Below are 72,089 nucleotides of genomic sequence, written 5' to 3'. Positions count from 1 at the left end.
CGGATTTAGTGGAGAAAGAGGCCGTTGTCTCCTCCGATAGCTCTGAAGAGGCTGATTCTGCTAAACAAAAGGCCTCGATGCTGTCATATGACCTCAATAAAACGCCAGACGAGAATGAATATCTATATAGTGGAATGTCTCCTGATAAGAAGAATGCATGGCACCTAGCTATGTGGGCGACAGAATACCTAAATCCTTGAGGATATTGCAATAGTATAATTGAAGAATTTGGTTTCAGATTTATAGGATGCCCAAGACTTGTGTTTTAAAGTTGTCGTGACTTTATAACTCTTCATATTATTTTTAGGTATTGTTAGTATGCTGCATTATTGAAGGCCCTTGGTCTACTATTTTACCTTTTTCTGCATTTTTTATTTTGACTACTTCAAGATGCTGATTAATATAAATTCTTTGAGACAATGAGTGACCTGTTTTGCTATGATTCCTGCTCTGTTCCGCATAGAATATACAACCCTGAAATTATGTCAAATTCAGGTACATTTTTGTTGGCAATGAAATTATGCCAAATGATCAACAAGCCCAGTTTGTGTTCTAGGCAATGCATAATATCTATGCTACACTTGTATCATTCAAGGTACACACAAAAATTAAGGTTTCAAGTGCCATAAAATTGTCACTATTTCAAGTTCATGGTGTTGAATGCTTATGTTTAAGTGCAAAGTCCTTGTACACAATTAAATGGGAATAAGAACTAGTGGAAAATTTAAGTGCAAACCTTGTTGAATGCTACAAATGCTACAGTCTGAGCAAATAGATAGAATGGCAAATCCTTTGCAAAACAGAAAAATAAGAACCAGCTGCACTATGAACTGCGGCAAAAATGAGATATGCTTTTCCATCACTGAAATATCATAACCATAGTGAAGATAGATGTGATAGAAATAGATGGAGAAGTTGTGCCTTGGGTCTGTTCTAGTAAGGTGGTATAGTAGTGCAAGGCTCTAACATAAATTATCAACAGAGGAAAGGCAAAAGTCAAATTTAAATTTATTTGTTTGCTATGTTTGATGAAGATCTTAAAGGCCCTGTTGAAACCGGAAGCCATTTTGGTTTGTTTCACCCCAACAAAAATCCAAAGTATTAACTTAGCTTTACTAGCTGCTCAGAATCAGATGTTCTGAACTCTTATTTTTCGGGTGCAATTTAGAAAGCTCTTATATTAGGACATGTAGCTTCTCATTTGTGAGGTCAATTACGACACGTTGTATAATAGAATAAATATAATATGAAATAAGATATATTTGAACTTTAATATGATAAGATGTTTCAGTTTTGAATGAAAAGTGTCCGATGTGCTTACTGTTATTATTGTTCCTTTTACCCTATTATTATTATTATTATTGTTGTTGTTGTTGTTGTTGTTGTTGTTGTTGTTGTTGTTGTTGTTGTTGTTGTTTCAAAATTAAAAAATCAGTAATAAATTTAGATTCTATAATATTTTTAGTGTTTTAGTTTTCTCTTGCTATAATCATTCTCGCGTCTCACTTAATTTTTTTTTTTTTGGGCAATATTTACTCATTATAACAAATAGTAGATCTGTTTCAACCCAATTTCAAAAACCCCAGCTGCTGCACCCTACCTCTTCTCCCCACTCCTTATACACTTTATAACCCACGCAGCCCTAGCTCACTAATATGGCCTATCTTTGTTGTCGCCGAGGAGAACTACTCATCTCTATCCTTGATTTTCAGGTTACAGAACCTGCCGGTCACGTCACTCTCTCTATTATTTTGGTAGTCGTCGGTTCAGGACTGCTATTAGGCTGGCCCTCTCTGTTCCGGTAACCACCCCAATTTCTTCCAATAACATTTGTGATGTTCTAATGTGATTGCAGTAGGTGTTCGAACAAGTCAATGAAGTTTATATGAATACTTGTCTGTCAAATAGAACATGCATTTAATTGGATGAATTAGTGTGATTTTTAATTATTAATTGATTATTATAGTCATTGTGGGACTTATAAGAAGCATTGGATATTCAAGATATCTTGCTATCTGTCAATTGTTGTTGGGAAACAGGTGGTGTGTTTACTTTCACAATTTAGGATGAGAGGTGGACTATAGGTTCATTACTACTACTGCGATTAACTTGCATATCTGTTCCCATGAAGCTTCCTATTTTAATATGTTTTGATGTTCTTGGGATCATAATAAGCTTGCATTTATGGTGGGTGTCTGGAGGGCATTGAATGAATTTGATTCTCATAAGTGTCTTTAAAATCTTAAATCCTTTAATATTGCTGATGTTTTCATGAGTAGTCCTAGAGTTTAGGAGTTCTTCATATTATTATTCCATCTATGTGTTGATATTGAGATGGCTTTTTCTTACTGTGTCAATATTCTCTTAGGGTATAATTGGGAAGAAAGGATGAAGGGTAGAGATTTTAGGGATTAAGAACACACAGCTATAGTTTGAAAATTTGTTATTAACCAATTACTATATAAACAAAATAAAATTTGAATTCTAACATTTATTTAAATAAATTAATGAACTAATTATTAAACTAACCAAGCTTAATTTTTTATAGTAATAAAATTATCATAACTTCATAAGGAAAAGTGCTAAAACAAGGTTCTTCATTATTACAGAAAGAGAAATAGCACTCACCAAACACCAACGGCTGTGATCCTTCCATGTACATTTGATATATTCATATCATGGTATATACATAGTTACTTAGCTAGCACAGTAGGCGTGTTATGTGTCGTAACTTCCCCCCTGCGAACACATTACCATTGGTACACATTATTAAAAGCATTTTGTGTTTGGACTTTGGTCATGAACAAATCAAGAATAGAGTCATGGGTGAAACATTATTTTATTTTTTATATTATCAAAGTATGCTTCCTTTTTAACTTTTTTCTTTTTTTACTAAAATGGAACATTTTATTGAGATGGCTTTTCCATACTGTGTCAATATTCTCTTAGGATATGCTTGGGAGTTTGATCTAATTGGGAAGAAAGGATGAAAGGTAGGGATTTTAGGGATTAAGAACACACAGCTATAGTTTGAACATCTCTCTTCTCTTGCCACACGAAATTCCACTCATTGAAAACACTAGGTATATCAATTTGCTTGCATGTAGTGGGTCTAAGCACAATATAGTCCTGTCCATTGTGTGAAGTTTACTAGGCTTTATATTTTGTTTATTTTGGTTTCATTTGGTGTTATAACTTGTTTTTGGCCTTCAAGGTTCATGATTTGCTTTTGTAATGATGAATCTCGCTTAGTCCAATTTTGGTGCACTTGTATTGTGCTTGTAAATGCATTCAAATAACTGTATTAATTAATCACCAAAATTCTGTGCAGATACACTCATAGATGCATCAATCATTTAGTTTTTCACATTGCTGATTATTCTGAAGTACCGGGCAATATTGTTCAAATGCATCTTTTAAATTTTGGAAGCAAATCATTACTATTGACTACTAAAGACCCAGATTATGAAACATGTATTTACCTTCTGCTTGAGTGATTTTTTCTGTTATAATTGTTGATTAATGCTGTTCGAACTTGCTCATGGTTACTAACAAATCATCTTAATTGGATTTTAATTTGACTTGATTTTTATCCTAACCCCCTGGTGTTAGGGCGTTAAGATGGCTAGGAAAGGTCGGTACACAAAAAAGCCAAAATCAGGACCAGGATGTCAGCAACCTCTAACCGCTCCGCCTTCGGCCTCTGGTTCCCACTAGGCTAACTCTCAAGTCCTCCCGGCCAGTGGTGACGGTATCCCTCCAACTTCCCGCCCATTTCGTCCACCGCGCAATAAACCAAGGCCTGCTACACGGATGAGCGCAAATAACGTTCACAACTCGGAGCTAGGCCAGGAGACCCTTTTGAAGGGTAATGCTCCAGAGGTAGAATCTCGTGATCATGAGGTTGACGACCACTTTAGTGCTTCTGGAGCTCAGAGTCGCAAAAGACACAAGACTACAGAGTTTTGGATAGTTAAGATCATCGGTAACGTATTTTATAATTTTTCTATAATCGATTTGAGCTATGTTATATAATTTTTTTTCGTGCATAATATCAACAACAGATGCACACATAAGGATTTATATTTGGCTTATAGAATCTGATGGCACAGTCAAGCCGGCAAGATTAAGCGTGAGGGAGGCTATGGAACGGCCTAATGGTAGAAGGATTGTGCTCAGATTCAACAACGAAATGCAGCCAATTGGAGACGAGGCTGGACTGTTGAGTGGGGTGCTTGGTCTGCTGGGATCTAACTATGAAAAATTTTCTATCGGTAAGGAAAGTTGCCATAAGGTTACCACTAAAGACAAGGTTTATAACGAATGTGTCAAGGTAAAGATTTATATCCCCTTTGTAATAAATCTGCTTATTGTTCAATTATTGACAAATTGTATTATATGTGTAGCAAATTTTTCATTTTGATGAAGATAGTGAAGGCAGTATCAAGAAATATATTTTGAAAAGTATGGGAAGGTCTTGGAAGGAAACAAGGCTGAGGTTGTATAATGCCTTTTTACGAGCCAACATTCACATTTGAGCAGAATATTGAGCACCGTCCACCGGGAATTGATCGAGAGCATTAGAGAGAGTTCCTAGAATATCGCACCAAAGCTGAGACGAAGGTAATCTAGTATACCATTGGTAGAAAACACAGCAATTTATGTTGCATTGAGTCCTTTTAAATCAGTATCTAATCGTGACTTTAATTTGGCACTTATGGACCAATAGGAGAAGTGCAGGAAGAACGCGATTAATCGATCAAAACAACTATATACCCACACTGGCGGTTTGAAAAGCTTCACACGGCGGATGGAAGAAGATGTACTCCACTTGTTATTCACTGTTTGGACTATCTATATGACTTAAGTTTCCTTGATTGTGTGGAATACGGTAATGGCGTAAACATTGTTGTTACAGTATGAAGAACAAGGAAGGAGAGTCGGTAGAGGAGAGTTATGGATCACAGTGCACAAAGAAAATGATGGCTCCTATATGAATGATGAAGCAAGGGCAATTGGTGTAAGTACTACTTCTCAGAAATTTTCAATAAAATTATGTTTTCAAATACGTTAATAGTTTAGTTCTCTATTATATTTTGTTCTATTTTTCTTTGCTGACTGGTTTGGACTTGGGTTGGAAACAGCAAGAAGATATTCAAAGATGAGTTTCTATTAATCCTAATTCAAAATGGACCAAAGGAAATTTTCATTTTCCAATGCTGGTTACTTTTATTTAGTTTGCTAATTTACCTCAGTTGTTTCTAGAGTGTTTAAACTTCTATGTAATTTAGAGACAGTTGGGTTGAAATTGAAATAATTCAATTTATGTTATTCCTTATTTCTTTTTATAGTGTTAGCAACATCCTATGTGACGTGCGTTATTTTGGTTGTTTTACATAAGTTACTTTCGAACCATATATTTTTCTCTCATATTTGACTGAGTTTTTATTGACATAGACCAATAAATGCTATGATTGTATTTGCTAATTTGTATCTGTAGGAAAGAATTGAGGAGATTGAGCAACAGGATGAATCTTCTAGAGTGTTATCTCAAAATGACTCCATTGCTCAGGTTTTGGGTAAAGAGAAACCGAGTAGAGTACGTGGTGTGGGTTTCGGTCCGACTCCTACCCAACTCTTCGGTTCGAATTCACATGTGCCAGGCAACAGAGTCGAAGTAGAGGAGACCCAAAGGAAGCTGTTTGCACTACAGGCAGAATTGGAAGGCAAGAAGTTGAAGAGGAAGGTGATGGAGGACGAGGTAGCAGTAGAGAAGAAAAAGATGCAGGCGATGGAAAGAGCTCTGATTTATCTTTTTCAAAGGCAGGGTGAGGAGCTGCCACGAGACATCACTGTAGGGATGAGTTCCGTGAAATAATAGAGTGAACAATAATAGTAGGATTAGAGATATTTTGGATCGAATCAAGTATTTTTTTTTTTAATTAGACTATGCAACTCTTTGCAAGAGATTTGTACTCTTCATATTTTTATGAATATATTATTTTAGCTTGCAGATAATTTATTTATTTTTTCTACAATTTTACATTCTAAGGTCTAAAATATTAACACTTAAGATATTAAAAAAATCTAAAAAGCCACAAAAAGAAAAAAAATAGTTTTGATATTAAAAATTATACGATTTTTTAATGAAAATTCAAATTTCCTGTTTTTTAATTATTCTTAATTTAGTGGCGGTTTAGAACCGCAGGAAAGTCGTCCAAAGTAACTGGAAAATTGTCAAAGATTGCGGCGGTTTGTAACCGCCGAAAAATGCTTCAGAAAAAACAATACCGTTTTGTTGCGGTTATAATAGCGCAGCAAAACAAGCGGCATCATGAAAAGATCAAAGTGAATAGCGGCGGTTTTGGAACCGCCGATGAACATGCTAGTAATTGTGTCACCCACGTTTGGCGACGGTTTTATGAACGATTGCCGTGAAATATTGATTTGGCGGCGATTATGCCAGCGGTTACTGAAAACTGCCGCCAAATATAATTCCCGCGCTCATAATCGTGGTGGTTGGAAGAGCCGCCAGCCTTTAATTTTGCGGCGGTTTAAAACCGCCACTAATCATTAAAAAAAATGCTGCTATGCTCCGCCTCTGCTGTAGTGAGTGAGCATTATATATTTAAATATTTTTTTATAAAATATATAATTTTTGGTGGAGTAAGCATTACATCTTACATTTAATTATTTAACTTTACTTGAAAGAACCAAAACAGAGAAAAGAACAACTATGTATAAAATGCTTACTTCTCTTAAGTTTATATTACATATTTAAATATTTTTTTATAAAATATATTTTAATATATCACTAGAGTGATATAATATTTATTTTTTTAAACCTTATTTGGAGTTTAGAATTGTAATGTTTTTTGGAAGGTAGTGATATAACTATGTGGGTATATACTTTATAAATTATAACCCTTATATGCTTCAAATATGTCATTAAATTACAACAGAAATCGATGAAAGAAAAATAATAATAATTTATGCTGAAATAAAAATATAATCAAATATACGTCACATTTCAATTTTAAATTATACAAGAAGACAAATCTCATAGTAATAATTCTAGAGACAACATAAATATATAAAATAAATAATAGTGCTTTTTCATTTCACAATGTCTATTGTCTCGAAAAACTTTTTATTCAATACATTTTTTATTCTTATATTTTGATGTAAAATTGTACTTTTACTATTATCCTCAATTAATTCTTATTTTTTTAATGATTGTTTAAATTATAAAATGATAGATATTTGAGGTTTATAGGAATCTATTCTTGATGAATATGAGAGAGAATGGTGGAAACATGTGAAAGTATTTTTTTGCTATTCAGCTATTCAGAGAGATAAAAAATTAGGCAAATTTTTTGGTATAAATTGAAAAAATATCCATACATATAGATGTTGAGGTGTGTGTATACCAGGCACCAACGCATAGCTTTTTTTTTTCTGAGTCACATGGAAAACTGTAAACCTAAAAGCGTGTGACTGCAGGTTGATGTAAATGGATTGTCATAACTGGTTGCATGTTTAATTCAGAAAAACAATTGTATTAATCTGAGTGATTATAGTTTTTAGAATTGGGCTGAACTTTTTCAGGTTTGCTTAGTCTAAATGGACTTTTTATTTTGTATGATATGAGATTATGCAGTCAGCTCTAAATTTTCTTTTTATCATTATGTTCTGATAATATAAAAAATTGTTTGGATTTTACATTCTTAAATGAATTATGAAAGTAAGAATATGTGGGACATTATTTTGAACTTTGACAAAAAAAAATGATCCATGACCCAAAAAAATTAAAGAAGAATGAGGAGATAATGCTCTCACTATTTAGTTCGTTTGATAAAATGACATTTCAAAGTTTTTTTATGTATAAATTAAGAATAATTATTTGATTGTTTCCCAAAAAAAATAGAGAATAATATGAAATATATGTACCTATTAAAATTTTGATATTTTTAAATATTTTAACGTGTTACAAAAATATTTAACTCCAAATTTTATTACATTAATAGAAATATAGTTTATGTTATTATTAATATTAAATATATGTATTATGATTAATATTAAATATATGAAACATATGTATTATTATAATACATTTTATTTATTACGTTAATCATGAAATATATTTAATTTTTAGGATAAATGTTTTTAAAAAAAGTAAAATATTTTATACTATGTAACAATAATAATAAAAATATATTTACTGTTAAAGTGTTAAAGTAGTAAGTTTTATGTAATAATAAATTGAGAATAATAATAATATTTATATATTTTATATTAGTGTTATTAACCTACACAATGATAACACTGATGAGTGAAAAATATTAATTTTGGTCTTGTGAGAGAGATATTATTCACTTTTTTTTAATTATATCCAATCTAACACACACACACATATATATATATATATATATATATATATATATATTATAGATTGGATATAATTAAAAAAAGTATTATACATACATACATACATGCATTTCTAGTAGTGTTTAGAACACTAATCAAGTCTTAAGAGTTTAAATTTCTAATATCCATCAATTAATACATGTTATACATAAGTAAAAATGGTTGAATATTTGAATCTTATATCAATCATCTAAAAACAATTAGTTAGGATGTGGTAGGGAGGTTCTTTTTTTTTTCAAATTAAAGAACCGGCCGGTCCGATCCGGACATTTTTATTAAATTCTGAATCCATTCATGATAATTTAGTTGTCTGTTTCACATCTTTTCGAGAAGGTATACATGATCTTTACATAACATTACAATGAATTGATTGCTAATATACAATTTTCAGTAATACATCTTACGTATCTACACAATATATACAGGCTGAAATATTACCATTTTAACAGGATTTTACTGGAAATATAAATATAAAAAAAGTTATGATTCTCTTTTAGCAACTAAATTAACACACAAGGAATATGTAATATATACAAAATAGAAAAAATAGCAAATTATTGCAGAGGAGAAAAAATTGAAGAATCCATATTGACATCAGTAGAAAGTTGGTTTGAAAGGTGATGGTGGTTCTTGCTCTTCTCCAAAGATATCTGGTTAAAAATAATCACTTCACACAATAGCATCAAGTTATCAACTTGAATTGAGTAATTAGTAGGAATACTCTGAATAAATGAGAAAATTATGATAAAATGTTATAAATATCAATATAATTTTTTACAAGTCTATTTAAAAGAGTAAAAAAATTATGTTTTTAATCTGATAATTTTATTTTAAATGATTTTTTCTGTATTTTTATGCGATTAACAAAATATTAAAAATAGTCTAAAGATATTTTTTATTATTTTTTATATGTGTTTTATAAATAAATTTTTAGATAACCCAATAAAAGACTGAATTAAATACATGAATTATTTGTCATTAAATGTGTATTTTTATCAAACTAAAATTAATTTTAAAAAATAAAATTTTGTTCATTTTTTGGGTCAAAATATTAATTAAATTTTAACATTTTATATTATGTTGTTACTAATTCAGGATTTTAATTTAATTTTTTTACCAAAAAAAATATAATGCTATTCTAAAATTATTAGAACTTTTGGGTGGAAAAACTTATTAGACTAATTGGGCTTTAATAAATGGGCTATTATAAGGCCCAATAATTTCTAAAAAAGAACTAAATCCGAAAACCTAACGGTATAACCGTATAAGAGAATAATTATCTTGGTAAAAAAAATGCCGGACCATTGAATCATTCACCCACAAAGTTTGTATTCTAGCTACAATCTATCGTTGTTTATATTGATTCTATATGCATTTATGGCTCCATGCTGGATCGCTCTTTTTTTCGAAGCAGGGAATTACGAAATTCTATAGATTAAGGGATAGAATTTTATTGTAAAAAAATTCTCTCTGCGTATCATTTAGCCAATTTTTTTTTTTTTTTTGAGCAAGGTAGTTGTTAGTTTTAAAAGTATGTAGAGTTGTTTTCTTTTGGACATGGTCACATGGATGTAGAGAAGTGTTTTTTTTTTTTTTTTCGGGTTAACGGATGTAGAATTGTTGAATTAATTTATCTGTAGCTTAAATATGATGGACTAATTATAAATAGTAATAGATAAAAGCTTGAAGCCCATAATTTAATGGGTTATAGGCTAATAGTTGGTCAGTTATGAAATTTTTAACAAGTCTGTGTTAAATTCAGTGGAATTAATGTTTTTATGTTGGGCCTGTTGCCCATCATATATACCCTAAAACAGTTTTTATGTTAACTTTAATACAAAATGTTTTTTTTTTTTTAATTACAGTAGTTAGATAAACTAAAAGTAATGCTGGAATATTTATAAACTTTCATTTATATTTATATTTATATAATAAGAATATAAATTAGTTATTTATCTTTGTATTTTATGTATTTATTTATGATTTTATATATTATTTTATAAAAGGATGAACCAGTAATTTGAAGGAATTGATGTTTCATTCAGTTTTTTCAGAATATTGATTATGAGTTTATGACATAGCAGGTAAGGTATATTATACGACATATGCACAAAAGATATAAATATATAAAAGAAAGGTATACATGTAACAACACTCCTGTTCTAATATCAAGAGTTATAACTCAAATAGTATAGTCTCTCTATACTTATCTAAGAGGTCGCAGGTTTGAGTCTCTCTATCTTTGGTAAAACACTCCTATTCTAATAATATTGCTTACATCTTTTAGGAACCAAAATTGTGTAATATAATATGTATATATACTTTAATTCGTTAAGTTGTATCCATGTCATATTTTAAATATAATACTTATTTGATATTCATATTTTTTGTATTTAATTATAATCTAATAAAAAATAATAATTTTTTTTAAGACACACTACAACACATTTAAATATGATAATATATTAATGTGTCTAACTTTATTTGTAGTCAATACACTTAAATTAAATTTAGAAAAAGTACATATTTTTATTTACTACTATAAAAATTATCTAAAATGCTTTCTTACAAGATATAAAAATATTTAAAAATATTAGTTTACATTTTTTTCAATAAAGTATTAAGATATTATTATAATTTATATACAAAATATTTTATATTTTATAATTTATATAAATGTTGTATGCCCAAACCTAACAAAAATAAGATTAGTATATTCATGAGTCCTGTTGCGCTTCATGTCTGTTTCTATTCATCATAAAACTTATATGTTTTTGCCTTTTTGGAGCCGGAAAATATAATATTCAATTAATGTTAAAAATCTTTTAAGAAATGGGATATTTATGTTTTTAAGGGCTAAAACAAGATCTTTTTTTTTTTTTTTTGGAGGAAGAGCATCGTCTTAAATAATTTCTTTTTCATCTATCATACATATTTCATAATAAAAAATTCTTAACATCCATCTATTACGAAAAGGAATTGGGAGAAATTTAATGTACAAAATTTTCTCTTTTAAAATATCCTTCATCGTCATATAAATTCATAAAAAATAACATTGTTGCTATTTTTAACACTTAAATTCAAAAGCTCTTAATTAGAGTGTAAAATACTTATATATCATCTATAATAGTATCATATTTGTTATTATTATACACCTTTAAAAAAATGAAAAGTATATTGATATATAGATAAGTTAGTGATGTTAAGACACTTATAAAGTTAATCTACTATTCATTAATATCTATAAGGAAAATGCCCCACTTTTGGTTTATTAAAAAAAAAAGGAATTGAAAGCAAACGGCCTTTTTTCTCTTTCCCCCCCTAACATATGTTGTGATAATATGCTTTTTAAGTTAACATAAAACTCAATGCTTATTCCTTTAAATACAACTATAAAGACCAGCCATCAAACTACTGAAATAATGAATGGAAATTCTAAGCGCATAAAGAATTATACTAAATTACCACTAACGATATTCTTAGTCTGATAATTTTGGTTACCACAAATAACTCGAAGTGGATGGTCCTCAACCATTTAATAGTGAGTGGTGATGGTGAAGAGTTCTTATAGCTAGTAGTACTACAAAGTGGAATAATAAGGCTGTCTTTCCTTTCATGAAAATTACGTATATTCTAATGTATTAGAAATGATCTTTTTCAAACATTGAAAATATCGATCATGTATTTTTATATGATTATACCTACATTTATTGTGTACTGAGATTTTAAGTATATAAACCCCCCTCCCCCCTCCCCCCCCAAAAAAAATTTTGACTAATATTTTGTAAACAATATGTAACCAACAAATTTATTTTAACTAATTAATATTCTACTTTCCCTTTTTGTCATATCTTTCATTTTTTAAATATATATATAAATATTAGTTATACGCTAAAAAAATGTTAATCGCCTAACAAAACTCTTCTAATTAATCATATATTACTAAAGAGAGTAAGTACTAAAGTCTAAATTTTAAATTTTGAAAATATAAAAATAAAATATTAATTAAATATTCATTAATATTGACAAAAAATATTAGTCTCTTGATATTTCTCTTCCTAGAATAATAGTTTTTATTTTTGGGTGGGTACTAGAATAATAGTTATTTTAAACCATCTATCTGATAATTGCGGCATTGCATGCGTCTCATTCCCTAAAACACAAAGGTGGCGCCACCAACCCACAAACTTTTTTTTTTTGTTTTTCCATCATGGTCTTAATTTTAGACCATATACTGAATAACAGTTGCCCACACTTCAAAAACATATCCAAAAAAGGCAAAGTCCTTGTTATGCGCAACTCTTGCACCCCCATTAATCTTCCTTTTATTTATTTTATTATAATCACTTCACACAATCATCACTCTTCCATCTTTCTAAATGATGAACCTACCGTTAATCTCATTTCTGATAAAAGTACATAGAAGAATAATAAGTTATTGAAATGGATATTATTATCTCATTTTAGTAATTTCATTTTAATATATTCCATTGTAATTTTATTTGAATATGTACGCTCAGTGACCATGTATATAAATACCCACAATGTTTTGTCAACGTTTTAGTTTTTCCCTCAAACTTTAAAATATTTTAATTTTGTCGTAATATTTTTAAAGTGTTTCAATTTTGTTTGTATATTTAAATTATTAACGGTTAATTATTAGCCAAAAAGCATAATATATGGTTAGTATGGTTATGTTGCTTTGACGAACGAAAAGCCGACACCTGGAGAGAGAGTAGATTGTGTTGAAGTTGTTGACTGGCTTAGAGTTACGGGAACTAGGTTAATGAAGCATAGTAAATTTCATTGCATGAGGTGTTGCAATTACAATTTTGACTATGGGCCATCCAATAATAGCATTAAAGAAGTAAGAGATAAAAGGGTATTCTCCGGAAAAGAAAAGATAAATCAATAGATAATTCTTGCAACAAATCATAATAAACAGCACCTTCTTAGCAGTAGTACTTGAAGATTAGTATATTTTATGATTTATAGTTATTAATTAATTATTATTAATACTTTTAATAATATAAAATTATATTTAATAATATGATTACATATTTTATTTTAATAATTAAATATCGATTAAATTTCAATAAAATATTGATCCTTGAGACTTGTTGAATGTCTACCGACATTATCCACCACCTCTACAGAACTCTCAAACGAAGATAAAATTACTCTTTTCACTCCTTTTGAGACATATAATACCAAAATAGAAAATACGACGGTTAAAAAAAGCGATTTATCGCCAAAAGATAATTAATCCATTATCATTCAACTAAACAACAAACAACACTAACGTCACGTGTCGAGTCTCCATTTGACGATCAAAATATAATTATCTGTAGACAGACCTAACATAAAATTTGGAGAGGGATCAAAATTTAATTTTCTAATATAAAAAAAAAAAAAAAGCTAAACCAAAATTTATATATAGTTTATAAAAACAAATTAAAGTTTAGGAGAGCCATTGCCCTTCTTACCACGAGAGGTTCCGTCCCTGCCTGAATTGTAGTTACTATAGAACTGACCTCTCTCTCTCTATATACTTTTTCTATATTCCTAAATTATCATTTGTAAAGAGTGATATTAGGAAGATGAGAGTTAGAATATCTACTCTCGATCGTAGTCATCTATCAAAAGAATTTTTTTTTCTTAATTTAGATTTTGGCAAGATGAGAGTTAGAAAATTTGTGCATTGACGAGAGGATTAATAATAAGAAAAGTATAAGTAGACAAAAAATTTGAAAATTTCAATAAAAAAAGATCACTTTTAAACTTTGATAAGTACTTTTAATTAAAACTGAATTTGGGAATTTATTTTATCGCTTTAAGTGGAAACATTCCTCCCCAACTTCCATTCAACTTTTTCAAAAGCTAAAATACTACTTGGGAAAAAAGATAATTCATAAAGCTCTAATCTCCAATACCATGCATCATTTGCTCTGCTAGCTTAGGAATGAAGGAATTAAATATTGAGAAAAAATGGGGGAATTTGATTTGTTCTTTTAATATTATACTATTTGGTGAAAAGTATCATAGGGTTGACCTTTATTACCAAACTACGTTCCCTTTAATTTTTCGAATGCGCACAATTACAAATTAAAGATGTAATCCCATGCAGACTCCCTGAAAAGAAAAAAAGAAGATAAAACGAGAGTCATTTCTGTTATGGCGTATGTTCTAGGATACATAGAATCATAAAACGGATTTTCTTAAATAAATAAATAATTATATGTTACTATTTTACATAAAAATATAACTATTTTATGTTTTAACTCTTATATTATTTTTTGAGGCTATATTTTACATTAACTTTTTCACATTAAAAGTCTCCATAAAATACTTTAAATGCTAATAAATTGAAAGATAATTTTTAATAAAGTTAAAAAATTATTAATTATTTGTTTTACATTTATAATTTTGTAAAATCACAAATTTTTCAAAATTTAAACAAAAACACAAAGTTCAAATTTTATTTGAATTTAAATAGAGATATTTTTATTGAAATTTATTTTTAAAATGAATAGAGAGTAAATAGATGAGATTTATATCAATTAGATGTTGAATTTGTGTTAAATATACGTGCATTAAAACGTTGGTTTAGGAAAAAATATTTATGAGCAGTATGGATGTGCGTTAAAATATAAGTGCATTATAAACAAGGTAACGTCTGTGGTGGCTGATGTATATTGATGGCTAAGGTGGTCATAACAAGTGAATCAATGTGAAGAAGACATCTATAACGTTTGAACATAGAGAATGGACATTGACTTTTTTAAATGCAGTAAATTATTTGGCGCATAAAATTAGAGTAATTAACATGAAAAAAAAATCAATAATGTAATTTTATGGAAAAATTGATAAAGATTGGTTCTGGGTATAGTATAGTGATTGGAAAACTAGGATTCCAATTGAGATTGGAGGTCAAGTATCGGAGGGTTAAGCCCCAGCGCGGCCAGTAAGCGTGCCAGTGAGAGGAGAACAACTAATTAGTGAAAGAAACAACCAAGGTTGCGAGAACCAGACCGGTCAATAAATCGGTGAGGTCACTGGTTTAATGGTTCACTGGTTCGACCGGAGTTCAACCGGAGTTCAACCGGTTTAATTAAATATTAAATAAAATTATTAAAAAATTTAAAATAATCTTAAGTATATAAATTCAATCTATAACAATCAGAAAATCAAAGACCAGAAAACAACTTCAGAAAACCATAAAAATAATGAAACAGCAAGCAACTAACATAACCTCAGAAGCAGCTAACAGAAGCAGCAAAACAGAAGCAGCAAAACATATTCAAAATAAAAAAATAGCCGAGCTCACAAAATAAGAAGCAAAACATATTCATCATGATTCATGAAGCAGCTAACATAAGCAGCAAAACATATTCAAAATCAAAAACAGCAATCATGAAAATAATGAAACAGCAAGCAGTTAACAGAACCTCAGAAGCAGCTAACAGCTAACAGAAGTAGCAAAACATATTCAAAATCAAAAAACAGCCGAGCTCACAAAATAAGAAGCAAAGCATATTCATCATGATTCATGAAGCAGCTAACATAAGCAGCAAAACATATTCAAAATCAAAAACAGCAATCATGAAAATAATGAAACAGCAATCAAAATAAGAAGCAGCAAAAAATATTCATCATCATTCATGAAGCAGCAAAACATATTCAAAATAAAAAACATCAGAAAATCAGAATCCAAAATCAAGAACGCAGCATAGAACAGGCGAGCTCACAGAACCTCAGAAAATCAAAATCCAAAATCAAGAAGGCAGCATAGAGGAGACAAGAACAGAGTCTTACCGGCGAATGAGGAGGCGGGCTCGGCCAGTGGTGCTCGCGGCTGCTGTGGATGGTTGTGGGTGGCGAATGAGGAGGCGGGCTAGGTGACGTTCGGCGACGAGGAGGCGGGCTCGGCCGGTGGTGGTCGCGGCTGTTGTGGATGGTTGTGGGTGGCGAATGAGGAGGCGGGCTAGGTGACTTTCGGCGACGAGGAGGCGGGCTCGGTCGGTGGTGGTCGCGGCTGCTGTGGATGGTTGTGGGTGGCGAATGAGGAGGCGGGCTAGGTGACGTTCGGCGACGAGGAGGCGGGCTCGGCCGGTGGTGGTCGCGGCTGCTGTGGGTGGCACTCGTGGCCTTCGTGGGTGAATGGAGGCTGGCGCCGAATGCACTTGGAGAGGGGAAGAAAGGGGAGAATGGGAGATTAGGGTTAGTGCTGTGGCAATTGGCATAGTGGGTTAGGTCAGGAGCTTGGGACTTTCGCGTACGCCTTTCTTTTTTTTTTTTTTTAAAGCCAAAACAACGTCGTTTGGCTAGTGAAGTTGCAAACCACTAAACCGCCAAAAAACCGGACAGTTCTTCCGGTTCGTCGGTTAATTGCCGGTTCGACCGATTTTTCCATCGGTTTTTTGCCAGACGGTTTTCCACGTTACCCGGACTGGCTAGGTAACCGGTTCCAGTTTTTCTAGTTGAACTAGCCGGTTCGGTCCGGTTTTTAGAACCATGGAAACAACTAGTTCGATATTTTTTTTTATAGTGATTTACGTATTTTAACTTACTAGATTTAAAAAAAAAACAAAAAATATTTTTTGGGGTTATGGATAGGGATAATTCCACTAACTTCCTCCCTTTTATCTCACTCAATCGTTCCTAATCCTAATCAAGATAACTAAGAACACTTCTTCTTAGTGAGGCGTTTCCTCTACCAATAACGTGCGCTGCTGGATGACGGAATAGAGTAGAATGTTGGTGAGCCATTGAACACTGCTGCCATAGAAACGGGTTACTCTTCGCCTGCACCAATACTTCCTTTTCCGTTCTTCTCTGTTGATTGGAAGAGAAGAATGCTAGATTGCTTGTTCTGGGTCTCACCATTGGATGATTCTGTCTCTCCTTTGGTAGGATTTTTTTTGAAATAAAATAAAAAAATTTAATATTTCTCCAAACACCATTTTTAAACTTTAATTCCCCAAATACGATTTTTTTTAGAGCAAGTTTGCCGCACCCCGACAAACTCTATAAAAATTATAGAGTTCGCCCTGACCCCGCTAACTCCCTTCAACTTTTTTTGAATCCCATGTTTTTAATCCATTCTAATCCATTATAATCATCTCCAAATAGTATATAGATATACAAACAGTATATGGGAGTACAGAAAAATACATACGCAGACAACAAGCATGACTTCTTCAAAGATATTTTTAATTATAAATTAAAAAAAGCCATATTTAACAATGGCAACCATTATCATCGTCTCCAGAAATATACAGATACACAGGAATACGCCATATTTAACAAGAAATTTTTTAATTATAAGTCCTATTTTATTTTAAAAAAATTAATTAAAAAAAATAAGTCATATTTAACAAGCCAGGTACATAGGAATGAGTCATATTTAACAAGAAATTTTTTAATTATAAGTCGTATTTTATTTTTAAAAAAAATTAATTAAAAAAAATAAGTCATATTTAACAAGCTATTGTTAAATATGACTAATTTTTTTTAATTTATAATTAAAAATTTTTTTGAAGAAGCCATGCTTGTTGTCCGTATATTTTTGTGTACTCCTATATCCTGTTTATAGATCTATATACTATTTGGAGATAATGATAATGGATTAAAATAGATTAAAAACGTGGTTCTCAAAAAAAAGTTGAAGGAGTTTGCCGGGATAAAGCGAACTCTATAATTTTTATAGAGTTCGTTGGAGTATGACGAACTTGTTCTAAACAAGAAAAAAATCATATTTAAAAAATTAAAATTTAAAAATAATATTTAAAAAAATATGAATTTTTTTTATTTTATTTCTGAAAAAAATCCCTCCTTTGACGCTCAGAATTTCGCCGGCAGTAGTATGCTTCTACTTTCAATACACCAAAACTCTTTTCATCAATCTTTATGCGCTCTTTCACGAACTCAGATGCAATACTGGCCAGATAACAAAAAAAATTGCTTTCGTGTTTTTTTCTTTTTTTTTATTATTTTTAAGAGATATTTTATTTTGATATGGTTTTTGTCTATACAATCTAAAATTCACATGAAATAATCAATTTTTTGGATTTAAAATAACTATACTGTTAGTGCCGTAAAACTTAGCAAATTATCGTACTTAATTATATTTAATCTTTTTTAATACTAACATTAAAAACTTTTAATACTTGAATAGATATGTCACATACCATTCACTAATTTACCGGTTAAAACATAGTCACTTTTAAGCATGACAATCTTGGTCATCATAAAACTCGCCTATAAACAATGATTCCATGTTCTTCTTTTATTGCAGTATAATATTATACAAAGTCAACGGGCAACGGCGGTCACATATATAATAATGTAATATAGACCAAGACCACTGCCTCAGCAGAGAAGGGCCTACTAATACAGCTACACATATATGTTTATGCCTCCATGCCATGTACATAACCCAAAATCTATTTTCAACTAACTACAAATATTTCTAGAGTACTCATTTGAAAGGATATGCATGACAACAAACCTCAATTTAAACAAACTGAAAATAATAGTAATAAATTGCGCATGACACTTCTCAAACCATAACAATGATAACTAGCTAGGTTTTAAGGTTTTAGATACATAGCTATATATCAAGGAGACATTATTAATGTGCTAGTTACGTGTATAGTTAAATGATGGCATGTTGAATCTTATTTTAATACACCATAACCACATTAAACATTTCTTTTAATTTTTTTCGATCTATTCCTAGAAACACCAAAACCCACTGATGGTTCTAGATGAACTTGAGAAGGGGATTGAATCAAGTTAGCTTAAAATTTAGAGTTTCAAACTCTGTTGCAGTGGAAGCTTAAGTTGTAGGAGATTATTTGAAATTATCTCATACGCAGAACATTAAAAGAGCAGAGAAGAAGAGAAAGGGGCCAGCATGTATCCTGGTTCGGATTCTCAGTACCATGAATCCTACGTCCAGTCTCCACCACAAACCATGGTGGAATTTTCAGTATAATCCTCAAATTACATACACCAATACTTATTGAATTACTCCCTAATTCAACTAGTATCTACCCCTAAGCTTTCTTCACCAAAGCTTAGCAACCCCTAAGTGCTAACCCAACTTGGAAGGGGAATCTACACAGATTCAATTCTCACCAAGTGCTAACCCAACTTGGCAAGGAAAATTAATCCTAGTTCATAAACCCAAATTACATCAGAAAAACAGTGGCTATTTTGCATCACTCTTGCCTTTTCTCTCTTGGCTTTTGAATCTCACATAAATGCCTTTTTCAAAACAGAAAATAACGCAAGACAGCCATAACATAAAATCAGAATTAAGCTTGCGTAGAAGAAAGAGATTCCAGCTTTGTGTTAGAGATGGTGCTCTGAATGTGTGTGCTCTCTTCCTTCACTTGAAATGATGGAATGAGTCTTCTTATATATCTCCAGCTTGCCTAGAATTTCTGCCTCTTCCATTTCCTTGTGCCAGCTGCTCGTTGGAGCTGTCCTTGATGGCATGCAGTCCTTTCTTCATCTTGCTCCACCACCTCTGCTGTCCGAGGAGCTCGACCACTACCTCTGCTGTCCTTGGTGTTTCTTTCTTCCTTGGCATGCTCTTCTTTTTCATTCTGCTCCATTTCCTAGCTGCTGTTGCTCTGTGCTCTTTGCTCGTTTTTGTTTTGCTCAACCATGATCCTAGTATGCTCAGCTGATGTCCTTGGGTTAGTGGTTGTCTAGTGTCCTTTCTTTCTTTTACAGACCCACACCTGTCCTTGCATGATACAGCTGTCCTCATATTGCTTTTAGCAAATATAATCATTTTATGTTACTGAATGGTGCTAAGAGGAATTGTTGGACTTGGTTACTGCACTAAGGAACAATGTGAGCTGCTTTTCTATTTGCTTTGATGGGCTGATGCATCATAAGCTAGTATACTTGGGCCTGCCACAATAAAGCACATATTAAACACTATTGGGCTTTCAACCCAATTGAATGTTTGTCATCATAGTGTAACCCAAAATCAAACTAGGCTTAACAATCTCCTCATTGATGACAAACATGATAAAATAGGGAAATTAAAGAAAAATTTAAATGAGTTAAGAACACTTCCCTTTGGTGACATTCGGATTGAGAGTTGCTCCCCTTGAATGCTAGCATTACTCCCCCTTGATCATGGCTTACATCTTTTCCTGAACAAAACTAAAAAATAGCCAAGACCAATATTTTCAAACATTGTTCTTAACTATTACTATTAATCCCTAAGCCAAAACTAACATTCCTTTTCTTTTCTCTCCCTTTTGTCATCAAGGGGGAAAAGAAAAAACCTGCACAAAATTTATTAGTGGCTAGTGCATATAGTCCAAGTAGCAGAGTGGTTTAAGTCTGTTACAGTCATCCAAAAGAAAGTAAAATAAACAAGTTCAAAATGAAAACAAGTCATATTCGCATATGAGATAACAAGAGCTAGGCATCAGAGTTGGATTCATCAGAGGTTCCATCGTCCTCCCCCTCATTGTCAGATGTGGTGAGGCCAACCTCAACATCCTCCACAAAGTCTCTCAGAATGCGAATCATTCCCTTGGTCTTCTTGAGAGCATTTTCCTCCAAAACTTGGTTCCTTTTGCGCTCAGCACCATGATGGAGAAGAAGGTCAGTCAGATTGATGAATTCTTCAAGCACATTCTTCAGAATGCGTGTCATGACCTTGATTGTAGTGGAGGTGGAAGGGGGGATCAGAGGATCCTCATCAACAGAGGGAACATCAGTGCTGTTATCAGTTCGGCGATGCCTAGGAGCTGTTTTCTTTACTGCACCACCTCCTTTGATATATGAGTTACAGTTTTTTGCAATTTCAGCCCCAAAATCAACATTGTAATATTGAAAATTTTTTGTAAGAAACATGCCATATGGTAATGCATTTTTGGTACTGACACAAGCATACATATGCCTTACAAGTAAATATGCAAAAGAGATGGGAATTTTTGAAAGCAGTGCATACAAAACCAGAGTGTCACAGAATGATACACGTTGAAAAGAGCCGCTCTGAGGTAACATGACATGGTTTACAATCCGGTACAGCTGGGCACAGACTGGACCAAGAGACTTATGAGTAGGAGTGTTACCTTCTAAGAGAGGGATATTGATACAGACAGTGCTTAGGGCATCAAAGTATGAAACACTGAGCGTTTCGTCCCACTTACCAGAGGTGTAGACATCAGGGCCTCGATCCTGGTAATCTAGGGCATTGCCTAGGTGATATTTGTCAAGAATAATCACTTTGCCTTTAACAAAAGAGGCGATTCTCCCTTCTTTGTAGGACATGTTGCTATAGAACTGTTTTATCAAATCAGGGTAAATTTTCTCTTTGATGGACAGTATGGATGTCCAACCTTGATATGCAAACAATGGAGTAAAGTTCAGACCTTTCCTACGGAGTTTGTCTAGATTGACAAGCTTAGAGGGACAAAAAGTACGCTTGTAAACATCTTTGCAGAAAAACAGGTAGTTCATGAGAGATTGAAAACGGCGACGATCAAACGACTCATCAGGAAAATCAGCATAAAAAGACTTGTAAGCAATAGGATTGGAGAGTCTAGGTTCAGCAACAGGACGAAGATCAAAGGCAATGACTGTACCGCGAGTATGGCAATCCTGAGTAGGGCGAGTCTCTTCATCTTCGTGAAGAGGCCTCTTTCCTCTGGAAGAGCTGGGTTTGGAAGAACTAGGCTGAGAGATGTTTGGTTGAGGAGGAGGAGGCGTAGGGCGAGGAGCAACTCCAGGGCGACGAGCAGTGGTCTTAGTGCGGGCCATGTTAGGAGAAGGGTTTGGTGGTGAAGGAGGTGAAGAATGAGTAGGTGATTGAGAGGGAGAAGAGTGTGTATGGTCAGAACGATGGTAGCCACTATGTGAACCTCTGCGAACTGCTCTTTTCTTTCGTGCCATTTTATAGAGCACTGGTTCGGAGAAGATGAAAGAGTGGAGAGTGGAGAGTGTGGTGTGAATGGATGCATGCAGTGGGAAGTTATTATAAACTTAGAGAAGTGTAAAGGTTGCACCTTGAAAAGATAAAAATTCCATCTTTGAAAACGTTTTAAAAGTAACAGCTGTAACTTTTGTACGTTTGAAATAAGGACAAAATGCAAACAAAGAGGAAATTTAATAAAAGGATGCAAATGAAGTGAGACCCAATTAAAGCACAGTGCAAATGACAAAAATTTTGAGACTGACAAAAAAATAACGAAGTGAGTCCAGTTGTCTCAAAAACTTAGAGATTGAATTTAAGCCCAAAAAAATAGAAAGCCCACTTTCAGTGAAAATTGAAAAAGCCCCAAAGTGTTCCATAAAGAAAAAGCTCATGGGTGCAAAGACTGCTTTAGCACTAGACGTCCATCATGTATTGTGTTCAGATTTGAATCCATTGGCTTCATGGTGATTTAAAGAAGTCTGCTCATCATCTGCCTAAAAAAAAAATCTCACCGCGATTTATGAGATAAAACAAAAAAATCTCATGATCAGAATCATTAAGAGAACAAGGATGAAGTAAGAATGCCCAGTTCAGTTCTCAACTTGCAGAACCTCTCCTCTATCAATGGTTGAATATATCAGCTAGCTGACCTTCAGAATTAACAAACTGAATATCTAAATTTCTATTTTGCACATGTTCTCTTATAGAATGAAAACGAACTTCAATGTGTTTTGTTCTTGAGTGCAAAACAGGGTTTTTGGAAATATTAATAGCACTCATGTTGTCACAAAATAATAGAATATTTGAGACATTCAATTTATAGTCAGCTAGTTGAGTTTTCAGCCATAATAATTGAGAACAACAAGAGGAGGCTACAATATACTCAGCTTCGGCTGTTGAAAGTGCTACTGTAGCTTACTTTTTGCTAGACCAAACAATGAGAGATTTCCCAAGAAAGCAGTACATGCCACTTGTGCTTCTTCTATCAATTCTATCCCCAGCAAAATCTGCATCACAGAAACCCACTAATTTAAAAGAATCAGTCTTAGGAAACCATAACCCATAATTAGTGGTACCAAGTACATATCGGATGATCCTCTTGACAGCAGAGAGATGTGACTCCTTAGGCTTTGATTGAAACCTTGAGCAAACTCTAACACTTTGAATGATATCAGGCCTTGAGGAGGTTAGATACATTAGGGATCCAATCATCCCTCTGTAACGTGTCTCATCAACATCTCTACCATGTTCATCCTTATCAAGCTTGATTTAGGATGCATGGGGGTTCCCATAGGCTTAGCACAGTCCAGCCCAAACTTCTTGACAAGTTCCTTTGCATATTTTTCTTGATGTATGAATATGCCTTCAGCAGTTTGCTTGATTTGCAAGCCTAGGAAGAAATTGAGTTCTCCCATCATGCTCATATCAAATTCATTGGTCATAAGCTTAGCAAAATCTGCACACAAATCCTCATTAGCCGAACCAAATATAATATCATCAACATAAACTTGCACAAGAATAAAATGATCATGATAGTTCCTAATAAATAAAGTGGTGTCAGTGGCTCCTCTTTGAAAATTATTTTTCAACAAAAATGAGCTAAGCCTCTCATACCAAGCTCTAGGAGCTTGTCTCAAGCCATATAAGGCCTTAGCTAGTTTGAAAACATGGTTAGGAAAAGATTTGTTTTCAAACCCAGGTGGTTGAGCCACATAAACCTCTCTATCTATTATGCCATTGAGAAAAGCACACTTTACGTCCATTTGGAATAGCTTGAAACCACAATGAGCTGCATAAGCAAGTAGCAATCTGATGGCTTCCATTCTAGCTACAGGCACAAAGAACTCATCGAAGTCGATCCCTTCCTCTTGATCATATCCTTGAGCAACCAATCTAGCTTTGTTTCGGACTATGGATCCATCTTCACCCAATTTGTTTCTGAAAATCCATTTAGTGCCAGTGACTTTCTTTCCATTTGGATAAGGCACCAATGACCAGACCTGATTCTTCTCAAATTGCTGGAATTCTCCTTCATAGCTAATACCCATGAAGGATCAGCAAGAGCTTCTTGAATGTTCTGAGGTTCAATCTTTGATAAAAGAGCAATGTTGTTGGATTCGGCTCTTTTCAAAGATGAACGAGTAGTCCTACCAGTGGATGGATTTCCTATTATGAACTCCTCAGGATAGTTTTTCAGAAACCTCCATTCTCTTGGTCTTCTTGACTGGTTTGAGGATTCAGATTCCTCTTGGTCAACAATGGCCTTTGCATCAGTATTTTCTGCAGAAACAGGAGATAATTTCAAATTGTCTCCTGCAGAATTAGGATTTTCGTTGCTAGCAGGTGCAGCTTCATGAGAACTTGGATTTTGTGGAACTGGTTCACTGTTCTTAGGTACTTCAACTTCAAAACCTAGACTATCATCAATGAAAACACTAGGAACAGAGTTAGATTCATAGAATGTGACATGCATGGTTTCCTCAACAGTTTTGGAGTTCTTGTTATAAACTATATAGGCCTTGCTATTAGTGGAATAACCAAGAAAAATTCCTTCATGTGTTTTGGGATCAAATTTTCCTAAATTTTCTTTGATGTTCAAGATGAAACACTTGCAGCCAAACACATGAAAATAACTAAGATTAGGAGGATGCCCTTTCCAAAGTTCATATGGGGTTTTCTTCAAAAACTTCCTAATGATGGTTCTATTTAAAACATAGCAAGTTGTGTTCACAGCTTCAGCCCATAAGTTTAACTTAGGGATTTCATATTCACATAACATGGCTCTAGCCATTTCTTGTAAACTTCTATTTCTTCTCTCAACAACACCATTTTGTTGAGGTGTTCTTGGACAAGAGAAGTTATGTGATATGCCTTGTTCATCAAAAAAAGATTCAAAGTATTGATTTTCAAATTCTTTACCATGATCACTTCTTATTGAAATAATTTTTGAACCTTTTTCATTTTAAATCTTTTTGCTGAATTTTTCAAAAACAGAAAAGGCCTCATGTTTATGAGCAAGAAAGAACACCCAGCCAAATCTAGTATAGTCATCCACAATTACCGTGCCATAACTCTTTCCTCCAAGACTTTGAGTTCTAGTAGGTCCAAACAGATCAAGATGCAACAACTCCAATGGTTTCTTAGTAGAGACATCTTCCTTGGGTTTGAAAGAGGTTTTAATTTATTTACCCATTTGACAAGCATCACAAATGATGTCCTTATCAAATTTTATATTAGGAAGACCTCTAACTAAGCCTCTTTTTACAAGCTTGGAGATTTGGAACATGCTAGCATGTCCTAACCTCTTATGCCACATCCATTTTTCAGATTCCATTGAAGAGAAACAAGTTACATTTTGAACTTTAGATCATCTAGAGTGATACCATAAACATTGTCACTTCTTTTGGCAACAAATAAAACAGCCCCTATTTTCTCATTCATGACTCTACAATCAGATTTTCTAAAGGTTACAGCATATCCAAGATCACACAATTGACTTATGCTCAATAGATTATGCTTTAACCCATCAACTAAAAAGACACTATCAATGCAAGTTGAAAAATCTTTGCCAACCTTACCAATGGCAATTATGTTACCTTTACTATTATCTCCAAAAGTGACAAATCCTCCATTATACTTGTTGAGTTTAATGAAGAAAGTATCCCTTCCGGTCATATGCCTTGAACATCCACTATCAAGATACCACATGTCCATTTTCTTCTTGGATGCAAGGCAAACCTGCATGTTCTTCAACTAACCTTAGGTATCCAAATCCATTTGGATCCTTTGATGTGAAATCTTCTTGGTTGCCCAAGAGCATTATAATCATGAACAACTTTATATAATTTACTATCATTACCAAAAGACTTAAGAAAGATGAAACATTGAGGAGGATCATGACCATTTCTATTGCACTTGTAGCAATGATTCTTACTTACTGATTTTTGAGGTTTGCTGAATCCTTTTGGTTTGAAAAGCTTGGAAGAGGAGGCTTCAGATTTTTTAAAATTTTGTTTGAAAACAGCCTTGTTTTCCTCTATGAATCCAAGTCCAGATTTTTCAGATCCAAACCTTTGACTAGCAAGTAGTTTGTTCAGATTTTGAGAACCTTGAACAAACTTTGCTAAGTCTTCATTCAAATTTTTTATTTGTTCATTCAGCTTTTTGTTTTCAGAAATCAAATCAGTGGAAGCAGTAACTTCATGCTTGAGTTTGAATTTTTCTAATTCAGCTCGTAAGGCAATGTTTTCTTCTTTTAAAAACTTTTCATTGCTAGTTTCATTTGCCTTAACCTTTTTCAAAAGAAGGTCATTTTCTGTCCTCAGAGCCTCATTTTCTTTCTTACATTTAGCATACTTATCCGAGAGTTTCTTAGAGTTCACAGAAATGTCTTTGATAATGTAGTGCAATTCATCAATAGATAAGTCAGAGAGATCTACCTCATCTTCATCATCATGATCTGCCATCAGACATAGTTGAGCTTCTTGATCTGAGCTCTCTGAGCTAGTGTCGTTCTCCAAGTCTTCCCATGTTGCCATCATCACCTTCTTTTTGTCTTTCTTTGATTTTTTGCCTTTTTTAAGTTGAGGGCAATCTGACTTGAAGTGACCAGGTTCCTTGCAGTGATGGCATGTGAACTTGACTTGATCTTTCTTGACATCTTTGGATGAAGAGCTTCCTTTGCCTTTGTTTTTGTATCTCAGTAGTCTTCTCATTTTTCTTGCAAAGAGCACCATTTCTTCATCTGAGAAGCTGTCATCAGATTCTTCTCCTTGGGCTGTCATTCTTGATTTTAGTGCTACACTTTTCTTTTTGTCATCTTTGTCTTGAGACATGTGAGTGGTTTCATAAGCCAGCAGCTTGCCTCTCAGCTCATCATAGGTGATTTTGATCAAATCATTCCTTTCAGAGATGGCTGTGCTTTTCACTTCCCACTTCTTAGTAAGACTTCTCAGAATCTTTCTTACTAAGGTTTCTTCAGAGTAGTTTCTTCCCATGGCGTCCAGATTGTTGATGATTATTGAGAACCTTTCGAACATTTGATCGATGCTCTCATCCTCCTTCATACTGAACATTTCATACTCCTTCATCAGCATGTCAATTCTGGTTTCCCTCACTTGCTTAGTGCCTTCATGAGTGAGTCTGAGCTTATCCCAGATTTCTTTAGCCGTTTTGCACCTTGACACTTTTCTGAATTCTTCAAAACTGATTGTGCAGTGCATCAGGTTGATTGCCTTGGCATTGAGTTCAACCTTCTTCTTTTCTTCATCTGTCCATTCGTTGTCCTCCTTTGCCACAACTTCTCCATCAGCATTTTGTTTGGTGGGAGCGTCTGGACCGTTGAGAATGATCTTCCAGATGTTGTAGTCGATCGACTACACGAAGATTCTCATTCTCTCTTTCCAATAAGAGTAGTTGCTGCCATTGAAGTAGGGAGGTCTATTATTGGACTGCCCTTCAGTGAGAGTGAAAGCCACGATGTTGGGATTCATGTTATTGGCCATGGATCTTTGCTCCAAGCTGTGAAGTTTGACTCCTTGAGACCTTACTCCTGATACCAATTGATGGTTCTAGATGAACTTGAGAAGGGGGGGTTGAATCAAGTTAGCTTAAAATTTAGAGTTTCAAACTCTGTTGCAGTGGAAGCTTAAGTTGCAGGAGATTATTTGAAATAATCTCATACGCAGAATATTAAAAGAGCAGAGAAGAAGAGAAAGGGGCCAGCATGTATCCTGGTTCAGATTCTCAGTACCATGAATCTTACGTCCAGTCTCCACCACAAACCATGGTGGAATTTTTACTATAATCCTCAGATTACATACACCAATACTTATTGAATTACTCCTTAATTCAACTAGTATCTACCCCTAAGCTTTCTTCACCAAAGCTTAGCAACCCCTAAGTGCTAACCCAACTTGGAAGGGAAATCTACACAGATTCAATTCTCACCAAGTGCTAACCCAACTTGGCAAGGGGAACTAATCCTAGTTCATAAACCCAAATTACATCAGAAAAATAGTGGCTATTTTGCATCACTCTTGCCTTTTCTCTCTTGGCTTTTGAATCTCACATAAATACCTTTTTCAAAACAGAAAATAACGCAAGACAGCCATAACATAAAATCAGAATTAAGCTTGAGTAGAAGAAAGAGATTCCAGCTTTGTGTTAGAGATGGTGCTCTGAATGTGTGTGCTCTCTTCCTTCACTTGAAATGATGGAATGAGTCTTCTTATATATCTCCAGCTTGCCTAGAATTTCTGCCTCTTCCATTTCCTTGTGCCAGCTGCTCGTTGGAGCTGTCCTTGATGGCATGCAGTCCTTTCTTCATCTTGCTCCACCACCTCTGCTGTCCGAGGAGCTCGACCACTACCTCTGCTGTCCTTGGTGTTTCTTTCTTCCTTGGCATGCTCTTCTTTTTCATTCTGCTCCATTTCCTAGCTGCTGCTGCTCTGTGCTCTTTGCTCGTTTTTGTTTTGCTCAACCACGATCCTAGTATGTTCAGCTGATGTCCTTGAGTTAGTGGTTGTCTAGTGTCCTTTCTTTCTTTTACAGACCCACACCTGTCCTTGCATGATACAGCTGTCCTCATATTGCTTTTAGCAAATATAATCATTTTATGTTGCTGAATGGTGCTAAGAGGAATTGTTGGACTTGGTTACTGCACTAAGGAACAATGTGAGCTGCTTTTCTATTTGCTTTGATGGGCTGATGCATCATAAGCTAGTATACTTGGGCCTGCCACAATAAAGCACATATTAAACACTATTGGGCTTTCAACCCAATTGAATGTTTGTCATCATAGTGTAACCCAAAATCAAACTAAGCTTAACACCCACTATTAGACACATGATTTTGAATCTTATTGATAAATGTTGTTACCTAGGGAAAGGATGGTGACGGAAGAAGAAAGAGAGGTAGTTGAGTGTGCGCGGTAGTAAAATTCGAAGAGTGAAAAGATAGAAATAAGTGTTGTGGGTTTTGCAGAGAATGAAATTAGTGTTGGAGATAAGTGTGTATGTTTAATAAAATACTATCATAAATTATTATTATTATTATTATTATTATTATTATTATTATTATTATTATTATTATTATAAGAATAAATTTTTATAATTTATGATAGTATCCTTAATTAAAATTAGAAATGAATAATTATGATAGGAATCGTAATAATGAGATATACGTTTTTTGAGTACTTTTAATTTAAATTGTTTTTAATCATAGAATCACTAAATTTGGGACATTAGTGATTCGAGTATATATATATATCTATATATATATATATATATATATATATATATATATATATATATATATATATATATACACGACTATTAAACTGACTCACCTTGAGAATTTCTAATGGTTATAATTACCGTATATTTGTCAATAAGATATTTTTATGATGAACATAATATTAGAATTTTCCTTTGACCTGCGACTATCATAGTAATTGACAATGTATTTATTATACTTTGATTCAGGACACCTAATACCTTACGGTGCTAGTTGAATGGACATTGGGTATGATTTAAATACTTGTAGAATTAATGATTAGTCAATATGGAATCCATCAACTATGGTAATGAGTTTGAGTTCTACGATTATAAAATGAAATAAATAATGCCTTGGCTAAAGGGTTTGAATAAATTAAGAAATGAGTTTCTTAAGTTATTCATAATTCATTATAATAATGGTAACAAGTTAGAGTTTAACAATCAAACCATACTCTAAAAGTTAGCTAAGAGTTGAAAAGATGGAAAGAGTTATATTTTTTGTTCATCTTGGGTTCTTAGTAAAAATATCATTACTTCATACTTTTGGGTTGTCAATGAGTGTTGCTAGATGCCAACCTTGATTAGTAAATTTAGTAAGACTAATTTACTACCCGCATAGTATTGAACCTATGGGGTCACACATTAACGAGTGTTCTAATCCCACGAGTCAAACGGGCAAAATCTAGTGATTACCCACTGCTAGAGTTCACTTAAACCATCAAAATCATTCAATTTCTCAATACCAAAACCTAAGATTTCCGAAACTGAAAAGGGAAAGGTTGCGTGAAAAAATGTGATTTTCTTAACAAATTATTCGGTAAATTTTGTAGAGAATTTCGAGATGAACGCATGGTCGCTGACGACTCGTCAATCAGAGCTCCAGATTGGAAGATTAGTGAAATTGAAATTGAAGCAAGGGTTTGAGTTCTTGATTGCTATCCCCTTTCCCAATTTCAACGTGACATGTGATGAATGAAGGGAAGAAGTGGTTGTGTTGTTAAGTTATATGCTGGTCCTTAGGTCCAATATGGACCCGATCCAATCGGTTCGGCTCTACGACCTAATTTTGGGTTAAAATATTTAGAATTAGTGTTAAAATTTATACTTTAATTATTTCTATCCATTAAACTATAACGTTTAATTTTCTAATTTCTTTAAATAATAATTAATTTATTAGTTAATCATTTATTAATTTTGGAATTTTACAACTAGGGTGTTTATTTATAATTTATTTATTATTTTATTATAAAATAATTTTTTCGATTAAACTATAATTGAACCGGTTAGACCAATAAACCAGTAAACCAATAACTAAAACGATTTGATAATTGGTCCAGTTTTCAGAACATTGCTCAACACTAATGCGCACAGCAACAGTTTTTATATAGCCAAAAATTAGGATTCAAAACACAAAAATAGAAAAGAAAAATAGAGGCAGCTGCAGAACAATGAGCAACGGTGATGAACACTAGTAGAAGAACGTCGAAAAATTGGAAGAGATTAGAGATGAACAACGAGCAGTGTTGATCGAACACGAAAATCTCAAACCTAGAAAAGCTCAATGCGCGAGCATAAACGCGAGCACTGATAATCGAACATGGTGATGGCGATGAAATACCACAAAAAATACTATAATAGTAACAACAACATTATTAAAATTAGGATTTAAAACGCGAAAATAAAAAGAAAAAAAAAGTGGCAGAATCATAGGTACTTGTAATGATAAACAAATGCAAGCAGAGAGGATCGAAGTTTAAAATTAAAGAAGCTCAAAATGCAAACAATGATGAACAAGCAGAGAGGAATGCGCGTTAATGAAGAAGCTCATCGAATTTGAGACATTTCAAATAATGGGTAGGGATTAAGGCTTTTGTGTTTGTGTTCCAAAAAACAGAGGTTGGGGTTTTGTGTTTTGAATAGTGAATTGAACTTTATTCGGCAAAAGGTTTTGACGTTTTGTGTTTTGAATAGAGGTTGGAGTTTCGAGACATTCTGATGAATGAAGGGTTGGGATTATTTTTCTAGTTAAGAAGAGAAACAATAATTATATTTTTGTTAAAATATTTGGAGAGAATATTATAATTTAAAAAAAAAGATATTAATTTAATTTAGGTAATATTTATAAATTGATGTTTATTAAAAATTTAAAAGCAATGCAACTTTCATAAAATATAATATATAAATATAGTAAATGTTGTCTATTTGATTTATTAAAGTAATATTTTTTATATGTTTTTTAATTGACTAAAAAAATACTTATAACATATTAATTAAAAAAAGTTGCAACAATTTTATTTTCTTATAACAAATATTAAGAGTTATTTTTAATTATTTTAGACAATATTTTTTAAGCAATGTTTAGATTATATGTTGCCATAGATAAGAATCGTTGTAGTGTTGGTTTGTTGTCACTCATACATTCTTTCTACTCTCAATTCTCTCCTCTTTGCTTACTTTTTTGATTCAATCTCTATTTTGATTGACACATGATGGTTGCACGTACACTCTGACTTTTAACATAATATAAACTTATCATTGGATTAATCATCGAGTCATTGTACTAAGGGTTAAGTACGATTTTAGTTCGTAAAATAGGGGTTGAAAAATTTTTTTGTCTTCAACTTTTTTTGCCTACAAAATGGTCCTTAAGATTTAACTTAATTTTAAAAGGAAAAGTCTAGAGGGTCAGCAACTTTTTCAAATTCTGGCCAGCATGTAACTAACAAAGAAAAGTGAGCCATTGGATGAAATCTCACACCAATCTCACACCATTAAAATCATCATTGATAGCTATTTGATGGCTATAAATCACAAAAGTTGCTGGCCCCCTAGCACTCCTCATTTTAAAATTGTCCTTCGAACTAAAATACTCTTCCCTTTCCCCTTCTCCTTCCCCTTCTTCCCCAAAATCAACCAGAAGCAAAGCAGAAGCAACAATGAAACAACAACAACCAGAAGTAGAAGAACAACAACAACACCAGCAGCAACAATACTAAAATCAGAAACAAAATCAATGTAATTAGAAATTTAAACAGAATCAGAATCAGAGTGAAACAGAAGCATAAACAGAAGCAGAAACACAAAGATCAAAGTTTAATAAACACAAAGTATGGTAGCACGAAAGAATTCTCCATCAATTTACACACACGATATCAAACATTCAAAGAGAGGAGCAAACATATGAAATGATGATGATAAATTAAGGCCTTGACTTGAAAGAAATAGCTCGGATGACTATCTGGTGGTACACGGCAGCAAGAGCAGCTTCAATGAAAGGCTCAACCCAAAAAATTTAATGCAATGAAGAAAAGGACATATGAAATTTAGAAAGAAATGAGTGAAAAAAAAAAAGCCAAAAACAAAAAAGACATACTTGATCATTCCATGCATGGTCTCTGTTGAAGATGATGGCAGCACCAAGGCTCCTTGCTGGGTTAATCCCAGTTCCAACGATAGGAATGGTTGCCAAGTGGATCAAGAAGACAACAAACCTGATCGAAAGCAGTGGCGACTGGTGAGGAGCAGCGACGACCGGCGACCGAGCGAGGAGAAAAAGCAGAAACGGCAAGCTGCGAGCGACGTCCACCGTCGCAAATCTGCTGGCGTCAACGCCAAGGAGTAGCATCGAGATCCAGCGATCGAACGACGAAGAGTAGCGGTGTCGGCGAGGAGCAGCGGCGGCGAATTCCCTTCCCCACCTTCCCTTTCCCCTCTTCTTCCATGAAAAACCCACCTCGCCCCAGCGTGATTAACCCTTCCCCTGCTCCCCAGCCCTTTAACCCGTTTTTCTTTTATTTATATATATATATATATATATATATATATATTTTTTAATTAGGGATAATTTAATAATAAAAATAAAAATTTTGGTAAAAATGACGATTTTAAAACTAAGTTAATCTTAAGGACCATTTTATAAGCAAAAAAAGGCCGAAGACCCAAAAAAAATTTCAGCTTCTAAAGGACTAAAATCGTACTTAACCTTTGGACTAATGAAAAATTTTGTAATTGTCATATTTTTCAACAATAAATTAATGGTAATATATTTTAAAAATTAAACCTTTTTTTTGCAAATGGAAAAAAATTCCAATGGTAACTTTTTAAATGAATAATGTTTTCTTATTAAAGATTTAAAGCGTTAAATGCAAATCTAATATCTTCACCGACTGAGTTTTATTCTGAATAGGTATGTTGGTATATTATTATTATTATTATTATTATTATTATTATTATTATTAAGTGGGTTTCTATATAAACTTTCAAGTTAAGTTCAACTTTTAAAGATTCCAACCTAGCTAAGATATGTTCAGAAACATATCTATATCTAATAGCCGACGAGCTAATCTTTTTTAGTTATATATATTATCATGTCTAAAACTGTTTGCCCATATTTCACCATAATTTATGAACTCATAGACTAATAATATATGATATTTCGTCTAATGTTGTCTCCTCATTTCTAAGTCTTGGATCCATCTTAGCTATTTTGCAGGGGGAAAAGGGAGGTTATAAGGTGGAGAATCAGGAACAATAATAATATTCTTAACGACATTTAGTATGTTACACATTATTATTAATGATCACATGTTTCTGGGTGGCATCAAGTAGTGTAGAAAAAGTAAGTGATGAATTGTTCCCTTGATTCCATTCACTATATGCTTAGAAGATGAGAATAAAGTAATTTTAAATTGAAGAAACTTGGTTATACCATCCCTGGCCTCCAAAGAAAGATTATCGAGTTATGTTATCTTGTGAGGATAAAGCAAAATTAATCCATTACTTTTTACGGGGACGAGTGGACTTTGTTTATTTAATTATTATTTATTTATTTATTGAATTTCAATTGAGTCGAGACCGATGTTCCCGGAGAGGGGCCCAATGGTTGGACGACTCAGCAAAACATGGAAGGAGGCCATAAAAATTTTCAAATATTCTTCGTCCAAAAATAATTTACAGTGTCATTTAATTTAAAAGTTTTGTTTATTCGTTTATTATTTGAATTTGGATAGAATCTAGTCACGTGCTTTGTCTTGAACTATAAAGTTCTTGCTTACTCATGATCATGCAAAATCATTTTTCAAATTTGTAGATAGCATACATATATACATTTGATAAGTTTATTCCATTATATATAAAGGCATCTGTAATATTTTTGTTCCATGTCCATCATATTTTTGCATCTTGCACATGCCACGAAATTCCTTTTGCATGAACCTTCCAAATTAATCGACATATGAGTTGGTATAATTCAATAAAAACGACTGGTTTAATAGTTCAGGAATATTTCATTATATTAACAGTAGTGCCTTAAAAAATTCAAAATACAAACTATTTTTTCTTTTGAAAAACAAAACAGAAAAATAGAAGAAGAAGAAGGTGTGGAATTGGATTCGAAGATCCTCTTGGTCCAGAATTTACAATCTACAATTTACTGGCAAGTGCACCGGGTCGTACCAAGTAATAAATTTAGGTGAGTGTCGATCCCACGAGAATTAACGGATTAAGCAAATAATAGTCAATTGATCATTCTAGTCAGACAATCAAAATTTAGGATTTCAATAACAAATAACATAAAAACAGAGAATTAAATAAAAGCAAACTAAAATTAGTTAAGAAAATAATATAATAAAGATAGTTAAGGTATCAGAGATATTTAAATTTTCGGATTAATATTTAATGTCAACTACCTTGATCATGCAAAGATTATGTTTATGACAAACTCCAAGTGATTAATTCCTATATCTAGGCAATCCAATCTCCTCTAATGCAACCAACCGTCAATCCCTTGATCACTCAATTGCATTAGAGAGTGAAGCTCGAATTCCGATTTATAAACCACACAACCCTAAGAACCCCAAAGTATAATGCAGTTATATGTCACGTACCACACTAAGTCCAGATAATTAGGAACTGTGAGAAATTAGTTTCAAGCTATAATTCTAATGATATAACTTTTTCAAGACTCAAATAGAATTTAAGTAGAATTAGTTATATTCTAGTAATCACTAATCCCTAGAATGAAGAACGAAACCAATTATTAAACAAAAAGCAAAGCATTAACCAAGAGTAGAAGAATAAATAATTATTAATCCATCAAAGTAAATATAGCTCCTAACCTTAACAATGGAGGATTAGTTGTCCATAGTGTAAAAAATTTCAAATTCTAATCTAATGTAAAACCTAAAACTAATGAAGAATGAAAGACGGAAGAGAGAATGGATATGAGGGATGTGCATGTCTTTGGGGAGGAAGGAAGTCCCCTTTTATAGTAAAATCCCTAAGACTAAACCTAGAATTTAAATTCAAACTAAATCAAAATAAAATCAAATATAATCAAATCAAATCTTTTTTTAATGACTCTTTGACTAACTAGTGATCTTTCTTATAATTTAAGCTTGTTGTCTTCAAATTTCATTAATTACGAAAATTTCTTAGGTCCAGGGATGTTGTAGGCGTTCGGCACCACTTTGGTGGTGTTTGGTGCCTCGTTTTACGCATTTTTGCACTTTCTTGCTGCCTGTCGGGTGCTAAACGCCGGAGGAGTAGCGTTTAGCACCGGGAGTCCCAAGAATAATTGCTGGTGGATGCGGTTTGGCGCTAAACGCTAATGTCATGGCGTTTAGTGCCGTGATGCCCGAGAAAAAGTATAGACTATTATATATTGTTGGAAATCTTTGGAAGTTGGCTTTCTAATGCCGTTAAAACCATGTCAAATGGACCTCTATAGCTTAAGTTATGCTCGGAGTTGGTGCAGATTTTGAGAATATCCACAATCAAGTCGTCCAAGTAATACCTCAGGTGAGTGAGGGTCGATCCCATGAGAACTGATGGACTAAGCAACAATGGTTGACTGATTAGTTTAGTTAGGCAGACAGAAAAATTGGTTCTATGATTTGAAATAGCATTAAACAGTAATTCAAGAATAAAGAAAGCAAATAAGAGAATTAGTGAGAAATCAATAAGAGAAAGCAGTTAAGGTATCGAAGATGTTTACTTTTTCGCACATTACACCTTTCAGAACCCTTGCTTTCTTTATAAGTCATGAGCCATTAAACCTCCTTGGTTAAGGTTAGGAGCTCTGTTTATTTCTATGGATTAAGATTATTGCTTTTTCTATTTTAATTAATGTAGGTGATTCAGTTTCAAGGATTACTTTCGTTCTTAATTTTATGAATCTGGATGGAATGGGAGTATGATCCTTATTCTAGATGCGTTCTTGTGACCCTTAGAAGAGGTTCAAGTATTCTCCTTTTTACTCAAAAATTTACCAAATTGCTTCGAATTTCACCAGAAATAAATAAAAACACTAAAACACTCAAAATAGCATCCAAAGAGGATTTTGGCACTAAAATAGTATAAAACTTAATAAATTATAACTAAAAACGACTAGAAAACCAATGGAAAATAGGTACAAGATGTTCGCGCATCAGGAGTATGAAGAGATCAGGGTTGACAACATCCACAAATTCTCTTTGCACTTGTCTTTAATTCTTGCATTGATTCCTCATTGTTCTTTTGTTTCTCTTTTTCTAACATTTTCCTACAAGAATAATGTAATAAATAAAATCAAAGTACTAATAGAAAAGTCTTGAAAATCATATAATTATTAAGCAAAAGTCACAACTTTTTCATAAGAAATGCTAATGAAAAGTGCTTAAGATGCACATGTATCACAATACCAAACTTAAGTTCTTACTTGTCCTCAAACAAGCAAAGAATCATGACTTAGTCATTAAGATTTTCAACCTTAACTTACAAAGGTGAATGGTTGCAATCCAAATGAGTTTAGTTAGCCGTTTCACCTATGCACAATTCAACACAATTGGTTATAATCTTTCAAGACCTCTGTCCGGATTAGATTATAGAATCCTTCTTTGAATCATCACCTTGAAGCAAGCTTATTTACTTTCTTTCCATAGTTTATTTTCATTCAGTGCTTTGCACCTTGAGCCTAGTCGTCACTCTAAATGTTTTGTCTCAAGCTTTGCTCGACACAAAAACACATAATTGGGGAGCTCTTTGAGCTTACCATGTCCTTTTAACATTCTCCATCATTGGTGCTCAGAGCCTTTAACTTTCTCCTTTTGGGGGGGGGGGGATGCTTTACACCTTGAGCCTAGCCATGACTCTAAATGTTTTATTTTCAAGTTTTTTTTTTTTGTTTGATACATAAGTACGACAAGTACTTGACTAGGATGCTCTTTGAGCTTATTTTTCTTTGAATATCCTTAGTCAATGGTACTCAGAGCCTTCGACTTCTCTTCCAACCCCTTTTTTTTCATTACATGTTGCTCCTATAAGACTTTATCAAGTGTAAAGATCACATAATAGTCCTCTAGACTAAGGCCTCAAGCAATTTGGTTCAGCTCGTGTTTAACATTCTTAGTTAGTTTAGCATTCTAAACTTACATTGTCATGTTCTTTATTATCAATCCCTTTTTCTTTTTGTTCTTTCTTGGTACATGATTCTTGTCCACGTGTAAGAGCAAGCACAATTATAATTGTGGGTTGTGATGGACAAGTAATGATATACACTTGACTAATAGGAATTCTAAATGCATTATATAAGATAGAACAAGATAACATATTCATATAGTTAAAAAAGAAGGAAGCGATTAGAAGTCAACAACCTTAGTTCTCATTGCCATCCACTTCATCATCTTTCTCTTTATCATCCTTTTAGGTTATGTAGAGCATAACCTCCAACACCAAACTTAGAATGGTTATTTGTCCTCAGAAAACAAAGAAAAACAGTGGTGATGGAAATAAGAATAATCATGATTGTCTAGTGGAAATAAGAAAGCAAGGCGGAAGTTCATTTAAATAAAACAAAAAAAAAATTAAAAACAAAACCAATAGTAAAGGCAAAATAAAGCAAAATAAACATGTTGCTAATGTAATCATGGGGGGGAGTGGACCTTGCATGGGTGAAGTGTGGCAACACCAAACTTGGTGTAAGAACACCAAACTTAGTTTGACACAATCAATGAAAGGCTTGGCTAAGTACATAGTGAAATGCAAGCATCATGTTGGTGTAGCAACACCAAACTTAATCCATGAAATAATATGCAACATGAAGCAAAGAAAAAGAAAAATAAAAAGAAATTACCTAATGTTGGGTTGCCTCCCAACAAGCGCTTCTTTAATGTCACTAGCTTGACGGCTAGTTCTTAAATTTTCTTCCTCTTCTTCCAGTTGGTTAAGAGAAATGACTTCAGTGAACATGAGGAAAAAAAGGATACTCACCAAAAGGCAACCTCCATACAATTCTCTGATTCACTAGGACTAAAGAAAGCATATTCAAGTGTTGGAGGAGAAGACTTTAGTTCAAATGTGGGTGGTGCATTCAAATTTTTCTTCCCAAAAGCTTGTATGCATGGAGTTTAAAGGACTTGTATGATTTTCTCCTTAATTATTGGAATTTAATTTGCAAGTATGGAGTGTGCATGACTTCCTCCTTTATTTGTGCATCTTCCTCTTCTTCCATACGTGAGGGTGGAGAGTTCTCTAATTCTCTAGAGTGTGAACTCCTTTGATTAATTTTCTCTCTTTCTTCCATAGGATCTTGCATTGTATCTATTGGAAAGGTATTTGCTAGTTTCTCTGTCAGGTGCTTGGTAATCAACTACTCCACATGTTTTTCTATATTTTTGACACTTATTTTCATTTCATGTATGTAACTTTGAGTAGTAGTATTCTCTAATTCTTTCATGGCAAGCTCAAGAGCTTATGGTTCTTGATATGAATAAGGAGATAACGGTTCTTGGTATGAATAGAGAGATGATGTTTCTTGATAGATAGAATATGGACCACTGTAGTTTTCTTGGCCTTGACTTTTTCAACCAAAATTCGGATAGTTCCTCCATCCATAGTAATATAATCATCCATTGAGTGTAAATAGTAACCCATGTGATCTTTCTCCATTATTTTCCTTAGCACAAAACACAAAATCGAATCAAACGTATCATGTGGTAAAAATAAGGGAAAAGAAGAAAGAATAGAAAGAAATAATTTTTATGTATTTATTTATTTTTTTATTTTTTTATAAGAGAAAACAGAAAACAAAAAAAATGTCAAATCTAGGTAATCAATAAACTGGTAGTTTGTTAATCACAATTAATCCCCGACAACGGCACCAACAACTTGGTACAAAATTTATAAGGCGGATACTCCCATCAAGACCTCTCAAACGTCTTTTTCTAAAAGATGCCGATGTGTCATGTGTTGAGTGGTGTATTTATAAAACCGGTTAATTTATTCTTTAGATTTGATTTAACCTGACCGGTTTACATAACCCAGACTGGGTCATTTTTTTTTACTTTGGCAAACGACGTCGTTTAAAACCATAGCCCTCACCCCTCAGGCCCTCACCCTCACCATCTCCTCCCTCAACATCACCTTCTCACTAAAGCTGAGCTCTCTCATCTCTATCATCGTGGCTCAGTGGCTCTCGCACAAGCTCTCTCCCTCTCTCGACTCCGGTCTCTCTACTATCTCCAATGTCGCACTCAATCTCGTCGTCAGTCATCACCGTCTCGCACTCAGTCGCCCTCGCGCGCCTTTCTTGTCGTCGTCGGCAGCAGAAGCAGCAGGTCCCGGGACTGGTCATCATTGTCGCTCCCTGTCTCGTCACTGTCTCACACTCAATCCCGTGCCTTTGTTGCCTTTGTTGCGCTTGTCGCCGCTGGCGGCAGAAGCAACAGGTTCCAGGGCTGATCGTCGTTGTTGTCTTCTTGCTTCGGCTCTCGCCATCAACTTCCTCTTCACTGTCAGCTTCCTTCCCGCCAACAAATTCTCCTGTTCTTTCTTTTTCAATTTTGTTGCTGTAATTTATCAATGCACTTTGATTTTGTTGCTAAGAATATCACTGAACTAGATTTTTTGTTGCTGAAAATCATCACTGACATGAATTTGTTATTGAGCTGGAATTTTCTATTTACATTGTGTTTGGATTGAACCTAATTAGTTGTGACCATATGTATACTTCAGTTTAGAAGTTGGATTAATGGTTTATTTAGATAGATATGCCTTGGGGATGCTGAACACTGCTTGTAAAAGTTGTTGCTGCAAACATAAAATTTAATATTATTTTGTTACTCTTGTATATTCTTATATAAAGAATTACAATGGTAGAATCAACATTGTGTGAGCATACTATGTATGGTGAGATATTTTGGTGATTAGCTAACATACTGTTTGGAGTCTATCTAAAAGTAGACGAGGCAGGATAATTGTTTTTTGGAACTTTATCCAGGCATGTTCTTTGGTTGTTGACATGAAGCTCTGTCCATTAAGCTCTAATGGATTTTTATTTTTAATAGTTTATTATTTTGGTACACAATTAATTTTAACATTATGTCAACATTTTCAAGAAATCAATTGTCTTTATCTTAAATAATGTGTTCTGTATCCTGAATACACTAAGGGACAGTACAAAGGCAACAAAGCATAGAAGTCCATTCAACAAATACAATATAAGGGGTCTGTCTCATGCCTGAATTGGTTGAATTTGTTATTGATTATCGTAACTAAACCTTGAATTTGTTATTTTTTTACTCAAATAATTACTTAAGTAAATCTTTTTGTTGCTGAAAGTCATCACTGAGTTGAATTTGTTAGTGACTGAACCTTGAATTTGTAATTGTCTTGCTGAATAATCACTGAGTTAATTTTTTTTTTGTTCCTAAAAATCATCTGAATTGAATTTGTTATTGATTATCATGACTGAACCTTGTTGCTGTCTTTGCTCAAATAATCACCTAGCTCCTTTATACTTTTACAGCATGACTTTGCAGTTAATGTATTTTGTACTGTGTCCCTTCATCATCATAGCTTGTGTCTTTGAATCAAATGAAAAGATTTGTCAACAAAATCTCCCTACAAAAGTGAAGGTGGCAGCAGCTCCAAAGAGATTGAAGATCCCTCTCATCCATTGCTGCAACACAGGCAAGCAGCTTTGAATAGAGTGAAAGGCTCACTTGACTTCTCTCAATTGGAGATTAACTGGCATTTAGATCCGTCGTGATTCCACCATTCTATGTATTTTAATGAATTAATAACAAAAGATTGAAAAAATTGGCAAAACATAGGCCAAATATTTAATATCAACTGTATTATAGGCATGATTCATTGTTGTAGTAGAAATTATCTGTAATGAATTATCTTGAGGAAGCTTATCCTCTTATAGCAAATATTAAATTCATACATGTAATAAAAGTATGATCTTTGTCAAATACATTTGAACTTTTTCTGTCAATTTTCATTAGTTTTAATCAAAACTCTAGTATATAGATTGATTCATTTGCGAAATATAAAAACAGAATCATATGAAGCATGTAACATTATTAGTTCAATTCAAAATGATACATGATTCTCATTCATGGTGTTAGCTTGTCATTTAGCTGGGGAAGAAGTGAAGAACTATAAAAACTCTTTTTTGTTCTAAGGTTCTAACAATGCTCATCATCAAATAGAAACTCAGAATAAATTGTATTAAGAATCAGGATAAATATGTTCTCTTCTCTTTATCAATTATAACAACAACATTAGTACTAGTCTTTTTTAAAAGAACCAACTAAAAAAAGAAAATATAACATAATCAAAATAAAATGAATCAAGACAACACCAAATTATATGAATTGCTGCAAGTTCTTCTTTAATATCTACATTGCGTATACGAAACTTCAAGATACAAATATGCATGACAATGATAAATTCACATTCTAACAATGGCATAAGATTAGTTGTTTACACTTTACACAGAAATTCACTAATTTTGTACTTCAAATTCAACAATGGCACACGAGGCACACCCACTGAGCCATTTTGTTTAATCATTCTTAACTGTTTGAAAACAACACAAGTAATAGAGCTTCTTCAGTAACAGCACCCACAATCATCTCATCATTATCATCATTAATCATTAAAACTAATTAGCACCCTTAATAACATTCTTGCTATAATAATGGTTCCAATCTTCTTCATCAGCATTCCTTTGTCTTCAATTACCACACTCCATGAAGGTCAGAAGACACACACTAAATAAAATCACAAAAGACTTACCGGAAGGAAGAGCGGCGAATGGCAAAGAGGCTGACGGACGAGCTGCGACAAAGACCGGCGAAAATGCTGCTGCAATGGCGATGAAGACGGGGCTGGAGGCGGCGACTATCAGGCTGTGATGAGGGAAGGTGACGATTCTGCCTCAGCCCTCAGGCGGAGACGGCGAATATGCGATGAGGCCGTGAGAGTGAGAGACCGCGGCGCTAAGAGGGGAGGACCGGGAAGAAGAAAAAAAACCCAAAATGAACCGTTTATGACCACAAATAAAAAAGAAAAAAAAAACTGTTAAAGATGAACCGTGTTTTGGTTTGATCAATGCTACATGTCGAGTATTAATTGGTAGAAGTAATGTGTTTTTTAAAAAAGATGTTTCTTGTATGTTTATCTAAGTGGCGCCCAATTTATAATCCACAACTTACCTGCAAGTGCACTGGGATCGTACCAAGTAATAAACTCTGGTGAGTGAGTATTGATCCCACGAGGATCAATGGATTAAGCAAACAATAGTCAATTAAAGAATATCTTTATAATTTAAATTTAAAAATAGTCAATTTAGGTTTATAATTTAGGATTAACGGATTAGCTAATTTTAATATTTAGGTTTAAAAATAGATTATTTATAATTTATAATTTAAGATAAACAAAATATCTTTAAAAAGTTTAGTTAATATTTACTAAAAAAATTAATTTGCTAACATTACTCGTGTGCCATTCCATTTTTTATCCAATACCAAAAATTTAAAGAACCTACTAATATCAAGATAGGAAAAAATCTATGAAACAACAATTGAAGGAGGGAAAAATATGGATGCATATGGATCTAAGATACCAAAGAGGAAAAAAAATCTGGTGGCACTACCGGCGGCGATTGGAGGTTTCAAAGAGATGATGATTTTGCACTAGTGGTGCAAGAGATGCATGGTTATTGAGATGAAACACTGGAAAAGCGAATTCAATTAATTGTCCACTTTTATTCTTCATCTAAGAGTCGAGTTAGGTGGCGAAAAACGACGACACATCGGAGGATGCTTGGGTAGAAAGAACACTCTTTGTGGTGCTTGTGATCTCTTTATGGAGATGTAGCTAGGAGTGGTGGGAAAGGAAAAGTTGTTTATTATGGTATATATGTTGATAATAACTATAAAGTTGTTAAACATATGCAATTTTCTAAAAGTACGAGGAAAGAATAATATAAAAGCTTTTGTATGTGGGCCGTGGTTATACGACATTTATATATTTGAACATTTTGAAAAAGTTAATTACATTTTATAATTGAAAAAATATAACGAACTAATTTTAGTTATTAGTAGTTAATATTTGTCAATATTTTTTTAGTTTTAAAAGTTTTTATTTTTTAAAAATTTATAATTTATAATTTAAAATTAAAAATTAAAAATTTATGATTTAATATATAATTTGACAATAAATAAAATAATTTTAAAAAATTAATTTATATTAATAAAAAATTAATTCTCTATCATTACTCTTTATAATTTTGTAATCCTCAATGTGTAGCATTATTTGAAGGTGGCTAGTTAGCTAACTAGCTAGGCTTCTAAGAGGAAAAAAGATTTGGTTGGAGAATGAAGGAAAAGAGAAAAATGAGAGAGTAGGGTTGGACAGTGACGGATCCAGAAAATTTTGATAGTGGGGTAAATATATATATATAAAATAATTTTTATAATAAAAATATCATGTGTATATAAAAATTAGTAATTAAATTATTTATTAATCATTATATATTCGTATATAAATATATGTATTGTTTAATTTATTTTTAATGTGTATTTTTTATTTTAATATATATATACAAGTAGTTATTTTTTATGTAAATATAACATGATTAGTTTTTATAATATCTAATTTTACAAATTAAAATACTAAAATAATCATTTATAAATAGGGTAAAGTATATTTTTTGTCTTTAAAGTTTGACAAAAATTTCAAAAATATCCCTAAATTTTATTTTGTTTCAATTTTGTCCCAAAAGTTTTCGATTTGTATCAAATATACCCCTGACGGCTAATTTTTCAAAAAATTTAAGATCAATTTAACAACAATTTCATAAGAACAACCCCTCAACACAAGCAAATCAAGCATAATTTTCAGGGTAAAAAACCCAAATGAGCCAAGGGTGTCTCATATTTACCCAAATCCGCCAAATGAAAATCTGAGACATCAATCCACCAGATCACAATATTATATAATTCGAATTGATTCAATTCGAAATACTCCCAAGCACGATTCGCACGTAATTCGAATCAACTAGCATCGAATTATGCATGCAAAATTCGTGAGTAATTCGAGCCAAATTCGTTCGAACTATAAAAGGCAAGTTCGAATTATATCAATTCGAATTACATGGAGAAGGGTACACGTATAGAGTTCGAATCATATTGATTCGAATTACGTGTTTTTGGGTTCAATAGGTAATTCGAATCGAGTTGATTCGAATTACAAGGGTTTCACCTATATAAGGAGTTCGAACCAAGTTCATTCGAATCACTTTTTCATTCTCATACCCACCAAATCCCAGAGAAAATGACCAACAATCGAGCCGACAAAGACCGGAGCGCCATATTCAGGCGATGGGGGACGATCCGGGGAGGCTTTATCGTTTGGATGGAGTTGCTCATATCGCCGGGGTGATCAACGACGAGGTTAGTTGTTTCTGATATTGCGCTGTTGATAGTGTTTTTTGTTAGTGGTTAAAGGTAGTGGTTGATGATAGCAGTTTATGATAGTGGTATTTGTTAGTGGTTTTTGTCAGTTGTTTAGGATAGTGGTTTAGCCTAGTGATTTTTGTTAATGGTTTTTGATAGTGGTTTATGTTATTGTTAGTGGTTTAGGATAGTGGTATAGGCTAGTGGTTTTTGTTAATGGTTTTTGATAGTGGTTTATGTTAGTGTTAGTGGTTTAGGGTAGCGGTTTATGCATGCAATTTTGGTCGCTGGTTTAGTATATCTACTATTGCATGATTACTTTGTTGGTTTTTTATGGCGTGAATTGTATATGTTAGTGGTATTTTAATGTGTTCTCATTATGCGGTTCATCTAATACCCAGCCCCGGCGTTGCATATCGAGCATGCGGCGGCAGCAGGGGATGCGTCTTGATGATAGGTACATTCCGTACTTGCAAATGGCCGGATTATACCATCTTGCGAGACTGAACGACAGATGGTTTCGAATAGACGAGCCCCTTGTGAGTGCATTCGTCGAGAGGTGGCGGCCTGAGACGCACACCTTCCACATGCCGTTCGGAGAGTGCACCATCACACTTCAGGACGTCGCGTACCAGCTAGGGTTGCCAGTGGACGGACATTACGTCAGTGGTTGCCTGACAGACTTCCACGTATACATAGAGGGTGGCCGGCCAGCTTGGCAGTGGTTCCATGAGTTGCTCGGTGTTTTACCTCCTGAAAACCAAATTCAAAAGTTCGTAGTGAACTGCACCTGGTTCCAGGAGACTTTTGGAGAGTGCCCCGACGGGGCCGATGAGGAGACAGTTAGGCACTTTGCCCGTGCCTACATCATGATGTTGTTGGGCACCCAGCTGTTTGCCGACAAGTCCGGCAATCGTATACACATCAGATGGCTACCCTTCATTGCTAGGCTTGAGGAGATGGGTGGCTACAGTTGGGGGTCGGCGGCACTAGCATGGCTATACCGGTGCATGTGCCGAGTGGCCAACAGACATGTCATGAAGTTAGCTGGGCCGTTACAGTTACTTCAGTCTTGGATCTTTTGGCGGTTTCCTGCTTTTAGGCCTGCTGGGTATGATGCGTTTAGCTGGCCCCTTGCCTCGAGGTACCACCATTGTATTGTACTAGTTAACCTTATTTTATTTATTTTCAATTTTGCAACCAATTTCACGCCTTTTAGAATCATTCATGAATGCAGTACCGTTTTTAACTTCCTACGCAGGTGGTCAGGTTACAATCCTGGGATTAGCAACAAGGGCCCTCGGGTGGAGATGGCTCGACTGAGGATAGACTTGTTACAGCCTCGAGATGTAAGTACACTAAGCTCATATGTATATTTAATGGTTGTTTCAGTTTATATGGTTTAACGAATTCGTTAAATGGATTTGATTTGCTTTTTTCAGTTTATATGGATGCCCTACAGCTCACCCGACGTCCTCCAGGTTGTCCATCCGGAGGTATTGGAGCCTCGGCATACGATGTTATGGCGGTGTGTGACGTCGCTGATATATTTTACGGTGGTTGAGTGGCATCAGGTTGATAGAGTGTTACCGCAGTTCGGCGGCGTACAGCCTCCCCCATATCCCACCCTGAACATCGACTTCTTGATGTCGAAGGACGGGAGAGGAGGTGACCGTTGGTTCCTGTCCCATTTACGGCATTGGCATGCTCACTGGGAGACACGTGCGGATCACGTGTTACGGTTCGATGTTGTTGCTGACCCGGGGCCCTCACATGAGTTCTTGGCTTGGTGGCATCAGTATGGAAAGAGGTTCTTGTCACCTGAGATGTACTTGGGGGATCCGAGAGGTATTCCTGTTCCGGTTGAGGCGACGCAGAGGGGTCCTGGCCGAGTTCCAGATATGGACCGAGTTGACGACGTTCCTGACAGGCGTCGGATTGAGAGGAGATCTCGAGTTGGGACACGTCGTAGCCAGCGTGAGTGGAGATGGCTGGACAAGGCTATGGAGGAGGGTGAGGAGGCCGGTGGGGGCCGTGGTCGACGATGAGGGCGTGGAGGCAGGAGGAGGGAAGCTGCTCCTGTGCAACATATGCCTACTGTTGGTCATCAGGCCGATGGGCGAGGGGCTCCACTGGGGGGTGTTATGCCCGCTCATGGCGGACATGGAGGAGAGTGGTACGGATCCGATATGGGAGATCCATCTAGCCATGCTGACACTAGGCTTGGAGGGGGGCCGCTCGGGGATTACTTCGTTGGTGTTCCCACTGACGACCAGACACCTCAGGAGAATACGCCGTAGGTGATTCCGGGATCAATGTTTTCGGAGTTTCTTGCCGGTGATGGGATGGACGCGGATTTTGGTGGATCACATTTCCTAGATGAGACACCACCATCATGCAGGAGGATGAGGCAGCCCGTCGACGGGGACAGACGTCGGGGACACAGGCAGCGTTAGATGTCGATCTGAACGAGCCTCCATCAGTGGGCCCTATTCAGCCTTTCGCTTTGGGTGGGACCCCAGCATCCGCACATCTTGCTCCGTCACATTCAGTTGCCGGTCCATCCTCGTCCAGACCCCTACATGTCCAGTCTAGGGCGCCTGCACAGCCACCCCCGGAGGACGAGGAGGACGAGATCGAGGATGAGGAGCCCTTTATCCGGAGAGGTCATAGGACACGGGTCCCACGTCGCTGTGGCACGGGGTCGCACCTCTTTAGATGACTTGTGTATCTTGATATATGTTATTTCGTTATCTTGGTTGTATGTTATTTGTTTTCGTTATCAGTGTTGTATTTTATGTCGTTATCTTGGTTGTATGTTATTTACCTTCATTATCTTCGTTGTATGTTACATACGCTCGTTATTAATGTCATGTTTTATTTCGTTAACTTATTTCCATAATTAGTAACACATTTGATATACGTATCTTCTGTGAGCATGAATTTTTCAGCACTAGAAACCCACTAGTTAGCAAACTTAGTACATCGTTTTCAACAAGAAAAAAAATACAGATGATCAAGCCCGTATCAACAGAACACAAAACCAGACACTACTACTAATATCACCTTGTATGGCTGGGTCCTCCGGCCTGTGGACAACACCGACAAGTGTGTCCGGGTTGCCTACAGAGACCACATCTCTTGGGCGGGTTTGGATCGGCCTCATCCATATTGGTCTGTATTTGAGTGGACCACGAACGACCCTCCCTCGCACGCCTCATGTTCGGGTCCGGTATAACGGTCGGCCCGTCATAGGGTGGCCAGAATCCCTCCGGAATGGGAGGAGTGAATCCCATCTGATATACACTGAAAACTGAACTTAGTCAATACACCTGGTGGACGTATGGCTGCCAAGTAACACGTGAATTGGAACAGCATGCCAATGCGTGCGGACATGGAAAATGAAGTGCCTGGAAGTATCCACAGTCACATATCTGAGAACCCAGTGAGACCCTGTAGCTACCGAGTGAGAACGAACCGGTCGGAGTCGTCTCTGCCACGGTGTACTCCGAGTTATCCCTATCATATACAGTCACCGTGAAACACCTAGCCGTCTTCAGATTTGCCTCGATACACTTTGCCAGGTATTGACTGAATTGTTGACCGGTACCAAGTTGGGCCTGTGCCTCCCTCCCCTTCCGAACGAATAGTTCAGCCAACCTGCCGTATGTGGCCTTCACCAGCGAGCACACAAGGAGATTCCTGACACCCTTCAGGATTGAGTTCACACACTCGGAGATATTGGTCGTCATGTGCCCGAATCTGTGCTCTTCATCACAATACTGTGTCCACAACGAATAATCAATCCTGTTCGCCCAGTCACACATCGCCGGATTCTCAGAGCGCAGAATGTCAAACCAGTAATTGAACTCCACTTCGGTCTTGGCATATGCGGCGTTCACAAGAAGCCTCCGAGCATCTTTGCCCTTGAATGTGAGTGCAAAATTTGCTGCTACGTGTCGAATGCAGAATGCACGGTACGCAGCCGGAGGTAACCATCCCCCGTCAGGAGCCTCAAGCGCGGCCTTGATGCCGTTATGCCTGTCCGAAATAACTAGCAGACCTGGCTGCGGTGTCACATGCTGACGGAGGTGAGAGAGAAAGAACGACCATGACTCAGCATTCTCACCCTCAACTAGTGCAAATGCCACAGGCAGTATGTTGGAGTTCCCATCCTGTGCAATTACGACAAGCAACGTTCCACCATACTTGCCATATAGATGGGTGCCGTCAATACTGACCAACGGCTTGCAATGACGGAATGCCTCGATACAAGGTGGGAACGTCCAGAACAACCTGTGAAAATAAGCCTGAGACTCGTCGAGCTGTCCCCCAACTCGAACAGGGCATGTCCGAAGGACTGTTACTGTACCAGGCATGGTCAACTGGACTCCTAACACCCACCTAGGTAGCTCGTTGTACAACTCATCCCAGTCACCATAGATGATGGCAACAGCCTTCTGCTTCGCCATCCACACCCTCCTGTACGTCGGCCTGAAACCAAAGTGTGAGGCCGTGGCATTTAGGAGCACCTTGATATTGACGGATGCATCAGCCCTAACCATTGGCATAATGAATGTCGCTATCACATGGTAATCCAATCTCCTCTGGTCGCTGGAGATAGATGTGGCGAGACACGTATGCGGTCCGTTGTACCGTTTCACTTCCCAGATGCCCTTGCGCTGCCGGAGACTCAACCGAATCAACCATGTGCACCTATTCCCAAACTCAGAACACTTTCCCATATACCGGCGATAGTCAGACTCAACTACCTTGTACTGTACCCCTCGGCGGATGCTGTAAGTCTTCACACTCAACAGGGCCTCATCTCTGTCCTGAAACTGTTGACCAACCTGGAACTCTGTCATACCAGCAGACTCGTCCACATCTCTAGCGCCAAAACCAGCAGCCTGCCCAGGAAGCCCGTCCTGCCTCATGGCATCCAGGTCCAATGATGAAAAATGGGGTGGGTACTGTTGTGTCCCAGAACTAGATCCACCTGCAGCCCCTCTCGGGTCACTCGCTCCGAGATCATCGCCGCTATCATCGGCAATCAGATCCGGCTCGACATCATCGTCCTCTGGATTATCAAACAATCCGTCTCCAACACCAGCTGGTATGGCACAATGTACTGGGGTCGGAAGATGTTCCCCTGTACCAACCTCTTCGCCGACATTGCCGCTGAGATCAACAGCGAATGAAGGGGAGGCAACAGGCTGCAGCGGTTGCTCGTACGCAGGGACGCAGATCAACGGCAGGTCTCGAGCTAGAACTTGCAACCGTGGCTACAGCGTGCATATTCCGGTTCGAACCCCCCAAACTAGAAACCACATCAACCAACTTTGCCAACAGCTCTGGTGTCCTCACCTCCGGAAACTGCCGGCGACAATGAAACATGACTTGCAAGTCCTCATCACTCCCCATCGTGAAACAGTCATACTTCACGGTATCTTGAAGCACGGTGGTTGGAATGCGATACAAAAACTTCTTAACCCTTTTCACACCATCCAAATCAAGTTTCAGCAATACATAGCTAACAAGGTCATCATAGCTCGTCGTAGGCCTCGCGATAATACAGAAAGGATCCTTATCGGTGAACTTCACACCGGATTGAGTTTTTCTCTTAATGGATCCTCTGTGGTGAACCAACACTAGAAAACTATCCTCACCAGCCATCTGACCCTCTATTGAGAGCAACTCACGTACACCTCGTATATATAGAGCTATGCCTCACAGTAATTCGAATCAACTCCATTCGCACTATACATACATAATTCGAATTAAATCAATTCGAATTACTTTGAATTAGGAAATGAGAGTAATTCGAATCAATTTGATTCGAACTGCCCTAAGCCACATCCTCTACGTAATTCGAATTAATATAATTCGAACCATGCATGCATAATTCGATGCTAGTTGATTTGAATTACGTGTGAATTGTGCTTGGGAGTATTTCGAATTGAATCAATTCGAATTATGTGTAAACCTAATTCGTATTCTATTGATTCGAATTATATAATATTGTGTTCTGGTGGGTTGATGTCTCAGATTTTTATTTGGCGGATTTGGGTAAAAATGAGACACCCTTGGCTCATTTGGGTTTTTTTACCCTAATTTTCATGCATTATTGTTATATTGGTCTTAAATTTTTTGAAAATTTAGCCTCCAAGGGTATATTTGATGCAAATCGAAAACTTCTGAGACAAAATTGAAACAAAATAAAACTTAGGGGTATTTTTAAAACTTTTGCCAAATTTCGGGGACAAAAAATATACTTTACCCTTATAAATATTTGTCTTTTTATATAGGATAATGCTACATATTCATATTTTTTTGTTAACTAAGTCCAATCAAATTTGTCTAAGACAACAAAAATCAGTTATGACTAATATTATTTTAAGTTTTATTGTTTAACTTGGTTAGACTTAGTTCATAAAAAGACTTGGATGTGTAGTATTTCTTTTACATATATATAAGTAAATACTTATTTAAAAATTTACTTCTTATACAATTAGAAGTCAATTTTTATTGAGATTCATAGTTGAAAAAGTTTTTTCAATTAATGTAGTTGTTATAGAAAAAATTAAAACTAATATAAAAAAAGATAAATAACACTCTTTCGAGTTGATTTCTAAGAAAAAACACAAATTTCATTTAAATTGAGAATTGATCATTCTAATGACATCTAATATAAAATTTTTAAATTGACTATGAAATACCAAAAATTAAATAAAAAATTATTGTGGAGTCAAATTTAATAATTTAGTGGAGACAAATAAATATTATTATCAGATACTATTAAAAAAATTTCAAATCGTAGTAAGGGGCGATTGCTCCACACTCGTATACATACATCCGTCCCTGCGGTTGGGAGAGGAGTATATAATGGAACAAGTGGTGGTATTTTTTTTTAAAAGGAAAAAGAAAATTTATTACAAGAGCCGACAAAAAATGATAATGATAGGAAATTAAATTAAATTAAACAGATCTAAGTTTACAATCCAAAAACAAAAGTCTTAGTCACTAATTAACACACGCATGCATCCTGATGGTATATATAGTGATTCATACCAAAAGTTTTGAAAATGTCTAGATCACAATCGAAAAAGAAATATAAAATTAGGACCAAACAAAAGTCACAGATACTAATATCATATACAAAAGCTATAACGTACGTAGGAAGAGTAATATTGTAGTTTTCCACCAGCTATGATCATCACTTATAAGGCTTACAAAAAAAATAAGGACAACCAAAACCGAAACTCTCTAGTTTTATATGGATAAATATACATATTTAAGCCTTATTTTTATTGTTAAATATTTGTATTCTTTTTTTAAAGGATGCAGTTGATATAATTAATGCCCCATATCATTACATCTTAATATTCATTAAAAAATTATGTTATCAAATTTCTAATTTTTTAAACATAATTATCTTTTCCATTTTGGTTATTCAATAGACCCAAGCATGCTTATATTTTTATGTTTACAGAGGCAAAAACAACCTAAAATCATCCAACTCCGCTAGCTACTAGAAAACTAACAAAAGGGATACAACTAATAATTAATTAGCTATTTTTTTTATTTTTTAAAAAAGAATGTGAATTCAAATTATTATAAAAAATATCTAAAAACTAATAAAAAAATTTAAAATCTAAAAAAAATATATCTGAAATTAAATAATAATAAATATAAAAAAGTATTGTAAAACCATTTTAAAAATTTTAAAATTTATTTAGAAAATGTTAGGTGGTGTATGCGCAGTCCCACCATCTCTAAATACGTCTGCGTCTGCGGCTCCGCGTGTGGATGCGTTACGGACGACGGCAGTGCAAGGTTGGCCGACGACAACTGTGGTGGGAGCGACGGACATGCGCTTTGTAGATTCACGATTGTCGGCATTAATTATGAAAAGAAGGAGAGAGATAAAGGTTCAGTTGATTTTTTTTTTTTTTTTTTTGAAACTGTGAATGAAAGGAAAATTGAAATTAGAGTAATTCTTTTAGGTGCTATTTTTTTTAATCCTAATTAACTGCAGTTAGCTACAACACTAATCAGTCTCCTAGACTTTTGTTAAAATCATCTATCTATAACTAATATAATAACTAAACACTCTCACGATCTTCTTGGAGAAACAGCTTGCTTGCAATCTTGCATGCATATTATATTGGTTTTATGACCATAATCAAACTAGTTATAAGTCAATAATCGCGCTTTTTAAGTTAGGAGAAGATTCTACTCATAACTTGTTTGCCGCGTCTATCTCTTAATAATTATTGTCATTTATTAGTATATGATTTAATTAATTTAGATTATTGTAATAAGTTCACCAAAAATGTTAGGTGTTAACCAAATCTAATTAAATATTGAAAAACAAAAATTCATTCGCGTCTCTCGTAATTTTTTTTTTCTTCTTTTACTTTTTTTTCTGTATCTTCTTGTCTTCTTTCATTTTCTTCTTTTGCATTATCATTGTTGCCATCATCATTCTCTTCCTTCTTCTTTTTTTTCTTCTTTCATTTGATTTCTTCTACTTCTTCTTTTTTCTTTTTCTCTTTATTATTATCGTGATCGTGTGTATCAAAATTATTGAGTACAGAAATTCTAGAACAAAGCATAGATTTTAGAACAATAGCAAAAAAAATAATTTTTAAATTGTACAATAAAATTATTAAGCACAGAAATTTTAATACACAACATAAAATTTAGAAGAGCGATAATAGAAGTAATTTTTAAGTTGTGCAACAAATTTTTTTGAATTATATACAAAAAATTTATGTGTTATTTATATCAATAAATTTATATGCTATGTATAAACATTTTTGTGATATATAAAAACTGTTATGCTATATTGGCAAATTTATGTGTTATATACAAAATTTTTTGTATTGAATGTAAAATTTTTATATTATATTAATAAATTTTTATATTTTCTAATAAAAATTTTTGTGTTATACCAATAAAAAAAATATAAAAAAAAATCATATTATACACATGCAAATTAGCTTTTGCTGAATTTCAATTTAATTGGATTTAATTATAAAAACGCTTGCACGTGTAGTATCACCGTAAATTCACATTCCAATATATTGTAATATATAACTCGTGGAAGAGAATGCCATTCAACTCCTCCAAGAAAGAATATATAGCATATCCCCATTTCCTTGGCCAAATCCATAACCTAATTTACTATGGAATCTTGTATATGATCCATCCATATTTCATCCGATATGGGTCCTGGATTTCCCTTTGAAATTTCATGAGTATTTTATATTATGATATTTAGGTGTCCATAACCTGGTTGATTGCATGCTCAATGATGATCCAGTAATTGACATGGAGATAATAGCTAATATTTTTCAAAATATTATGTGCCATTATTATTCCATATTCGGAATCGAGAAATGATCTTAAACAACACACATAAATGATCTTCCACTGATTCTACGCTTGTTCGATAATCCTCGATGTCCAGAGATGTTAGCTTAGATCTTTGGTTGATTAGAGAAGGCGCTAAAGAAGACATGGTTATAAAATATTAGTTGAGTAGAGATATCCAACAATACAATACTCTTTAGTCAAACCGATTTCTAAAAGTGCGTTTGGTATCTATTTCGACATATAGAAAGTACTGGAACCAATACTTTTCAATCAATAAAGTAATCAAGAATTGATTATTAAAAAGTAGTTAAAATTAAAAAATTTAAAATTCAAATTAAAAAAATATTTGAAAGTAAAACAAATTAAAATCAATATAGGATATAGAATTTTAAATTTAAGATTTAAAAATTAAAATTTAAGAGACTAAGCAAAATCAGCATAGGAAGATCACCCTCTTCCAACAAAGATTCAATACCTAGAATGCTGACGTGACTAGCATGAAGAGCACGATCAACTAAACTATACAAGCACCTTCAAGCAGTCTATGCAGAGTGTTAAGATGACGATCTAGTCATCAATCCTCCTCCCAAACTACCCTCCTGCCTCCAACGCAATGTTAACGATGCTAACAAGGAATTTCTCCACACGGATCATTTGTGATGTTTATGTTATTATTATTTTATGACTATACTCACATTTTATGTTTGTATTAACTTAATTTTTTGTTTACATTATATATTATCAGTAATAAATAATACAAATTTATTCATTTTTATTGATGTAACAGATGACTACTATCTTAAATTTCACAGATTACGAGACAAAGTTTGAACGTCTTGTTAGACAAATTAAGCGGATTGTTAGAATTGTTGATTATGATAAAAGTGATCAACAAAATATTAAAGTAAACCTAGAAGATTTGTAGAACATGCCTAGAAATAGGGATGATGATATATACTTGGGTGAAGAGATTTCTAGAGTAGTTCGACGCGATCAGAATGTAGATGAAATATTGGCTCGAATGCGAGTTAATCAACGTGATGAACGTTATCAAGTCACGAAAATTATCAAAAATGTTCTCAACAAGGTCCGATTCAATGTGGGTTTTATGAATTAACCATATTTGTTTCTACATTTCTTGCTATCATACAAATGGCAAAAGTACTTAGAGGGTAAAAAATCCTAAGATAATAACAACGTTTGTAAGAGAGGTTGGTAAATCGACTACTGAATATATCGCTCAATATATGGTCGAATTAGGCAATTTAGTAAATAATGAAAATTTGAAAATAAAATTTTTTCCTTCTTCTTTGACGAAGAATGCTTTCACTGGGTTTTCAAATCTCAGGCCTAATTCGATTGCAACTTGGGTACAGTTGGAGAGTGCTTTTCATTCTCAATTTTATAGAGGGGAATTAAATGTAACAATCACTAATTTAGTGGCTTTGAAGCGCGATGATAGGGAGTCGATTGAAAACTTTATGATTCGTTTTAAGAATGCTCGAAGTCGATGTTACGTGTCACTTCCCAAAAATGAAGTAGTGAAAATAGCAACTATTGAGTTAGGTTTTTATATGCATCGAAAGTTGCTTAATGCACATATACCTGATTTGGCTCATTTGGCTGAAAAGGTTCGACAGGTAGAAATTCTTCGAAAAGAAAAAGAAAAATTTTAAAGTGAGAAAAAAGAAAAGGTTTCATATGTTGAGATGGAATCCTCGAGTGAGGAGTCTGATGTTGATTTTTCTGAAGTCGATTTGGCTGAGTTGAAAAAAGGTTCACCTTATATTTGTTTTTTGCTTAAGAAAATTATAAGTGTTGATAAAGCTAATGATATGAAATATAGGAATGAAAAAAAGTATAGTTTCGATATTTTAAAATCAGATCAAATATTTGATGTGTTGCTTAGAGATAAACAATTGATTTTACCAGAAGGCAAGACACTACTTTCGATAAAAGATTTAAAAGAAAAATATTATTTGTAAATTTTATCAAGAAACTAGCCATTCGACTAATAATTGTGCCTGTTTCAGGGGCTTGATTCAAGAAGTAATTATGAAAGGGAGATTGAAGTTTGATGATAGTAAAAAGGACATGAAAGTTGATACTAATCCTTTTGATACTAGAGCAAATTTTGCTGAGCCTATTTTCTTAGGAATCAACATGGTCGACTTTATTTATGAATTTGACACTGCTTTGAAAAATTTTGAAACAAATGTTTGATCAAGGTGTTGGTGAGGGGCTGTTGGAATTTCTGATGTAGCAGAAATTAAAGGATCAATATGTGTCTTTGTGTCCTCGATGTAATGTTGTATTTGATGTTGAGGCTGCGATAATATTTGAAAAGGAAAGAATGAAAAAGGATCTAGCTCATAAGGAGGAACAGATTTGTTAGAGGCATCCCCCTCGACGACAAGAGGGACATAGTTTCTGAAGCTCTCAAGGAAAATTTTGTTCCTCCACTTGATCGTTCACAAGTTTTAGGAGTCCAATAGATCAAGAACTGTCAAGAGTTTTTCAATCAAGACGCACAATATAGGCGTAATCCTCAAAGGGGTCATCGAGGTTATAATCAAGAACGTTACCCATATCTTCAAGGAAGAACTAGAGAAAATCGAGGTGGAAGATTTGTGTGCCAAATAAAGTCAGAAAGATCGTCGACCTCAATAGACAAGGGGGAAACTCCTTCTATTCATACTCGGATTGTTTTTTCATCTGATGGGGAAACTTATTCGAAAGAAATTCCTTTCCCAACAAAAGAGGAGAAGGGCAAAGCTGTTGCAGTAGTCCATGTCGATGTTAAAGAAAAAAAATGTTGATTTAGATGAGGAGTACTTTGATGAAGGAGATGAGGAAATAGTAGGCACTATTTTCATTATACCAACTGATTATTTGGGAGAATATGACGGAAGCTTGAGTGAAGATTATGATGTCAAAGATGAAGAGGTTTTTGCTTTTGTACGTGAAGATGAAGAGTTGGGATGCTTTAAAAACCAACTGAGAACAAAAATCCACCTTCAACCTCTATACATCACCACTTGTATGAGTGGTATTTGCATCAATAAAGTATTAGTCAATGGAGGAGCGGCAATTAGCTTGTTGCCGGAAAGGATGCTAATCAAGATGGAAAAACATTTCGATGACTTGATACGTACAAACATTTCAGTGACCTATTATAGTGGAGTATCAACACCTGCAAAAGGCTTGGTAACTCTCCAAGTGCAAGTAGGGTCATCATCTCGAACCACGATTTTTGTGGTGGTTTCAGTTCAAAGACAAGTTATAATGCCTTACTTAGTCGAGATTGGATTCTTGGTGTTGGGGTTGTGCCTTCGACTGTACATCAAAGTATTTTTCTTTGGACTGATGAAGAAAAGTCTAAAGTAATAAAGGCAGATTCAAGCCTTTATATTGAGCAAATGCTTGTGAATTTGAAGGTGTATAATGATAAATTGAAACCTCTTGATGTTGACATGATGCTCAGTTATTATAATTGTGAGGGTTGCTTTTTTAACTTCAGAAGGACTTAGAGTGAAGCTTTGACACCTAATACTTGATTATACTCCGACTAGCTGAGAGTGATTCGGTTCAGTGTGAAAGTTCGATTTCATCTTGTTATGGCTAATGAACAAGATGTGTCGTGCTATTTAGGTTCTTTAAATAATAATCTAAGTTGTTTTGATTCTGTAAAAAATGTTTCATGTTCTAGAAACAATTCTTCTGATGAATTTGAGTCGAATAGGGATTTCAATTTAGTATTTTCAATTCCTAGTATAGCTTCAATTCCTAAATCGAGTTTAGTTGTGTGTTAGATGCTTCATGTATTTTCATTCCTAGGATTAATATTATGGATCAGTCTGACGTCGAAATGTCTAAAGGTCTTAGTGCTATAAATGGTTCAACTGCTGATTCAGTCTATAATAAAGTTTGCTTTGCTTCAGATGATCTAGTTGATTTTATTTTCGATTGCATTTATAATTTGGAGCTTTTAGGTTTTGAAAAAACTTCAGCTGATGACACTCATATGAAAAAGGGTTCGAATCCTAAGATCCACTTAAAGAAATTAATCTAAGATAAGATGGTGATTACAGACCTACTTATATTTGTAACAATATTAATGAGCAATTTCGAACGAAGTTGATCATTTATAGATTGAATTAAAAGATTGTTTTGCTTGGAATTATGTTAAAATGCATGGTCTTGATCGTTCGTTGGTAGAACATAGATTGGCATTGAAGCCATTTTCTCGACCAGTGAAACAGACACCTAGACGATTCGACCCTAAAATTAATATCAAAATCAAAGAAAAAATCGAAAGTCTAATCAAAGTAAAGTTTATTCGAACCGCTCGCTATGTCGATTTGGTATCGAATATTGTACCAGCAATAAAAAAGAATGAGAAGCTTTGTGTTTGTATCGAAATTCATAATTTAAATAATTCTACTCCCAAAGATGAGTATTTTATGCCTGTGGCAGACATGTGAATCGATTCAGCGGCAGGTAATGAAATTTTAAGTTTCATGGATGGTTATTCTGGTTATAATCAAATCGTCATAGCTGAAGAAAATATTTCGAAAACAGCTTTGTGATGCCCTGGAGCTTTGGAAACTTATGAATGGATAATGATGCCCTTTGATTTAAGGAATGTTGGAGCAACATATCAACGTGTTATGAATACTATTTTTCATGAATACATTAAGAAATTTATGGAATATATCGATGATGTAATGGTGAAATCAAATTCGATGGATTAACATCTCGATCATTTAAGCCAAGCATTCTAAAATATGTAAAAGAAAGGTTTAAAAATGGATCCTTTGAAATGGGCGTTTGGAGTTTCGGCAAGAAATTTCTTAGGATTCATGGTACAAAAGAAAGACATTGTTGTTGATCAAAACAAAGCGAAAGCAATTCTAGAATTTTCACCTCCTAATTCGAAAAAAAAGAGGTTCAATCGTTTTTTGGGAAAGTTAATTTTCTTAGTCGATTTATTTCTAATTTATCTTATTGAACACGCATCTTTTCAACCTTGGTGAAGCTTAAAAATGATTCCCAATATTTATAGATGGAAGAACACCAACAGGCATTTGATTCGATTAAGGATTATTTATCGAAAACACCTGTAATGACAACGGTCCGATCTTTTGAACCTTTAAAATTGTATGTTGCGGCTTTAACAAATACAATTGGTTGTATGCTGGCTCAAAACGATGAGGAAGGGCATGAAAGGAAAATTTAATACCTAAGTTGAGTGTTGTCTGATATCGAAATAAGATATTCTGCTATTGAAAAATGGTGCCTTTTTCTTTATTATGCTTGTACAAAATTAAAATGTTATATGATTGCAAAAACTATTCAAGTTACTACACAAACTTATCTAATTAAGTATATGTTGTCTTACCCAATATTAACAGGTCGATCGGAAAAATGGATGCTTGCTTTAACTGAGTTTGATTTGTAGTACATCCCGCCGGCTAAGGCCATTAAAGGTCAGGTCATTGTAGATTTTTTTTAGTTGATCATCCAACCAATTTTAATGACCAGGGGGAAAATATTATTGATATTGAATTTAAACCTTGAAAATTGTACTTTGATGGATCGAAACACAAGGATGGTGCTAGTGTTGGTATTTTGATTATATCTCCAGAAGGTATCCCATCAAAATTTTTGTTCGAATTAAAATATCCATAATCGAAAAATATAGCTGAATATGAGGTTTTGATTCTGGGATTAGAAATTTTGATCGACAAGGGGCATTAGATGTCCAAATCTTAGGGGATTCTCAATTAGTTTTAAAACTGTTGTCAAAAGAATTCAAGTGTAATAATGAAAAGTTGCAAAGATATTTGTCAATAGTATGGGAGTTATTAGTAGCATTTTGAAAAATATCATTGGTTCATATTCCAAGAATTTGAAATGAGGTTGCTAATGAGTTGGCTCAAATTGCATTGAAATATAAAATTCCACCTGAGATCTTAGGAAAGTTGATAGAGGTTCAACAATCCTTACTCCTATCAATGAAAGAGAAATTTTAGTAATTGATGAGTGGGATGATGATTATTGGAGAAAACCAATTGTAAAATATTTAAAATATCCTAACATGTGAGTTGATCGAAAGATCAAATTAAAGACATTGAATTTTAGGGTGATAGGCGTTGAATTGTATAAAAAAAGCATTGAACGAAGCCTCATGAGGTGTTTAAGGCAATCTAAAGTAGTTATCGCTCTTGGTGAAGTCCGTAAGGGTATATGTGGAGCTCATCAAGCTAGCGAAAGAATGAAATGGATACTTCGACGTGATCGAGTGTATTGACCGTCTATGGTCAAAGATTGTATTGAGTATGCAAAAGCATGTCAAGAATGTCAGAAACATGGAGTAATACAACAAATTTTCACTTATGATTTACATTCGATCATAAAACCTTGGCCATTTAGAAGATTGGCTTTGGATCTATTGGAATTATTCATCCCCCATCATCTAAAAATCCCAAATATATTTTAGTGGCTATCGATTATTTTACGAAATAGGTCAAAGCTATTCCTTTAATCAAAGTTGCTCAGAATGAAATTATCAATTTCATAGAAAAATATATAATTCATCGATTTGGAATTTCTCAAACTTTGAGCACTGATTAGGGTAGCATGTTCACTGGTCATCGTATTAAAAATTTTGCAGCATCAAAAAATATAACTATGGTGACTTCGTCCTCATATTATGCGCAAGCAAATGACCAAGTTGAGGTTGCAAATAAAATTTTAATCAATTTGATTAAGAAACAAATTGGTCAAAGACCTCGAATCTGGCATGAGACTTTAAGTTAAGTGTTATGGGCTTATCAAAATTCACCAAAAGGATCGACGAACAAGTCTCCTTATAAATTAGTTATGGCCATGATGCAATTTTACCTTTGGAAAATAATCTTAATACCATAAGAGCAATGAGACAGAATGGGTTTCCAATTAGGGATTATTGGAATGCGATGTTCGATGAGTTGAATAACTTAGACAGTGAACGAATGTTAGCATTCAATCATATTATTCGTCAAAAAGAGAATGTTACTCGTATTTATAATCGACGGATAAAAGAAAAGTGTTTCCAAATGGGACACGACATTCTGCCCAGAGTGGAGCAACCTGATAACATCTTGTACACAGAAAAGTCGTTAATGGTCCACATCAATACAGTATGCAATTGAAAGTTTGTCTTGGTTGAAATATCATATGTTTCTACACCATTAACCCACAATTCTGTCAACTCATCCACCAAGGGTTGTAAAAAGACATCTATTTTGGCCTTTGGATTACTTGGACCAGGTATAATACAAGTTAGAAACATATATGGGTCTTTCATACATATTTCGGGAGGTAGGTTATAAGGAGTCACTACTACATGATAACAAGAGTACGCTTTACCGAAATTAGAATTCGATGCAAATCCGTCAGTGTACAAAGCTAATCTAACATTTTTAGCCTCGCTCACAAATGTAGAGTGGACCCTATCAAAGTGCTTCCAAGTATCTCCATGTGACGAGTGCGTCATAAAACCATCATCTCTCTTATTGTTACTATACCAGGTCATGTGATGGGTCAAACTCATCGATGCATACAATCGTTTTAGCTTAGGGATTAAGGGCAAGTAGTGTATCCGTTTGTTTGGAATTCTCTTTAACCGTCCTTTACCAATCCGTTCTTTCTCGACATAAAATCTTAGTACATCATAAAATCTACATGCAGTTAGATATACGTCCCCTTGTAATACAACATACAACCATTTAAACAATAATTGATTTTCACTGAATTTAGACCCAATATTGAAGCTAACTTCTTTGCTTCGTAGTGGCTCCGGGGGATGCCATTAGTCCCGATGGTACTAATTCGTTGCAGAGGGTGGACCAATTATCAAAAGACTCTTAGGTGTGATTTAACTCAGACTTAATACTCATCATTCTAACACATGAAGATAATTTCAAATGAACAGACCCCTCGTACAAAGGTTTTGTGGCAGATTCTAACAGATGATAAAACCTCTCTGCCTCCGAATTAAGCTCTTGTTCATCATCGATCTTTTGTATCAGTAACACCTATTACATGAAACACCATCTCATATCCCTCTTGGTTACCCCCACCCCCCAGTTCATTTCTTCCATGTTTAGTTCTCTAACCACCGGAACCCTCGTTGATTGACCCCCAGACATATTGAAATTCGAGGCAGATCGGTTAATTCCTTACTCATCCATTTCTCCATGTTCTGTCCACATCCAATACCCATCCTTGAACCTATTACAATAGAGGTGAAGTGTTATATCTAAAAGTCCTAACCACTTAGTTAGCTAACACTTATAGCATGAACACCTAGACACCCTTTGAGACCTAAACGGTTCCATGTTGAAGACATGCAACAAACGCACCAACTCTTCTCAAAGAATTCAGGTTTTAACCCCCCAGTCCATTGTTGTCCTATCATACATCCACAGATGATGACTTGGAATCATCTTGCAATAAATACCCTAGAATTCATCCAACAACCAACTTATTAAAATTTTTAGAAAAGTCAACAGGGTGTCTCCTCTAATTAGAATCTTCAACCAAATCTAATTATCATTTTCTTACAAACCAAACACATTTTAAACAATTTAAACAAAATTTCGGCAAAACTTTCTCTTAATTCAAAGATATCCACTAAATAATTTAACATTTTTCACAAAGAAAATAACTACAGTCATAAATTAAAATAAACACAAATTCAATAACACATCAAATCCTAACCATTCTAGTGCGCAACCTCTTATAACTCCACAATTTTCTAGCAAACAAGGGTTTTGAGAAGGCACCTCTACGCGACCTTCTCCCACTTCTGTCTTAAAACGCTATCCTAGGAAAAGTAAGTCTGGCATAAAACTTAAACAATTGATTATATTTAGAGATAGAAAACCTACCTGAAACACGGATGCTCAAAATACGAAAGAAGCGAACTCCAATTGATCTCAGAGAAATAGCACCATCCTAATAAAAAGATAACTTATTAAATTCATATGGTAAAACTAATTCAACAAACTAAACAAAGTCTTCTAACAGCTTGAACACTCTTAATAATCTTACCCTACTTAACCTATCTTAACTTAATTTAATTTCTATTTACATTAAATTAACATAAAAAATCCTAATCACAAACTTCATTACACTAATTTAATCAATAATTTGATAAAATACCTAACAAAACTCTAAACTCACAAAAAATCTAAAAAGGAAAACTATACCAAATCCTAATCACAAACTTCATTATACTAATTTAATCAATAATTTGATAAAATACCTCACAAAATCCTAAACTCACAAATCTCTAGAAAAGAAAATTATATCAAATCTTAATCACAAACTTCATTACACTAATTTAATCAATAATTTGATAAACTACCTAACAAAATCCTAAACTCACAAAAAAAACTGAAAAAAAAAATTAAAAAACTATACCAAAATTATCTCTGCTGGTGGCTGCAGGATGGTGGGGGCGTGGTGGTGACAGGAGGCGGTAGTGATGGCAACAACATGACCACCGCTGACGGCCATGAACGCGAACAACGGCGGCATTCCAAATATCCCCAGTAGTGCCCGACAGCTCCAACGGCAACAACGTACAGCGGCAGCAACAGTGGAAGCTCCAGGTGGTGGTGGTGGCGATGGCTGCAGCTTCAACACCGCAGAGAGAAGACGAGAAGAAAGAGAGAGAGAAGAGATAGTATGAGTTCGCAGAAGTGAGGGGGAAGGATTTTACGTTTGAATTTCATCCCAATTTTACCGTCGAATTTATCAGCAAAAATTCCCACCAGTAAACTACCTAAACATAGCATTTCACTAAACCGATATACGAGCGATCGAATCCGACGAAAGATCCGTAGGTAAAGTTAGCGCTATTGAAATAAGATTTTGCGCCACTAATTACCATCGAATTCAGTGGTGGAATATAAAATTCGACAGTAACTAATTCTGAAAACTAAATCTTGTTCGTATCTGACGTAAAAAATACCACTAAATTTGCCAATAATAACCGCCATTAACACTGACGATATTCAACGTATTTCTTATAGTGTAAATATCTATTGGGCATGCATTCATACACCAAAAGATGCGTGTTTCTTATAGTGTAAACTTCTATTGGGTATGCATTCATAGACCAAATGATTAGTCTTATAGTTTGAACAAAGGTCTAGTAATAACCTAGCTAACAATGTGCTTGTGACAGATTCGCCCCAACGTATGGTAGAGCCGCAAAAGTTATTTTTTTTATTTTATTTTATTTTTTTTTAGATGTTGCATGCGTGGTCGTATGGTGATGGGTTTGAGAAGAACTGAGGGGAGTTACAGAGTTAACGAATTGAAATGATATTGTTTTAGGTTTTATTCATGACACGACATTAAAAATTGTAGTGATTGAGAGATGAAAATTGAGTTACGATTTCAAAATTGGAAGTACAAATTGAAAATTAAGAGATCAGACTAAATTATAAAATTAAATTTAAAAGACCATTTTAAGAGACTTAATTAAGCTATGCACGAAATTGGAACGAAGAACCAAATTAGTTCCTTACTCTTTCAAGTGCTTCATATATTTAAAATGGACATAAAAATTATCAAAAATCATTAGTGTGTAGTTTAATATCAACAAAAATATTAAAATATTATTATAAAAACTATTTATATATACTATACTATTTGGTATTAGCATGTCCATATGTGTCAACATCGAGGGTTTATAAAAACTACTATGTTTATATATAATCAGTCATTATGTATTTATATATAAATATATATCATGCTAATTTATTTTTAATATATTTTATATTTTAATATATATTTTATGTCATAAAATTATTTTTTTTAAAAATTTAACTTAATAAAAAAATATATAATAAATAATTATATATCTAACATATTTTCTTAAATAAGTCTGTTCTAATGTTTGTTTAAAAATTTTTGCATAAATTTTTTCTTTTAATTTGCTTATGCTATTTTTTTAAGGGATAATAAAAATTGAACTCTAAATCTTTCGATCATATAAATTATGATATTATGTCATAAAATTACTTCTCCTATTAACTTAAATTTTTGGAAGAATTGTTATTATAATATTTTATACTAGTAACTGATTTGGTAATTGATTTTAGAATTATGTTACATGTATACCAAAATCAGTCACTAATATAAAATATATGATAAAATATAAATATATATTAAAAATAAATTAAATTATATATATATATATATATATATATATATATATATATATATATACACACATTAGTGTCTGATTTTAATTTTTGTTGATTTTATATATATACGGCCCGAGTTTTATAGGTACCAATGGTTCATTAGAAAAATGATATAACTTTAACTAGCTAGTTAAAAAAATTTCGTGAAAATTTTGGTGTAAAACCAACAGCTAGGTGATACAATATAAATTGATTGTCCTAAACAAGTAATGTTGATCAGAATCCGATGCCATTTAACTGTACTGTATTTACATATTATATATATTGATAATAACAATATGTATATAGAATAATGTGGGAATTACGCGTGCATGCAGTGTGACGTCCCTCTCACAAAGTCTCAAGCACCGTAATGCACAAGCTACGAATAAATAATATGTTTGCATATATATACTTTAACATTTTCAAATTCAAACTATACTATTTTCAACCCCATTGATGCTTCGTACGTAGTTTATACGCATAGTACTAGAAATTAGAAAAAGACTAGTACAATAAAGAATACTTCACGTGGCATATAGTATCCTCTAAAATATTATCCATCACTTTCTCTAATTTTGTGATGCGTAGTGTCACTTGATATATAGAAATTTCTTTTTTGATTCTCTTGTTAGTTGTTATAATGACTTAACGAGACATATGTCGTTATTTTAATCCGTTCATTATTTAACACTTTGCTCTTGTAGATAGTTAAACCGCCACTAAATCCCTAAAAAACCGACACTAAATCACGTACACTTTATAGTGAGGTTTCGTACTTTGACGATCTATGATTAACCCTATGCTACGCAATAATTCTCTTTCCCAACAATGAAGAAAAATAAAGTTGTGGTTTGGGGAGGAAAGGTTTAAAGTTTGAATATGGCTATGCATGCATGTATTCCGGACTCAATCCCATGTGTTATGCTTGTTTAGTACACATGTAATGTAATTGGAGTGTATTACAGGACCTTATCCAAATGCGCATCCCCGTATTAATTGGTGTCCGGAGGGCTGGACAACAAAAACTCGACCAAAATATTAGGGATTTAATATTTTTTATTATAACTCTGCTAAGTAATTAACTAAAGGTGTAATTAACTACAGTCAATTAGGGAAAAAAATACTACAAAAAAATGGTGAATAATATTAGATTTATTGGAGAAATAATAAAAATAATCTGCCGATAAATATATTATTGTCGGATTTATCATCGAAATTTTGGCAGTATAATTTTTGCAAATCCGACGATAATTACCAGCGAATTCTGCAGTGAATTCTTTGCCCCAAAAACTATTTAGTTATTGACAAAAAATTTTCGCCAATAATTTTGGTGCCACACTATTGTTTCACGTTTACTTACTGTCAGATTTTTTCTGATAAATTCAGCGATAAATTCAATTTTTTTTTAAAAAAAAATTAACATAATTAATAGTTAAATTCAATTTTTTTATTTTTTATATAATTAGTAGTCAAAATTCTAAATAATAGAAACAAAATAATGATTTTATTAAATATCAAGTGTACGTACAAAATAAAAAGTCAAATAAATAAAATACAATCAAATAATCTAAAGCAAAATTCTAATCACAATTGTTGAGTTTAAAGAACGAACAAGAAATTAATTTATGATGATTAAATATTATTAGTGGGTTAAAAACTAAATTGTATGTGTGATTAGTTTGCTTAATGGTGTAGGAAATTAATACAAAGCATTAGGCCCAATTGGGTTCAAAACCCACTTCACTCATTCAAAGGAATACACAACTAGAAAATGGATTAATACAGACAGATTTATAGACAGATTTAGTCTTTATTACAGACGAATTTTTGGTTACCGACGAAATTACCGACGGATTTTGTCCCTCTGTAAAAGCCCCGTCGAAAATTATTTACCGACGGATTTTTACCAGTTACCGACGGATTTTCCCTCTGTAAATTCTTCATCCATTTCCGGAAGACAATGAACTTTTCGACGGACGTTCCGTCTGTAATTACAGACGGATTTTTTGACAGACGTTCCGTCTGTAATTACAGACGAATTTTCAGACAGATTTTTTGTCTGTAATTTGAACCTTGGAAAATCATCTCACACTCTGATTACAGATAGAAAATCCGTCTGTAAATTCGTCAATAAGGTAAAATAGAATTTTTTTATTTTTCCAATTACAAAATAAACTTGTTTTCATACAAAATAAATATAAATTTAATACAACTTTTTATCTAATTTGTATTCAAATATTTATAATATTTTAAAAAATAAACAAATTCATCGTATTATCAAACTAAAAGAAAAGTACTATAAACAAGCAAGTCAAATATAATTCAAAACATAAACAAAGTGTATTGATATATCAACTATAATAATAAGTAATAACCATACATCAACAAAGTGTATTGATACATGAACTATAATTCAAAATATAAACTCTGTATTTAAAATATCTTTCTGAAATCCCATGTCTAGTAAATGATCAGCTTCATCGAGCACCAACACTTTCACACCCATCAGCCGAGTTGCAAAGCCAGCAGTATTCTCCACATGATCTCTAAGCCTTCCAGGTGTAGCAACAAGGATCTGTATAGCATGTATAAAACATTAGTGATTATTTCCTAATAGATCATAATATTCAGCATCTATATGAAAAGGTTATTTAGTAATGTTGAAAAACTACTGATCTTTTTGTTTGCTTATATACATGTCCTTTGGAAAGTGTGCATGGTTCTATTCCACTAGAAATAACACTTCAGCCGCAATAATAGAAGGATTTACCTGGCAAGGATTTGCTTGCATTCGTTTTTGTTCTAAGGCAAGTCTCGTCCCTGCAATTACAATCTGAACACCAATGGTAGGATGATACTTAAGCAATTCAACAGCTTCTGTAGCCGCTTGACTTGCAAGCTCTCGAGTTGGACATATGACAAGCACATGAATTGGTGGCCGCCTATGATCACGTTCAGTTGGTGGTGAATTTGTAACAACTTCAATTGATGGAAGCTGAAATAAAAAAATGAAAAAATAAGTTACCTTTTCATCTCTTTGTTCTTTTCCCATAGAACCATGTATAGTCCACACAGTTACACACTATCATCAATACTCCAATCACATTGCATATATACCAAATCATATATCTATATTAATACCAAAACCAATAATAAACAACATGCATAGAAAAGTCTATTATATATGTACCTTCTAAGATACAATTGCTCATCCAACATGAAAGAAGCCGCAACAGCCAACAAGCACAAGCATGAGAGAGTTGAAAATGGAGGCAAATAGTGGCCCTCTCATTTGTATGCACCATGCTATGATAAGAAACACTACTCCAGACCCCACAATTCTCTGCACCAATAACAAATTAATTAATTAAAAAAAAGCTAACCCGGCAAATGTTTTTTAACAGGAACCCTGCTAACCCAGCCCGACCTAGCTTAAGTCCCATGAGAGGGTTGATCCCTTAGCAAATATTTTTTCTGTTCCCTAGATTCATTGATTAAAGAACTAAGATATTTATCACCTTACCAATCCCACATTAGTATTCTCTTATTCTATCAAATCCAATCTTTTACCCAAACCATTCAAGTAGCAAGCATGAACACAACTACTTTTACAAATGTAGCAAAACATGACTGAATATCTGATTATAGTTTCTACATATTAGCAAAGTCATTACCTTCATAGGAGTGACATTATATGTAGAAACACCAGTTATTAGAGTGGAACTTTTGTTTTCAATTGTATAAAATGTAAGGGCACATTCTCCAGGCTTGACTCTTACCTATTAGAATAACCAAATAATGCTACATTACCAATCTAGCAAGTGTTAACCGTAAATGCAACTAGAACCAGATCAGAAAATACTATATCAGTCTCTATAGAAATTAAATTGTGACAACCAAGCTTTTTTATTTAATATGATAATCAATAGTTCTCTCCAAGCTAGCAGAATGGAACTTTAATAGAATAATATAATATAAGTAAACTTAATGGTTCCAAGAAATTATAAGTAAAAGTTCCTCAATGAATACTTGCACAAGTTATAATTCTATTTCCTGATGGAAATACAGCATACATGCAGTAAGGTGTTAAGTAAAGAAAAACCTCTCTGAGTAGGAATAAACTTCCATGGCATGCCATCAGCAATATCAGCATTGAACTGCACTACAATTTCCCTGATAAAAATATAGTAACTCATCAAACTAGCAGTCTATTACAACCGTATCAAAGTCAACTTCTAAAACGAAGAGCCTAATTAAGGTTTATTGACTAATGTCTTGTAAGCATATCATTATTCACTTGTCCCTTGACAAAACCAAATGTGAAGTCCCAAGGCTGATATAGCAAGTTTAGTGCAATGTACCAAAATATATCATAGGACTTAAGAAATATAGTAGAACAGTAGTCTTGCATAAATTCCCAATATTACAAAAAGTGGCACAGAATTCGAACCAGTGAAAACATGTTTTTGGTAACATGCTGACACAAAATAAATATACAAGGTAATTATTGATCAATAATCAACCAAGGTTGACATATAGCAGGTATACCCATGATGTTCATAATGATGCCAAAACCAAGGGAAAAAAGCACAGTTTCAGCAATTCCAAGAGTAGCAGCAAGTGCTAAAGATGTTGATACTGAAGGCATATGCCTCTTGCTTTGGTATTTGCCACCAAAATTTAGATGATACCAAAGTGGAACAAAACCGTCAGTAGAGGCATCTGGTGCACGAAATCACAATCACACTTTTGCAATTCCGCACAACTAATCAGCAAGTGCACTGGGTCGTCCAAGTAATACCTTACGTGAGTAAGGTCGATCCCACGGAGATTGTCGGCTTGAAGCAAGCTTTGGTTATCTTGTAACTCTTAGTCAGGATATCAATAATTCTCATATTTAATTGTAAAAAGTGAAAGAACATGAAATAAATACTTGTTATGCAGTAATGAAGAACAGGTTGAGGTTTGGAGATGCTTTGTCTTCTGAATCTCTGCTTTCCTACTATCTTCTTCTTCATGCACGCAAGGCTCCTTCCATGGCAAGCTTTATGTTGGGCATCACTGTTGTCAATAGCTACTTCCCGTCCTCTCAGTGAAAATGTTCCAAATGCGCTGTCACCGCACGGCTAATCATCTGTCGGTTCTCGATCATGTCGGAATATAATCCATTGATCATTTTGCATCTGTCACTACGCCCAACACTCCCGAGTTTGAAGCTCGTCACAGTCATCCCTTCCCAGATCCTACTCAGAATACCACAGACAAGGTTTAGACGTTTCGGATCTCAAGAATGGCTGCCAATAATTCTAGCTTATACCACGAAGACTCTGATCTGAATCATGAGGCTAAGAGATATTCATTCAATCTAAGATAGAACGGAGGTGGTTGTCAGGCACAAGTTCATAGGTGAGAATGATGATGAGTGTCACGGATCATCACATTCATAAGTTTGAAGTGCAAATGAATATCTTAGAATAGAAGCAAGCGTGATAGAATGGAAAATGGTAGTAATTGCATTAATTCATGAAGAAAAGCAGAGCTCCTCACCCCCAACAATGGGGTTTAGAGGCTCATGCCGTAGAAGATACAATATGAAACGTGTAGAATGTCATCAGGTACAAGATGAATTACTAAAAGTAGTTTTTATAGTAAACTAGTGACCTAGGGTTACAGAAAATGAGTAAGCTAGGGTGTTTAGTGTAAAAATCCACTTTCGGGGCCCACTTGGTGTGTGATTGGGCTGAGCATTGAAACTTTCATGTGTAGAGACTCTTCTTGGAGTTAAACGCCAGTTTTTGTGCAAGTTTGGGCGTTTAACTCCAGCTTTTATGCAAGTTCTGGCGTTAAACGCCAGAATTCTTAAGCTGACTTGGAACGCCGGTTTGGGCCATTAAATCTTGGGCAAAGTATAGACTATTATATATTGATGGAAAGCCCAGAATGTCTACTTTCCAACGCAATTGAGAGCGCACCAATTGGACTTTTGTAGCTCTAGAAAATTCACTTCGTGTGCAGGGAGGTCAGACTCCAACAGCATCTGCAGTCCTTTTTCAGCCTCTGAATCAGATTTTTGCTCAGG

The 72,089-nt window shown here is 34.2% G+C and overlaps 2 protein-coding genes across 2 annotated transcripts; one reads left to right on the top strand and one right to left on the bottom strand.

Annotated features, from left to right (window-relative positions):
- The first annotated feature begins 45,802 nt into the window (after window positions 1-45,802).
- LOC140179334 (serine/threonine-protein phosphatase 7 long form homolog) lies at window positions 45,803-47,428 on the top strand. Its single transcript, XM_072218090.1, has 4 exons — window positions 45,803-46,254; window positions 46,330-46,524; window positions 46,642-46,729; window positions 46,823-47,428. The coding sequence occupies exons 1-4, from the start codon at window positions 45,803-45,805 to the stop codon at window positions 47,426-47,428; spliced, it is 1,341 nt and encodes a 446-aa protein (XP_072074191.1).
- Window positions 47,429-48,703: 1,275 nt separating this feature from the next.
- LOC112748961 (uncharacterized) lies at window positions 48,704-49,759 on the bottom strand. Its single transcript, XM_025797219.1, has 3 exons — window positions 49,646-49,759; window positions 49,444-49,555; window positions 48,704-49,332 (listed from the first exon to the last, which is right to left on the bottom strand). The coding sequence occupies exons 1-3, from the start codon at window positions 49,757-49,759 to the stop codon at window positions 48,704-48,706; spliced, it is 855 nt and encodes a 284-aa protein (XP_025653004.1).
- Window positions 49,760-72,089: the final 22,330 nt, after the last annotated feature.

Source organism: Arachis hypogaea, chromosome 15 (assembly GCF_003086295.3).
Source record: "Arachis hypogaea cultivar Tifrunner chromosome 15, arahy.Tifrunner.gnm2.J5K5, whole genome shotgun sequence".
Taxonomy (NCBI): domain Eukaryota; kingdom Viridiplantae; phylum Streptophyta; class Magnoliopsida; order Fabales; family Fabaceae; genus Arachis; species Arachis hypogaea.
Note: the sequence above shows the minus strand (reverse complement) of the source record. Positions and strands in the feature narration are given on the sequence as shown.

What these genes read in the sequence shown, in the direction of transcription:
- LOC140179334 (XM_072218090.1), top strand. Translation starts at nt 45,803, where the DNA reads ATGCGGCGGCAGCAGGGGATGCGTCTTGATGATAGGTACATTCCGTAC. An exon ending in AGCTGGCCCCTTGCCTCGAG is followed by an intron (nt 46,525 to 46,641) that starts GTACCACCATTG and finishes CTTCCTACGCAG; the next exon opens with GTGGTCAGGTTACAATCCTG. An exon ending in ACTTGTTACAGCCTCGAGAT is followed by an intron (nt 46,730 to 46,822) that starts GTAAGTACACTA and finishes TGCTTTTTTCAG; the next exon opens with TTTATATGGATGCCCTACAG.
- LOC112748961 (XM_025797219.1), bottom strand. Translation starts at nt 49,759, where the DNA reads ATGCCTGGTACAGTAACAGTCCTTCGGACATGCCCTGTTCGAGTTGGG. An exon ending in CGTTCCCACCTTGTATCGAG is followed by an intron (nt 49,556 to 49,645) that starts GCATTCCGTCAT and finishes GTAATTGCACAG; the next exon opens with GATGGGAACTCCAACATACT. An exon ending in GCATGTGACACCGCAGCCAG is followed by an intron (nt 49,333 to 49,443) that starts GTCTGCTAGTTA and finishes TTCGACACGTAG; the next exon opens with CAGCAAATTTTGCACTCACA.